The following is a 69,414-nucleotide window of genomic DNA, read 5'->3' as shown; positions in this document are numbered from 1 at the left end:
CTTGGGGATTCAGCAGGGAGGCAGCTAATGGATTTGGGTTCAAGCAGTTGTCCCAGATATCATACATGATTGCACTTAACCTGCAGGAGTCAAGCTCTGAGGACACTGATGGCTAAAACTGCGCTGTGTGTCCCCCTCCTATACATCCTCTCTCCCTTTTATTATCTCAAAGTGCACACAGAGAGAAAGAAAAGATGGTACCCAAGCTCTGAGCAACATTTTAAACCATAAAAAGTTCCTCCTGGCTCAGCATCTTGCCAAAATGATGTTTACAGGGTAAAAAAAGGTGGCTGGACACCTGTGGGGAGGAAAGGGGTTTATTTCTCTTCATTGGACCAGATTTTGAAGTGTAAGGATTTACAGCTGTCAGTGTCTGGTTGGAATCTCTGCTGGGGAGAGTGAACCTCTGTTCCTCTGGGCAATTTTTCCCAGTGCACTTTTATTTTCCAGTGAAACAAAACAACCTGTATCCTAATTTTTCCTGATTAATTTGTATTTTCCATGTTATCAGATCTTTGAAGCTTTGAGAATGAAGGGACAGTGGTGAGGGAAAATGAAAGCAGGCTTCGCCTTTTTATTTTTCTAATGATAAAAAAAATCCCAATGGTACGAACCCTTCTTGTTCTTTACTGAAATTTCCTGTGGAATTTATTATGTTTTTTTGTGGGAAATGGGCAATTTCTTGGAGGAAATGGAGAACTTGCAGCAATATGCATGAAATCTAGTGGCTTAGATATTATGGAGACTGTAATGAAGGCAGTAGCTGGGTCTTCATCCAAAGCCTCTCCCTGCTTCTGCCCTCTTTATGGGAAGAAGAATTTTAGCTGTTAAATTGGGATGAGTGTTAGAAACAAACTCAATGATGAAACAACCACCCCCAGCCCTCACGCTTGACAATGGGAAAGATGATTTGATAATGGGTTCGGAGAGACATTGCTTTGCCCAGACAGCTTTTGACAAGACGTGTTCAATGGCCCTTAATCCTCCCTGCCCTGCCGACAGTGGCTCCAAAGCAAACAGCAATAAAACAAAGCCCTGGGCAACATCAGGCTTTGGTCTCTAATCGAGGTCGGTTTGTAACCTTTAACTTCGCAGCCACGAGCAGCTCCTGGGGATCACGCCTGGGGGCTCTGGGTCCTTTGTCTGCATCTCACTGCTGCTGATTTTTAGATGCTCAGCCCAATCCCCTTTTTTTTTTTTTTCTTTTTTCTTTTTTTTTCTTTTTTAATCTGGCAACCCCAAATTGCTCTGTTTCACAAGCTCTGTGGTAGCATTTGGAAACCCAAGTCCCAGGGAGTGACCAAAAAGCCATGTTTTCATGTGTATGTGCAGATTTGTGTATCGTGAGGCAGGGGAGCTAACCACCTTAAATTTTTTACTTTTTTTTAAACACCATTACATTTTCCCTAGCTGTGCATCAGTGCAAGATTAATTGCAACAAACTGCCTGGCTGCAAAGCTCTTCCTTACTAAGCTGTTACTGCTCAAATCTGCAAGCAGCCAGTGATCAGCATCCTCTAAGGCAACAGGCAGGAGGATCCCACTAGCTTTGTTGCTTGGAGGCTGTAACTGAGCAGCTGAGGCTGCTGCCTGCCCTTTTCCAGCTCTGCTTAGTCCTGGCTTTGGTTACAGCATCAGGCCACGGTGAGAGGCAATATCTGCTACCAGGCAACTGCTCAAACCCCTCCATCTGGATTCACCAGAGGATGTCTGTCTACTCATGGCAGCCCCATGGAGTTGCTGGAGATAAGCTTGTGGGACAAGCTCAGTAGGAGCAGCAAGGGAGGGGTCAGCTCCATTGGGGGATGGCTTCTTTGAGATATGCATCTCAACCCTCTAACCTGTCTTGTGCCTTCTGCTTCTGCAGCTCAATGTCCTGAACAATGTCAGCAACTCAGAGGATGTCAAGCCCTTGCCGGGTCTCCCAGGGATTGGGAACATGAATTATCCATCTACAAGTCCAGGATCCTTAGCCAAACACATCTGTGCCATCTGTGGGGACAGGTCCTCAGGTAGGAGGTGTTCTTTCTTGGAGAAGGCTTTGTGCAGTGAGAACTCCCCTGATGCTCTGAAGTAAGGCTTGTGCAGGAGTGAACAGTGAGGAGGCTCTCTGGGGCCAAACTGGCATTGCAGGATTTGTAGCTGGGTCTGGCTTACCCAAGGCCAGGCTGTCTGTATTGCAGAATAGTTGCCTAAAAGAGAGCAAACCTAAAAGCCATGCTCTTCTCCCTTATCTGTATAATCTCATTTTACATTTTGCCCCTGTTTATCAAAGGTAAATATATCAAATCTCTGTGTTCTCATTTACCTGTGCTTTGTGTTAGCTGACTTTTGGCTGCGTCTGGGCTTTCTCTCCTACCCCAGTGACCTGCAGCCTGGTGTGCATTGCAGACCCCTCCATACCAGTGGGCCCCATTTGCTATCTATGGCTGTTCTGCACTTGCACTGCAGCAAAGATGCTCCACATCATTCCACTGGGATGCAGTCCCTCCTTACAACAGGAAAGCAGTGGTCCTATAGTTTGACTGCTGCTGGTCGTTATTCCTGCTGGGAGCCACTGAAGCCAACTCAGGCCTGTTAAGGTGATACCCAGCAGTCAGTGTTTTTCACTTTTGGGGTTGGTTCAAGCTCCTCCACTGTGGAAGGAAAGGCAAATACCTGCTTGCCCACTGATGGCCTCTCCTTCCTTCCCCAGGGAAGCACTATGGGGTGTACAGCTGTGAGGGCTGCAAAGGCTTCTTCAAGAGGACAATCCGTAAGGACCTGATCTACACTTGCCGGGACAACAAGGACTGTCTCATAGACAAGCGCCAACGCAACCGCTGCCAGTACTGCCGCTATCAGAAGTGCCTCGCCATGGGGATGAAGAGGGAAGGTATGAGGGGGCTGGTGCAAGGAATGGGTGGGCTTGTGGAAATTTTCCTTGCATTCATTAGGGTAAATCTGGCTCTTGGTGGCCCTCCAAGGCCGGTGCATTCCAAAAACCCACATTTGACAGCTTTAGGGTGTTACTGACCTTGTTACATAAAGGAAGTAAGAATCATAGAATTGTTCCAGCTGGAAAAGATTTTTAAGCTCATGTCCAACCATTAACCCAACACTGCAGTGCCCACCACTAAGCCATGTCCCTAAGTGCCACATCTAAACATCGTTTAAGTACCTCCAGAGGTGGTGTCTCAGCCACTTCCCTGAGCAGCCTGTTCCAGTGTTTGACAACCTGTTTCCATGAAGAAATTTTTCCTCATAAGGAAAGAGGGACTAATAAGGGACGAGACTGATGGGAAAGCTATTACACTGTATTTTTCTTCCTACCTAAACACACGTACTGGTGACTATTGAACCTATTAACTGATGTTGACCCAAGTTTTCTTTTAGTTAGTGTCTTTAGTGGGCTGGCTGCCTTGGCCCCTCTAAGCCTTTGCTGTGGACAGCACCTGGCAGTGAGAGGTCCTGCAGCCTACTTGTCTTCACACAGCCTACTGTGTGAAGAGCAGACCTCTATTTTGTTTTTGATTTACTGACTTCATATGTCACCGCCTAATTCTTGTACTAGAAGATAAGGGTGAATGATTTATTTCTATCTCTTATTTTATAGTTCTCTGTCATTTCCACTCAACCTCACCTTTGGAGATGAGCTCTGGAACAGCTCACATCGTGCAGTGTTTTTGTGCTGCAGGAGAGAGCTGTATGGAAAGCAATTCATGGAGCCTCTTCCATATTCCACACACTCACTGCAACCCCCAAAGAAACTGTTTCTGGCGCAAATTACGTAAAAGGTTTAGTTTGGAGCAAGGATCTGACCAGAGGCAATTGGTCTTTGTACTGACTTGAAGGAAGCCTCCAAGAACTGCTGAGGGTGACGTGTCAGCGGTGGGTCCTGTAAGCCCAGCCCTTGGAGTTAATAGCTGAGATCTGGAGAGAATTCCATGAAGGTCTTTGTAAAAGCCACCAAGTGAGTCTCTGCTGCAGGGAAAGGCAATCCCAACTGCATGGCTGTTTATCTGTCCACCTCTGTCCCCTGCAGCTAGCACTCCCTCCTGGGTGGAGCAGGGACTGCTGGGCTGGATTGTCTCCCAAATTATACCAACAGATGCCAGGTTAGGTAGTGAAAACTAGCACAGCACTTAAGCTCATTTTTTCCAAGATAAAATAACTGTGCTGCCTCCAGGGCTGAGCGTTAGCAGGCAGTGTAGCTGTCCATTTTGGAGGCCATGTGTCCCCCTGTGGAACATGCAAGCTGCTCCTTGTGCAGGAGCTTAGACTATGCAGGGCAGAGCCTGGGGAAGTATCTGTAACACTGGACATGAGCTGAACCTCATCTTGTTCCCTGTAGCATCATCAAAGCTGTGCTGCCTCAAGCACTCAGGGCAGTGGGGGACTGTGAAATGCCAAGCTGGAATCAAAAACCTAATCCCAGGCATAGCTCTCCCTTCCAGCTGAGTGCAAAATGGTTCAGAGAACCAGGGTGTCAACGCAACTTCCCTTTGCAGAGAGTGAAAATTTCAACCCCAGGATCTTGATGGATCCCACAGGAGTTTGGCTGCAGCAATCACAGGGGCTTTTTAGGAGCTGCAGAAACTGGGGACAGAATGCAGCTTGAGTTCAGAGGCTGAGTGATGGGACTGGTATTTCCTTGCCATGTTCTTTCTTCCACTAAGATCTGGTGACTTTAGAAGCACTTCCATAGCTTCTTCATATCCATTACTCTAAAGAGGACAAATGCTTCCCCCAGCTGGCTGGCACATACATGTGTCCTGTGTTGCCCTCCCTCACAAGCACCAAACTGGATGTCCCACTGATCCATCTCCTTGGGTGCTGCCAGTACCCCAGCAGCTTGGCAGTGCTGGGAAGCATTCTCCCAGCTGGAACACACACAGGAAAGTGCTGAGCATTGAAAAGCTGTCATGAGTGCTGAGGAACCTCCCATGGTTTGGCCCTTCCCTTAAAGCACCCTAGGATAAGCCAGGATAAGGCAAGGCTGATGCAAGGCACTCTGGGCTCCTACTCACACAGGGGAGTGATGATAGCAGGACCAGTTTTGGGACATTTCTCCCCAGCAATGAGCTAAACCAATATGATTCCTGCTGGTCACTTCTTTTTTTTTTTTTTAAACAGGATTTTCTTATTTCACTCGCGATTTCTCCAATGAAAATGTACATCCAAGACTTCTATTGCACACAAGACTTGGCATAAAACATACACATGTCCTGTAGTGACCTGTCTTACACACGCACAACAGCCCTGGGAGTTAATAGCTGAGATCTGGAGGCAGTTCCATGATTCTGTGCCTTCAGTCAGCAGATATTTTGGAAAATGTATGGAGATAGGAGGAGAGAGAGAAGGTATTGGGGCACTGAGGTGCTTAGGAACTTTCTAGTGGGGAGCATTAGCAGGAGGGGTGGTAGATGGAAAGGTGACACCAGGGCTGGGCCAGGCTGAGTAGGATTTCACTGAGGAATGCAACAGTGTGTGTGGATCTAGCTGGGGGTAAGGGACTGTCTAGCCCTGCTGCTGGATGCTCTGACTGCTGTGGGACTGTTTGGAGCACACTGGGAGCACAGCAAACCTGTGTGTAAGTGCTGGGTCCCTCCTGTCTCCTCCAGCATCCAGTGACAGCTGAGTCCAGGCTGCCACCTGGAGGTATCAACTTCTCTCTCTTCTGGAGCTTCACACCTTGGAAATCACAACCTTTGTAATTTGACCTTTATCAAATCTGGAGGCAGCCTCAAAGTTTTTGGTGCAGGAACAGCCATTTTAATGGTTGTACATCTGAAATATCCATTTATTTTCTGTTCTCCCCCTCCTGTGGGGTTTTCTCATCCCTTCTCCCAGAGGAAAGGGGACCCACTGTGAGCAGGTAAGTGTTGCTGTGGATGTAAAGCCATGTTTCTGTCCCACAGCTGTGCAGGAGGAGAGGCAGAGGAGCAGGGAGCGGAGTGAGAATGAAGCCGAGTCCACGAGCAATGGCAGTGAGGACATGCCTGTGGAGAGGATCCTGGAAGCTGAGCTGGCAGTGGAACCCAAGACAGAGGCATACAGTGACATGACCACAGAGAGCTCGGTAAGGGGCACTAACATCACTTGCAGCTTGAGTTGAGAGACTTTGAGGTGTGATTTGAACAGACAAACCCCATGTGAACAGCCAGCATTTTGCAAGGGGTTTTTGCTTCACATTACCTAAAAATCACCAACAATTTTTCTTTTGAAGCTACTCTGAATGACAACTAGAAAACAGCCTATACATTATTTTCCAAGCATTTTTTTCCCAGTTCCCTTTAATTTCAATGAGTAGATAGGGCAATGGCTGGATGTTGGAGGGTCTGAGCCCTGTGCTGGCTTCCACAGTTGCATGCCCCTGGGCACTGTTTGCCCAAGAGTGGAATGGAGCTGGACACAGCAGGTTTACTGCTGTGGTTTTACTGGTTTCAATAAAGCTGCTGCTCATGCCTGTTCAGAGGCTGCTTGATGCCTTTTAGATATGCCCTGGGGAGCAAGACTGCAGCCTGCCATGCAGGACTTGCTTTGCAAAGAGCAGCAAGCAAACAGAAGAGTCTGGCAACCAGCTGATTTGGCTGGCTGTAGAGGGGATAGTAGTAACAAATATCTCCTCCTCCCAACAGCACACAGCTGAGATTATTGGCAGTTTGATCCTTCTACTTGTGGCTTTGAGTATCGTTAACTCAATCTGATACACTCTGCAGTGCAGATAGCGGTTAGCAGAGATTTTTCATTGACAAATTCTCCTCTTTTCCTCTGTTCTTTTCCTTTTGATGTTGCTCTTAATTAGACAAATGACCCTGTCACAAACATATGCCACGCAGCTGACAAGCAGCTCTTCACACTTGTCGAGTGGGCCAAGCGAATCCCCCACTTCTCTGACCTGACGCTGGAAGACCAAGTCATTCTCCTCCGGGCAGGTAGTGTCTCCACCTGCCTATGGTGGGTACCCCTGTCCCTTCTCTGGCCTCTGTGCCATCCAGCCAGGCTGGGTGGCAAATGTGAAATCCTGAGCTGATCCATTGCTGCCGTCAGAGGGCAAGCAACCCATCCTCAGTCACAGTGAGCAGTTGGTAGAGGTTGTGGATGGGGCAGTGGAAGCTGTTGCTTGTTCCCCTCTCCTGCAAACATGGAGCACTGGGGGAGAGCAAAAAAATGTGTCTGGTTGATGCAGCTCTTGTAACTGCAGAACTTACTATGAGTGAGGCACATTAGTGTGTAATGTGCCAAATGATGTAAAGGGGTTGCTGATGCTAGGAATAGGTTTTTAGGAGGAAAACCCAAGATCTTTTCTGGTTTGTTTGGGTTTTTTTATCTCCCTTTGAGTCTATTTCTGAATCTTCTTGCTGCTGGTACGGATCATAGAATCCTAGAAAATCCTGAATAGGAAGAGATCCACAAGGATCACTGAAGTCCTATTCCTTGCCCTACACAGGACCACATCCCACCATGTGCCCGAGAGCTTTGTCCAAATGCTTCCAAGGGGTTTGCCACCCCTTGCAGTGTTGGCAAGGGTGCAATTGGTACCTGGGGTTCCATCTCTCTGTGAGGCAAATCTGAAGGCAGCAGGGAGAAACCAGCTCTCCTGCTCCACGTGGAGCATGATTTTTTTGGCTGAACTGCCTCATGTGTCCTGCACACCTCCTCTTGCAGGCTGGAATGAGCTGCTCATTGCCTCTTTCTCCCATCGCTCCGTGTCGGTGCAGGACGGCATCCTCCTGGCCACGGGCTTGCACGTGCACCGCAGCAGTGCCCACAGCGCTGGGGTGGGCTCCATCTTCGACAGGTATGTGGCCTGTTTGTCATCCCCTAGCAGTGGTGGCCAGGCTGGCTCTGTCCTCCCCTCTGAAAGGGAAACATCCATGAAGAGAACTAGAGCAAACTGGGGTGATTGGGGGCAGAAGTAGCTTAGAATGAGGAGGGGATGTTTCATGGACTGAAAAAAAGAATGGGGTGAAGGCACGTTGGAAAGGGATTTGCAGCTGCAGAAGCAGATCTCTGGTTAGGTGTGCAGGGGGAGGAATGCTCCTCTCTCAAGAGTTTGCTGTAGCTGTACCTAGATCTAATATTGATCACCAAGAGCTTTTGCTGGCAAAGCCTTAAACCTCAACTTGGTCACGTAACAACTGCACGTGTACTGTCCCTGCCATGCCTGCTCTCTGTCTGGCAGGACTCTAACTTACCACTCTTACACAACTAGTGTATGTAGGGACAGTGTCCATGTTTTGCAGAGTAAAAAGTGGAGAAAACCCATGTGGTTTTCCTCAAGTGAGTGCAAATTGTTCTCCATAGTCCAAACAGAGCACAGAGGCCACATGCTGAGCAAAGTGAGAACAGGAGTGAATTTGACACTCAGGTCCCTGGATGCTGCTGCTGCACATGTAGAACAGCAGAGCGGGACATGGCTGTCCCTCAGAGCTGCCTCTTCCTGCAGAGAGGAATTGGGGAGTATTCCCAGTGCCTGTCCCAGATGCTGTTCAGCCCCCAGCCTTGCTGTCTGTACCCATCTCTTGATTGTGTGCCCACCCATGTCCCCCACATGCAGGGTTTTGACAGAGCTGGTGTCCAAAATGAAGGACATGCAGATGGATAAGTCGGAACTGGGGTGTCTGCGAGCCATTGTCCTGTTTAACCCAGGTAAGTCTGAGGCCCAGGCCAGTGCCAGGTGATGTGCACTCCCTCTGGGCCATGGCAGGTCACAAGCAGGAGGGCTGTGACAGTGAGCATCAGAACTGCACATGGATTTCATAGAATCCTAGAATGGTGTGGGTTGGAAGGGACCTTAAAGATCATCTCATTCCAGCCCCCTCCACAGGCAGGGACACCTTCCACTAGACCAGGATTTATCCCAGTCCCTGGGTACATGATTAAAGAGAGCCCAAGTCCTCTCCCACCCATCCACCCAGTCACTCTGCTGGCAGTGGAAAGGTCCTCTCTGCAGGGATTTCTTCCCCACCTGTATTTTCTCCCTTTCTCCCAGATGCCAAGGGTTTGTCCAGCCCCTCAGAAGTGGAGTCACTGAGGGAGAAGGTCTATGCCACGCTGGAAGCCTACACGAAGCAGAAGTACCCCGAGCAGCCAGGGCGGTGAGTGCCCCCGGGCAAGGCAGGCAGCGCAGGGCAGCACCATACCCACCCTGGAAAGAGGAGGCTGAGGCACGGTGTCTGTGCTAGCTCTGCCTGAGCCTCAGTGCCCTAATCCCGAGCCTTCAGGGTGCTGGCGAGCTGGAATTTTCTTGCTTTCCAATCCAATCCTACCCTCTGCTGGCCGAGCTCTCGAAGCGCCGGCAGCTGGGTCTGTCCCCGCCGCCGCCAGTCAGCGATGCGGCCGCAGCATCCTCTGCGATTTTTGGCTCTCGCTGTCACCACAGAGCGCTGTGAGCCGTGGGGAGAGGGAACGGGCTGCCAGCTGCACCCCCTTCCAGCCGCGCCTCCAAATGGGAGGCAATGACTGGCACTGCTGAGGGGCTGCGCTCCCTCTCGGAGTCTGGGGGTATTTGAAGGCAGGTTTAAATGGCACCGTGGAGATGTAAGTCTTGCAAGATGTTAAGATGTTCAAGTCTTGGAGGGAGAATCTGGATGTATCTTCTTTTTCTTTTTTTTTTTCTCCTTTTTTTTTTTTTAATCAAGTTCTAAAAATGCTATTCTGTTTTGGAAAGATGCATATTCCCTCCACATGTGTGGAAACAAATGCTTACCTTGAAAGCATAGGGGAGTCTAAGACTGAGAACGCCCCAAAGCATTTTTGGGGAGAATTTGGGCTGGCTCAGGCCTGGAAATAGGTGGGAGAGGGTGGCCAGTGCCTCCATCGTGCCTCTGACTCTGTTCACTTACAGGTTTGCCAAACTCCTTCTGCGTCTGCCGGCGCTGCGGTCCATCGGACTGAAGTGCCTGGAGCACCTCTTCTTCTTCAAGCTGATTGGGGACACCCCCATCGACACCTTTCTCATGGAGATGCTGGAGACACCCCTCCAAGTCACTTGAGGGTCTGGCCCCTCTCTGGCCAGCCCCTGTCCCCCCCTGTCCCTGCACAACCTCCTGCCCTCCTTCTCTGAGCCTGTGAGAGCTCCAGAGATGTCCTTCACCCTCCTGTCCTCCTCAGTGGGATTGTTGTGGTTTTGTACAGCTGTAAATCACCCCCTCTAACCCTCCCTGGCCTGTCCAGGGGTGGGTCACAGGTCCTCTGCCCAGCTAACCATTCCCTTGTCCCCCTGTACAGATAATTGCTTTAAATTATTTTTTCATTCTCAATAAAAGTCAACAAAACAAATAAAACAATGTGAGCTGGCAGAGCAGTGCCCTCTTTTGCTGCAGTCAGAGGTCCAGTTGGGATGGGGCTGAAGGACCAAATCAGGGCAGGAATGTTACTGGGGATATAACTCCTTGTGCTGATGGGCACAGTCCTCTGGCCAAGAGAGGACAGGTGTTGATTCTTCTTGCTCCTGCTAAGGAAAGACCTGGAGAAACTTGCTGCTTTTAATGAAAATGTTTCATTCCACCATCTTAAAAAGAAACTCTTTGAATTATTTGAATTTTTAAAGTAATTTTAAAAGTAGTTTTTTAATGTGTTTTTTTGTTGTTGTTTGTTTGTTTTCTGAGCTCGTCCAGCCACTGACAAAAGAACTGAAGTGTTTCATTTTGGTCCTGGTGGAGTATTTTGGGTTGACCCAAACCTTTTGCTCATGGATAACTTACCTTTTCCTGAAGCTTTGTGGATCCCCATTCTCAGACTTTTTTTTTTTTTCCCCCATATTTTTGCACTGGAAACAGGTTCCTTGACCCCAAATTTATAATTTCACACTTTCATAATTGAAACCTGTGGGGAAAGAAAGCACAACACACTCTAACAAACGATCCTCAAAGGTCTCCCTGGTCTTTCCCCTGCTCCGATGGCACCACTGGAGCTTCCCGTTGCAGCCGAGCTAACCAGAGTCAAACGAGTTAAAGACATTAATTTGTTCAATATGCGGAGCTTATCCTGGTGGGAAAATGTCCTCCCAGGAACCCAGCGAAACTGTCTGTATTATTATTCATAAAACAGGTGTAGTGTTAAGTGATCTGCCCCTCCTGACCCTCTCAGCAGACAGAGCGGTGAGATGCAGCCGCGCTTCGTCTGTCCGCCTGACAGATTGCAGCGCTGCCGCCCGGCGACTCGGGCAACTTCCAGGGAGAGCAGGAGGGACAACAGGAAAGGAAGAAGGATAAAAATGAAACATTTTGTTAAAACTCCCCCCGTGGGGATATGATTCATTCTCCGGTATTTCACTGCGAGGAGGAAAAAGGGGATTGAAAGAGCAGGAGGGGAAAAAGAAAAAAAAAAAAAAAAGGAGGAAACCCCCAAAATTATGAAAACTCTTTAATTTTTTCTTTTCTTGGTGACACTGAAAAAAATCCAGAGAGAATTTAGAAAGAAGTGAAAAGCATTGACCAAAGGGCTATTTTTAACTGAAATTCTATTTTTCCATTAACAGGGAAGTATTTAAAAGACAGCTAATACACAACTTGCTCCTTGTAAAACTACTGCTAGAGTTTGAGATGCTGCACAGAGGCTGTGCTGGGATGGTACCACACCACACTGCTGGTGAGACAAAGCAAGTGGTCACCTCCAGCCTGGGCTGCTCAGCCTTCCCCCTTTAAGAGCTGTGAGCTTCTAAAAGCTGGTCTCCAGCTGGCTGGGTTGTGTTTCTTTTCCGATTATAAAGCCCTGAGGTTTTCCTGACCTCCCTGCTCTCTGGTTTGATGGTTTAAATCAAGGAAGTTGATTGACATCAGCAGGCTTTAGTGATAGAAGGGCTGCAGGAGCTGATGCCACTGTCTCGAGACAAACCCTGTGGCATTCATGTTTTTTTTTTAAATACGTGGAGGAAAACCTGAGGGTCTTGATGCCTGCAGCAGATCTCTTGCTAAGGTGGTGTCTGAGTGCTATTTTGGAGCCCTGCAGCCCTCAGTGGTAATTCAGAGCATGCTTTGGCCCTGGAGAGGACAGGATGCTTCCACCCCAGTAGTGCTGTCTCTTTCAGGAGCTCACAGGCTGTTCTCAGCACTCAGTTACTGTGGCTGTGATCACAAATGTTGACATGGAGCTGCAAGGGTGGAGTTTAGTTTGGCCAAAACATCCATAAGTGTTTTGGGCCAAGCTCAACCCTCTCTGATGGAGGTTTAACACAGTGTGATGCCTCCTGGTGGCTTAATTTGAGTCTGTGATGAGGGATTTAGAGTTCCTGATATTCCATGTTGGCAGAACAGCTCAGTGCATGAGAAACAGAGGAAAAATAAACTGGACAGAGTAGTGAGATCAGCACATATCCCAGATGGCACTGCACATGTCACTGCAGTGAGTGCAAGGAGAGCTTGCTAAGCCTCGTGAGCCATTCCCCTCACATATCTTGATGCTGATTTCAGTCCACTGCCTACAATATCAACAGTCACTTTTTTGACATTTGGAAGTGACGGGATATGATAACCAAGACTGAGGAAGGAAGTCTCTAAGTGACCATTTGTGGCTCCTAGACACCCTCACTCTTAGCAGTCTGGCTCGAGACTCTGGAAAATGGGCTCTGGGCCACAAGGTTTCCATGTTGCAGTTTGAGCATGACTTTGTGCTGTTTCTAAAGATGACTAGTGTGGGTTTTTTTAAAAAATTGTAGGCTTGATCATCTGCTTAACACACCCCACCACATGCTCCCCCACCCTGTGTCTGGCAGGGCAGAGACCATGAGACAGAGTGTGGCTTCTCTGAATAAGAGACCACTGGAAGTGTCAGTAGCAGACGAGTGTCCTGTGCAGAGGAAACGAGTCATTGAACAGCTGAGCTCCATCTGCAGTCATTGGGAAACTGAGGTTTGATGTCATGTCCTGGATTTGGTCCTAACCATCGATTCCTCATTCATGTGTGGGCCTCTGTACGGTGGTGTCAAAGTGCTGTCCAAGAGCTGTGCTTCCCCAAGCCTTGCAAAGCACAGGGGTGAGTCCCTGTGGACACCCTGAGCAACAAACCCCTTAGCAGTTAGTAGAAACTCATTGTTGTAGTTTTTCTTCAGGATGAATTGCTGCAGAAGAACAGCAGCTTGGCATGGCTGGAGCTTCCTCAATCTGCAGCCCTGCAAAAACCTAATTTTCATAAAATAGTAGAAATTACCATAATGGAATAAGCCGAGAAAAACTTCCTTCCTTGCATGTATGTTCAGTCCCAGCTTGTGTGGAGTTACAGCTGCACAAATTATTACAAAATAGCACTGAATAACTCAAAAAATCAAGAAAGAGCAAAGTTTAGGTCCCTTCTAATGTGATTGTTTTTCCTTGCAGACCTAAGCCATGAGGTTGCCTTCAAAATCCAGGCATCAGCCACTGTTCAGCTGTAATGACCAAAGTGTAACAGGGTCCAGTTACCTGCCCTTCCTACTGAAACCTGGCTCCTCCTATCTCCCCCGAGTTTTGTTCTTGTCAGATTCTTGTTGCTGGGTCTTGCCACAACTTTGTCTGAGTAGCCAGTCATTGGTTACCCCATGAAACCTCTCATAGTGTCAGATTCCTTGCTCTGGGATTAATAAATAAACCAGGCTCTGGGAGTGACTGGTGCAAGGCTGTCTTCTCTTTCCTACCATTTTCTACATCTCATGGGCTTCCTGAGTTAGCAGCAGGTCCCCCCTACCACGGACAAGCTTTGTTTTGGTACACAGGCCAAATATGTCAAAGCACTTATTAATTCTGAGCTGCTCACTCTGCAGTGCTCTGTGGAGGGGGCTTCAAAAAATAGTAGGTTTAGCCACTTATGATGAGGCCCTCGGGAAATGAAAAACCCTTCAACTCCATTGCTTGTGCTAAGATGGATTTGTTTCTCACCCAGAAATCAAGTTGGTGTGTTTTCCTGCCCTCTTCTGGGTTCTGTAGTGGCTGCTTCAGTTTCTGCTTAAGTCCAACAACAGCACTTCTGGACTGGGAATAAAAAAAAATAAATCCCAAGCTATAAAAGTTTGAGCTGGTTTGTGTTCACTTCAGCTCTGTGCTCCCTACTGAATTTAGTGATTCAAGGGCAAGTCCTATAGACCTGACATGACTTTCAGACACTGATGTTGTGACTCTGAACCAAGTGGCACCACCACTGGACTTTCCTCCATGACCTCTTTTCTGAACCGGACCCTGGCCTGCCTTCACCATCACACCTGAGCTCCCCTGAGATGCTCTCTTTGCTGCCTGGTTTCTCTGCTCATCCCTTCTCCGTCCCTCCTGTGTCTCTGCTGTTCCATCAAAGACTCAGCTGGGAGGCTGGGGAGACTGTGCTGACCTGGTGCCTCCTGGAGCACTAGAGGGCACGAGGAGTTAGAGGAAGAGGAGGAATTACACTGATGAGAATGGGGCTCCCCAGAGCTGCTGATGGCAGTGTGTGTATCCTCTTTCAGGGGATGATGGCTTTTATTCCATGACAAGGTACATTGTGGTGGAAAGCATGACACAGGGAAGCCCTGATAAATCCCCAGGTGTTTATCAGCATTAGTGGACAAGGACCAACCTATAACTAAGCAAGGCCAGTGGCTGCTATTCCATACCTCTCTCCTTATGCACTCTGTGCAATTAACTCTACCTGAGACATGCTTAGTTTGGGGGATTTCAGTGGGGAAAGGAGAGGATTTTATCACCTATTTGACAGCATTGTGGATGTGGGCTGGTTTCTGGCTTGTCTCTCTGCCAGGCTGGCCAGCCCAGCTGGGTGTGCAGCAGCTGATGCCTATAAAGGGCTGTGAGGGTGGCAGGAGAGGGAGGTGTGGTCCTTTCAGGGATGAGTGGTGTAGAGGGATATCTCTGGTGCTGGGCAGGTGTTTGTCTTCTGGGTCAAGCTGGCTTCAGGCATTAAAGGCACCTGCATGATGCTGGCTAGCTGGCCCACTGACTCCTGTTCTAGGGGAGGTGGCTCAGAGCCACCTTCTTCCTTGGTGTCCTGTGTGCCTGCTTCTGGGTTCAGCCCTCCCTGCCCCGGCGTGGTTCTGCATCTGCTTCACTGGGCAGAGTTAAGGTGATGTTGGAGGAGGGGTCTGGCTGCTGCTGTCTGGAGCCATGTCAGGTGCTGTGACTGTGGATACCTGCCCTGGGAGCTGAATGCTGCTGATCTCCTTCCAGCAGTGAACAGTGGGGACCAGCACAAAACATGACAGCTGGGCAGCCCCACCGGGGTGATGGCTGGGGAAGATGTGCAGCCCCTCTACCAGTGCTGTGGCCTTGTTAATTTGGTTGACAGCTTCTGCTTAATGCAGTTTTCCCAGACCACCCAGATTTTGCAACACCTGGCTGCCTGCAGACCCTACAACTAGAAGGAGAAAGCCTAGTCCTGCTTCTCCTCTGGCTTAATTCTCTTCAGCTGCTGATGTGGGCTGCTGCACCTAATTCAGCCCGTGGTGACCTAATCATAGAAACCCTGGTCCTCAGAGGCTGCAGTGAGCTGCTTGAAATACCCTCCCATCTTTTGTAAGGCCAATTGCCTGGGGTGAAGGTGTGCTTTGGGAGCGAGGGGACTTGGATCATACTTCTTGTGTGTTTTACTGGTTCACCTGGTGACCATCCTTTGCACTAAGCCAGGAGGGCTCCAGTACCTGTGACATGTGTGGAAACTGGTGGATGTGTAAATCGTGAGCAGCAACACTCTGCTGCAGCCTCCTCAGTGTTGCACAGTTGGCTCAGTCGTCAAACCTGATCCTTCACAGACCGAGCTGGGAACTGTGCATGAGAGCTCCAAGGTAAGGCAGTCTCCAGACCCCTCCTCACACAGAGGAGAAGGAGGAAGAGGAACAACACCACGGGGTGGCAACATCTAGGAAGGAACCACTTCCCTCCCAGCTGCTCCTGCATCTCTGATCAGAGGAAATTAGGTGGGTGGTATGAGTCTATAAGCAAGGTGCCCTGCACAGGGACACAGTTTTTAGCAGTGCTGATGGATGGTATTCCCACCCCACAGGGCTAACCTCGTCTGCCTGTGTAATGAAAATCTACTGCCCTGCACAGCTGGTTTGCACAGGCAGGATGAGCAGCATGCAGTGCTTGGAGCTCCTGCTTGTGCTGCAGTCCTTGCTGGGCTGGTGTCTTGGCAAGGTGGGTCCAATGGATCTGGCTACCCAGAAACTTGGCTGGAGCTGCTCGGAGACCTTCCAGAGAGCCAAAGATGGAGGCATCAGAGCCCAGTGCCTCCCAGGTGCAGCTCAGCCTTCCTGGGTGTGAGGGATCAGAGCTGTTACACGATGAGCTGTGATGGTACCAATGCTTTGCTGCCCGAGTGTAATTACACTGGGATACAATAGGTCTGTCCCAGGACTGTTTCCAACTCCCACGGGATTTTGGCAGGGTGGTGAGGTACCTGTGTTAACTTGTGGCCTCTCTCCTTCTAACAAATTCCCAAATGACATGACCTTGGGTCCCAGCATCACCCACGCCATCTGTGTGAGGGGAACACTTGGTGACGAGGATGCCCCATGGAGGGGCTGGGAGTGCTCCTGCCCCTGGTACCAAGGTCACCGGGAAACACAGGAGGTGAGGCCCCTAAAAACCTCCCATCCTCCACTATCCTACAGCGGGTCCCTCACAGCTCTGCAGCCGTGTCCCCGCTCGCCAGCCGGAGACGGGAGACCCAGCCGTCCTCCGTGCCGGGGAAGCCGCAGCCCCCTGCCCAGGCTGCTCTGGCAGCGGCAGGTACGCGGCCCCAGCCCCGCAGCGGGCGGCCCCGGCCTGCGGGGCCGTGAAACTCCCCGAGAAACAGCGAATTCCCCCAGGCAGGAGAGAAGGGGAGAGCTGGGCAGGATGGGAAAGCGCCGGGACTACGGGAAAGCTGCAAGTTCCAGCTTCCCCGTCCGGGCGGGATCTTTCCTCCGCGGGTTTCCCCTCCCCGAAACCGATGCGGTTTGGCGGAGCCGGAGCCCCGCTTCCCCGGGGCCGCCTCCCCCCGCGGTACCGGCGCCCGGAGCGGACCGAGCCCTGCTTGGCGCCAGCGATCACCGGCGACGAACCCGGCGGGGCAGCTCTCCGGCTTTGGGTTTTTTTGTTATTTTTTTCCTCCTCCCAGCACTCCTTTTTCTTAAACACTCCGGAGCAGCGGGAGCGGGGCGCCCGGGGCGATGCGCGGCGCGGGGGAGCGCATCCTCACCGGAGACAGCTCCGGGCAGAGCACCGGCTTTCCCCAAAAACTCCCGGCCTGGGCTTCTCTTGGAAAGGGGAGTTAAGTCCAGCTGGTTTCATTACCGGGAGAGACGCTGTGGTGGGGCACCACCCTCTACCTTTTATTTTTTTTCTTTTCGTCTTTTTGGCTTTCAAGGAAAACAAGGAAAAAAAGCCAGGGAGCAAAGCGGAGCCGGGGCGGCTGGGCCGTACACCCCGAAGCCGGCAAGCGCCGCCTGCCCCTCGAGGCGTGGCGGGGCCAGTGCCTGCAGCCAGGTAGGAAAGCGGGGAGGAAACTTATTCCGAGTGGGGTGGGGTGGAGGGGGGAGGGGAGGGCAGGGCGGGGCAGGGGGGGGGGGTCGGGCAGGGAGGTATCAGCTCCAGGAAATGTGCCTTGGCAGCAGTCGGACGGGCGCTTCCCCGCAGGTTGGTGAGCTCCACTCCGGAGCCGTCCAGGGCGTCGCGGCTTGCTCCGCAGCCCGGGCAGTCCCGGCGGGGGGGGGGGGACGGGACAGCCCGGGGAGGGAGGGCCCTCCGTAAGACCCCCCAGGAGCGGACGCCTCTCCCGCCGGCTCCCCGTAGGAAGGCACCGCCCGGGCCGCCCCAGGTAAGCGGCCGAGTCCCGCCGACGGCAGCCCCGTATCCTCCCGTCCCGCGGCCGCGGGGGACACGGCTCCGGTCGCCCCCCACGTCGGGGCTGCGGGGCTGGGGGGCCGCTGCGACCCCGCCCGGGACAGCGGCTGCGCAGCCGGAGCGGGGGCCCGGGGGGTTCTCCCGTTCGGAGGGAGGAGGGAGCGGGGCGCTGGGGAGCGGGCGGGCGGCCACGGCCGCGAAGCCCCGACCGGGGGCGGCGGGGCCGGTGGCCGGGCTGAGCGCGGTGTGTCCGGGCTGTGTTGGCAGGCGGGCGGCGCGGCCCCTCGCCCGGCCCGTCTCCCCACCATGCTGGACGGGCTGAAGATGGAGGAGAGTTTGCAGAGCGCCCTGGATCCCGCGGCCCCTTTCTCCTCGCTGCTGGGTAAGTCGGGGCACCACACTTGCGCTCCCGGGGATCCCCCCTAGGGCGGGGCACGGCCAGGCGGGCCCGAACGATGGGCGCCGGGGTCCAGGGGGCCCGGGGACAGCTTTCACCAGCTCGTTCCTGCCCGCAGCCCTGCCCGGCACCGCTGCCTTCTCCCGGGGAGTGCGACCGGCGCCCGCCTTCCCCGCGCCCGGTTCGTTCCGCGATGGCATTAAATTGTGTGCCCTCCTAACCCCCATGTAGCGAAGGCCTTTCCTTCGTATCTAACAATAAATAATTTACTTTTTCTTTTTATCTTCGTTTTAATATCCTTTTGAAACAATCGCCGTCTCTCTGAGCCGCGGCGCCGCTGCCGCCTTTCCGAGAGGAACGAAATTGGGGGCGGCGTGCCCCCCTCGGAGCTGCCCTAAGGCACAGGTCCCCTGTGGATCCTGCAGCGGCTCCTCGCACTCCCCGGTCCCCCCGCGACCCACCAGCCTGGGCGGGGGAAGCGAAAGCCGCGGGACCCCCCCATCCGTCCCTCGCCCAGCCCGTTTCACCAGCTGCCTTTCCTTCCACCCATACCAACCCCCAGGTCTTTCCCCACAGGCAGAGCCGCGACCCCCAAGTCGGTGTGTGAAGGGTGTCAGCGAGTGATTTCGGACCGGTTCTTGCTGCGCCTGAACGACAGCCTGTGGCACGAGCAGTGCGTCCAGTGCGCGTCCTGCAAGGAGCCCCTGCAGACCACCTGCTTCTACCGAGACAAGAAGCTCTACTGCAAGCTGGACTACGAGAAGTAAGTGTCCCTCCGCCCCTGGAGAGCCCCCCCTTGCTCTGCTCCCAGTGCCTGCAAAGCCCCAGTGCTCTGCTGACGGGGTGGGGAGACTGGTATCCCACCGCTGCTCCCCACTTCCCCTGCCCTGTGTGTCCTAAGAGGTGTCAGCCCTTCCTGTGCTGCACAGCGAGTTGTGCTTCTCCCCTGCAGTTTTGGTGCACCCTGGTTCTCCCCTCTTTGGAGGTGTTTTGTTGTGCTTGGGTTGTGCCTTAGGAGTTGAGGAATGTTTTGTCAGGAGCCTGTGAGACCCATGGAAACCCCAGGTCTACCCAGGGATGGAGCCAAGTGTTTTCCTATCTCCTCTGGCTTTATTTTCCTGCTGAGTGTCTAGAGGAGGAACATTATATCCTCCCTGACCTAGTCCTGGACAAGGGTATTTTCCTAATATCCTTACAGGCAGGGAAATGCTATTGTTTCCCCCTGGGTTGGATGGGGAAACTGAGGCACTCGGTGAGAACTAAGGAAGGCCCTACTGAATTCAGAATGTTGACTGTCACACAGGGCCTTTGCCTGTGCCCAGGTCTATGATGGAGAGGAAATTTGGATGGAAGTGGTTAAGGCTTCCAGCCCCGACTCTCCGCCTTTGGCAAGCGTGGGGCTGGGGGGAAAGACAGTGAGAAAATTTATTTTTCTTTTTTTTTAAGAAAAACCATTCCAGTGGGAATGGGGAGAAGGTTGCGGAGTCTTTCCTCTCCTGCAGCTGCTTTCGTTTTTTCCTGCTCATCCCGTTCTTGCTGTCCTTTCTGGACCTCACTCCCCGGCTGGGTTTCGAAGCCGTTAAATTTTTGTTGCCTCCGGGCTGGTTGTTTCTTGAGGAGGTTGTAGGTGGGGGCTGGATCCCTCACTATGGTGATAGCAGGGCTGCTGGAGCCCGGAGGATTTAATTCCCATGTCACCGTTACACGAGAAAACAGTCGTCGGCAGTGCTCTCGTCCCTGGCCTTCAGCAAGTTGGCGAGTGTGCCGGGGGCTAGCCTGGCTCCAGGCCTTTTTAAATTTGTTTTTTTGGGGTTTTTTTGGGTTTTTTTTCCCCCTCCTTTAAGTCCTGTATGGTGGGTCTGAGTTTAATCACTATGGATACGAGGCAAATTGAAAGCAGAATTTGTGCGCGTGACCTTGTTTTCAAATGTTTACGAAAGAGCGGAAGAATTAGCTGCCGCCAGAGTGGGAAGGACAGAGCTGTGTTACGGGGTGGGTTTTTTTGTAAGCAAAAATTTGTTGGAATTGGGCGTGCTGCTTGTTTGTCCGTAGAAATTTGGCTACTGGTTTCCATACATTTCCAAAACAATCGAATTCACATTTTCTGCTTTATTGGTGTTTCTGTTTGGAGCATCGAGGGGGAATTGGGGTGAATATTACCCAGAAATGCCTTTCCAGCTTGGAGCATGTATGGATTTTAATCCTGACCGCAGCTTCCGAGCTCTGGAAGCGGCTCCAACCTGAAACACTCCTCTGATGTCTCTTGGCCATGAAAGAAATCAGTGCCGCAGTTGGTGTCTTGCTGTGCCCATCTCACTGTTGGGATGGACAAGGATGATTGCATGAAAAAAAATGTCACAAATTATTCCTGGGCTCCAGTGATAGCACCATTTATCCTGGTTATTTCCCAGTTGTGTTTGGGTTGGTGACTTTTTCTCGAGCTGGGGAGCAGGCTCTCTGATGGGCGGTTTCCCTGAGGTGTGATGGTTCTAGCCCTGAACTGCTGCTGGCCTGTCCAGCTTCTGCACCTGCCTGCCCCTTGCTATCATGTTATTGTCCTCTTGAATTTAATTTTATTTCATTATTTTGGCGTGGGGCTGCGGGTCTGTGTACCTTTTTCTTCCATCCCCCTGTCAGTGTTCTCTGCTGTGCCGGCGCTCCAACTCCTTACCTGGTGATGGCAAGGATGCGGAGCAGAGTCCCAAAGAACTGTTTGGGCTTTGCCGAGCTTTACATACTAGTCTGTATTTAACAAAAAACATTGTTTCTTTGCCCAAACTGCCTGTCCTGTCTTAGGCCTGAGCATTTTCCCGGGTGCAGGAGCTCTGTGCCTGCTCCGCCTGCGGTGCCGATGCCGATAATGGGGGTTTCAGTGTGAAACACGCAGAGCAAGAGCTGCTGCTCTCAGACTGAGCTCATTATCTCGAGCCGATAGCTGGTTAATTACCACAAGTGACTGACACTCCTTGTGCAGTGCAGTGGTGTAAAAGCGGCCGATGGTCCCTGCGGCAGTGGCGTAGCCGGGATCCCGAGGCCTCTCTGTCGACACAGCAGAGCTCGCCGGGTGGGAGAACTGGGGTGTCTGTGTGTAAAATGCTGGGGGTGTTGGGGCAGCGGTCAGGATCCAGCCTGCCAGTGTTGTGGTGTTGGTGTTTTGGGGGTGTTTTTTTTTTTTTTTTTTTTTTTTTTTTTTTTTAATTTGAGAGAAGGGATTTCTCTTCCAGATGGTGACTGTTGGGGTGTTTTTGCCCGAGATGAGTAGGCGCCGTATTTTCCAATGTGTTTCTTTACTCTCTGTTTGAGCTCAGTTTGTAACAAGGTTGCAGTGGATTAATGACAGAGTGTAAGACGGCAGAGTTATGCCTTCAGTTATAAATACACCCATGGAAAGTGTTACAGATGGGTTTAAGCAAGCATCTGACTTGCTGGACTCTAGAAATTGAGGAATAATTTGTTAAAACACATGTTTTACATTTCTTTGTCTGACACAAAGAGGAAGACCTTGGGAGAGGACTTGGAGAGCAATGGACTAAAGACTGAGGATGCCAGGCTAGCATTGCTTTGGGGTGCTGTAGCGCAGGACCCATGAGCAGTTCGGATAGCGATGCCGGCCAGGAATGTGGGGAATTGGGGGTCACTCTTGGAGCAGTTTCCCCAGTGCTGGTTGGGAGGACTCCTGGAGAGGGACGGCTCAAGCCTGTGCCCCTGGGACAGTGTCTATTTGGGGCAGAGGACGTTCGTTACAGAACATCCCGAATCCCGCGGCAGCCCCCGGCGCTTGTCCAAACCTGATAACTCTCAACTATGACAAGGTTCAGGCTTCGCCCTGGCCGGCTCCCTGACTGCAAAGTGGCCCTGGGGACATGCCCTGGCCGTGGGGCCCCTGTGGTGGTGGTCAGGGGAATGGGCTTTTGTGGTGGCAGATTTGGGGGGCAGTATGAAACCTGGCCATAAATGGGGAGGAGTGCTGGAAGCAACGGGAAGAGCTGGACTGCTCCAGAAGCTTAAAATCTGCATGGGGACAGGAATGGCTGAGCCCTGCCTGCCTAGAGGTGTTTCACAGTGGGTTTGCATGGGCCAAACAGAGCCAGAGCCATAGGGATGACCTGGAGCCACAGGGGCAACCCCACTGCAGGTGATGCTGGTGGTGTGTGGGAACCCTGCCGGCCGGTTCTGGGGGCTGGGAGCGCTGACAGCGGTGCGGTCGTGACGGGGGGCGCAGCTGGGGAGCGTGGCGACGGCGGGACGGCTTGGCACGTCCCCAGCCACGGCGCAGAGCCCCGGCCCCAGCCCCGGCTGGCAGGAGCAGATGGCCAGCACATCTCGGAGCAGGCCTGGCATGTGGGCGCCGGCAGTGGAGGGGCGGCTGCAGCCCCTGAGCCGCCACCGCCATGCCGGGCTCCCCGGCCGAGGGAGGCAGTTGTGTGATGCTCGCCCTGTCTTCGCACGGCTTGATGGCTCTGTGCTGTTGCCAGATTCTGCGCCGTCATCACAGAGCTCCCCTGGCTTGGCTCCGAAATCCCCTGCTCCCAGAGTCGTGGGGTTGCGTGGGTGCATCCACTTCCTCCTTTGTGAAATAAAATGAGAAGTCGCATCCGGTTGCAAGGAAAAAAAAAATAAATCCTTCTACCCTCTGAATGTGAACACAAAAGAACATGCATGCAGAGAAACCCATCGGTGTTGGGTTTTAAAATCACATCCGGGGTCTTCATATGGAGGAATGAGCCTGAATCCCTGGCAGTGTGGTCCTGCCAGGCCGCGGATGGATCCTCTGGCTTGGGGCAGTGCAGTCTCCTCTCACCCGCGGGAGGCTCCTCTGGCAGCTGCTGCTGTAGAGGAGAGAGGGGGAAGAGGTTTGGAGCATGGTGGCTGTTTATCTTGCTTAACGTGGGTAATGAATGTAATTGCGCAATTAGCTGCAAACCTTGGCGCTGCTTCCCCAGCCCGGAAGGGCTGTGAGGGGATAATCCCAAATGGATTGAGCGAAGAAGGTGATGCTGAACACTTTAGCACAGCCTAGTCCCACCAGCTGGAGAGTTGCTGCTGTCTGATGGGTTTGTCCTGGTGATTTGCAGTCCTCTGCCTTTGCTCGCCTGGGGAAGTGGGACTTCTTGTGCTTTTTGTGACTGATGGGAGAGAATTGTCCCTCCAGGGAGCCACTGGTCAGCCCAGCTAGAGTGCAACAGTAGGTCCTTTTCCCTTCTTGTGGGGCAGCCTGTGGAGAAGATGATGCTAACTTGGGTTTCTCCAGCTGGCCAGGCACTGAGAACAGTCAGGCTGGTCTTGATGGGGTAACAGAGCACATGCCAGCTCTGTAGCACAACATTCCTCTTGCTGATCTTTCTTTTCCTGTCCCTCAGTCTTTTCTTCTAGTGCTTTCCTTGCTTCTTGCCTGCTCTCCATCTCCACCTAGCACCTCATCTCCTGTAGCAAGCACCTCTCTGTCCTCACCCACATCTCCTGGAGGAAAGTGTACCAACTCTTTGTGGGCTGGGATGAGTGTGGCTGTGGGGAAGCTGAATCTGGCCTCGCCCCCACCATGTTGGGTACGGCTGGGCTGGGACAGGTGCCGGTCCTTTGTTTTTTAAGTTGCCCTGTTGTGCCAGTGGGGGGTGGAAAAGCAGGGAAGCAGCGGGATGCAGCGATGAGAACGGCATTACGGAGGCCGCTGTGGGATCCATGCTGGAAATGCCACGCAAGCAAAATACACCTTGCCTCTGTCTCCACCAACCCCTGTCCTCCTGCTCATGGGGCTCCCCCTTTCCAAAGGAAGCGGAGAAGTGATTTGGTGTCTTGTCCCTTCTCTTTGCCCTTAATTAGATTTGTATTTTACAATTAATGTTTCATAGAAAAGCCTGGAAGGGAGTGATGTTTGGCAGACTGGTAGTGAGGCAGTTGAATATACACTCATCCTCTGTCCCTCCGTGGTGGGGATCAAGGGGTGGCTTTGGGATCACCCTTTCTCCTGCTCGTTGGCAGTGTGACCCTGGACACTGCAGGTCGGTGTCATCAGAGCCACAACCTGAGCATCTTTTGGACTCTTCATGGTTTCTGTCATCTTATTTTGGACCTACTATGGGGTTTTTTCCCCCTTTTTCCTTTTTTCTTTCTTTCCCCACCCCACAGGGAAAGAAAAAGCGCTGACAGGGCACTTAGAGCTGGGGGAACTTCAGATTTTTGCAGTCCTGAGGAAGGCACCATAAAGAAATCGGCTGGGGAAGAAAGAAGGTTTTGTTTCATCTTGATGAGAATTTTGTCTCCACCAGCTGGAGAGACAGCTGGGGTCCTCTCCTGCCCCAGCTCGCCAGCCCTCGCCTCGCCGATTCTTCACCTGCTCGCAGCCACCAGGCGCAGGCAGGGATTTGCCGAGCCGGGGATTTCAGAGAGCCTACAGTTTGGTTTCTTGCTCGGTGCTTCCTCGGGGAGCTTTCCAGCAGGCTCTGAATCTGGTGGTGTGGTCACCCCCAGCTGATTTCAGAGGGGATGGTGGTCTTGGGTGTGAGCTGTGCTGAAGGCTACTCAGCATGCGGGCAGGATTTGCCAGTGGCTGCGTGTGCTGACGGGGAGCCTGATCTCCACTGGCTGCCCCCATCCCCACTGGCAGCAGTGGGGTGGCCTCAACATACCCAAACCTATGGTTTCTGATTCTGATCCTGCACGCTCACCCCAGCTGTGGCTGGGGGGACCCCAAAGCACCCTCTACGTTGGAGCAGGAAAAATGGGACTTCACGGGACGAGAGTTGGTCTCTGCTACTCACAAAGGTGCAAGTCCTACTTCTGGCTGAGGAGGGGGAAAACCCAATGGTTTGGATCAGATTTGGGTCTGGATTAACAGTACCCCACTTCTAGTGAATCCTATGATGTGCAGCCAGGGGGATTCTCTGCACCCCTCAGTGCTGGAGGATGTCTGCAGAAAAAGAGGCTTCTGCTGAGATGGAGGGAGGTGGGAATGAGAGGAGTGTCCTGGGTATTTTTCTTCTCAAGATGCTCTTTGTCCCTTTGTGCTCTGTTTTGTCTCTGGCTCGTGCCCTCTACAGATGCAAATGGGAAGCAGGGAGAGGGAGCCTGGGCTGGAGAACTGTGCCTCTGCCTGCAATTTAATCAAGCACCTCCTCTATAACAGGCATAAAGAATGTATTTAAAGCAGGGAGAAAATATTTGGATTTTGCTAGGGTGAAATACTGGTGTTGACCAAAATTTTTTTTTTTTTCTCATAAATGTGTTGTTATGAGAAATTTGAATTTCTGTATATTTATTTGAGATTTCAGAAGGGGAGAGGTGAGGGGTTCTAGCGGCACTCCCTGACATAGCAAATCCTGAGCAGACATGTGACAGCCTATGGCCACCATGACGCTGGCCTGGGACTTCAGTTTTGTTCCTCAACACTTTTAACCTGGAAGTAATACTGCCTAGACAAAAAGAAGGCAGCTGGTCTCTGGTTATCTTCTCCTTGCTCCTCAGGGACAAACGATGCACCCGGGTTGTCTCGCGTGTCTCTGCGAAACCGGCAGGCATCTCATTGCAGCTCTGTTTGAGGTTTGGTGTTTGTTTTTGTGGGTGTTTTTTTTAAGATCATGAAACCTTGGTTGCCCAGGAGAGGGGTTCTGTAATCCCTGGCTTCCCACCCCAAATATTTACGGACAGCCAGAGGTCGAAGCTTTTGCAAAAGGCATGGAGCAGACTGAGTGGTGCTGTGCTGGGGCTGTGTGAGCAGCAGGGACGCAGTGTTGGGCTGGTGGCACCCTGCTCCATTTATTTGGGGTGTTTTCTATCAGGTGGCTCTGTCTTCTTGCTTATCTGTCTTGTTGGGGTCTTATTAACAAAAGACCAATTTCTTCAGCTTGTCAGGGATCCTGCAGGGTCACGTTTTGTAGACTGGCTACCTGAAAATAGGAGTTTCTCCCACAAAGCTTGGAGTTTTCAAGAGGATGACATGTGTTTCTTAATACAGGGGTGAAATCATGTCTTGTTCAATGCAAACAATTTATTTTCTCCTGTTGCACTGTGTACTTGCATGCCCCTACCTGTTTTCAGTAGAGCATTTCCCCTGCCCATGAATATGATCCTGTTTTGGGTTCAGGTCTCCTGTGCTGGTGCCTGCTCTGGGTACCATGGACCATAGTTGCATGTGGGAGAAAATGCTGAGACTTGGCTCCTTTACCCGTGAAATGGAGCTGAAAATATGAATCTAGCTTAAAAAGGCTTTTTTCATCATCATCATAAGTGCTTTGAGTATCTTGCTGGGCGAGTTTGAATGCTGGATATGAATTCTCACTCTCTCTCCAGATATGCCTAATTTTTATGTCATGCTTGCCTTTGCATTTTCCACCTTGGGCTACCTTTGACCAAAGGTGATTGAGAGCTTGTGTTGCAGAGATGCCAGCTTCTCCCAGGCATGAATTGGCGTGGTTAAGGTACGGATTGATAGCAGAAGGCACAAATCAGTAGGAGAACCTCTCTCTTCCATATCGCAGCACATCCCAGGAGGCAGGGATGCTTATCCTTGTCCGAGGGTTACTGTGGCTCTATGGCTGCAGATTTAAGTTCGCCCTGCATGAAGGCATCCTGTCTTCCTTGGGGCAAATGTCTGGAAGGGCAGAGGATGCTGGACAAGGCTTCCTCGGTCGGTACTCGTGCTTTGGAAGCCCGTCAGGGCTCGGCATTGATCCTTCCCAGCTGTCTCCCTGTCACCGTTGTCCATACATTGTCTCTTGCCGCTCCCTACCCCTCTTCTTCCCTCGTGGGCTTCATTTCCTAATGCTGTCCTTGACAGCGGAACAAATCCCTTTTCACACGACCATCGCTGCTCAGCCCATTGTCCTCCACCCCCGCCGGCACCGTGCAAAATCTCTCTCCCTGGTACGTCTGTTCCTCTGGAATGACAACCAACCATCTCAGTGGGGTGGAGAGCCCCCGAAATCCCTCTGGGCAAGGTTCTCTGCCCTGCAAGGGAGCAAAGTGGGGGTCTTAAAAACACAGCAAGAGGCAAGAGCCATTCCCCGAGAATCACTGTTTGGATGTGATTGATCTCTTTGGGAGGTGCATCCTCTCCTCTGATTTTGTGCTTCAGAGCTCCTTGGGTGAACCTGGAGACTGTGTGTACTGAGGATGACTTCTTCCCTGCCTGAGGCCAGTGAGGCCATGTTTTAAGTTGATTTTTCACTGTATAGCATCGCCCAAGGTGGGAATTTTCTCTTTGCTGTTGAAAGCTCAGGGAAGCTTTTGACACGAAAAACTTGGAAAGGAGAGAGAAATAGGTTAAGGGACCTGAAGGCAGTTCTCAGCCACAGCAGCCTTTTTTATTTGGAAGAGTCAGTGTTGTCATTTCTTTCCTCCAACCTCTGCCATTGTAAAATCATAGGGATGCTTTTGTTGTAAAAATTTCTGCTTGACATTTGCTGGCCCTGCTAAGTCTTTCTTCCTGGAAAACTACTTCTTAGCTAGGCAAAAAGTTGCTAACCTCTGCAGTGATTTATCTAAACAGGAGGAGAGAAATGGCCCGTGCTTGCAGTTGCCTCCACGGGAGTGATTTTGATGAATAATTTCATGGGTGCTGATAGTGGAGGTGGTATTTGTCAAGGCACAAACCCAAACCCTTGCCCAATGACTTCTGTTTTGGAACTGCCCTGCAACATATTTCCAGGGCATCTTTTCCATTTCTGGTCTTGGAGAAGACCATCCAGTCAACAAGAGAGGAAGGAGTGGCAGCTGTGCTGTGTGTATGTCGGGTGTGCAGGACCCCAGCCCTGCACTGAGTGTTGAGAAGGGAATGACTGTCTCCTCTCTGCTTACAGACCGCTTTCTGTAGGCTCCTGAAAGGGCTGAAGGGGAGAAAGAGACTCCTCTGGAGCACAGGATTCAGCCAAGCAAAGGTCTGAATTTCCCAGTGGAGATGCTGAACTCCAGGTCCTGGCTGCAGGGAGAGCAAGATGTTTCTCACCTGAACAGCGTCCATGAACGCAGCCATCCTCTTGGCTTGGGTGCCTGTGGAGTCTGGAGTGGTGGGGCAGCCCAGGCTCATGTGTCTTGAGTCTCACCTGTGCCAAGTGTGTGACCAGCTGGGTTGGTGATGGACAACCGAAATACTGAATTATATATATCTCACCATCTCTGCTGCCCGGCAGCTCACAAGAGTGATATCGAGCAGATCCTTTTAAACAGTGATGTGGATGTGGGAGCTTGATTAGGAAAGCCATTAAGTGTTTGAATCTCCTTGATGCCTGCTCAGGTGAATGCTGCCCCTTCCTTCTGCATCCATATTTACGGAAGGCTGAGAGAGCAGTCTCAGTGGACTGACTTAAAAGTTTAATGAAGCTTGAAGTCTTATAGGTTGGGCTCTTGAGTCCGAGCTTGTTTCAGCTCTGGCCCCAGGAAGGAGGGTTAACCAGAAAGGAGGAGAGGCTTCCTGCATGTATTACCTCAAGGACATTAAAACCCACGTTGATGGGAGGTGCTGTTACGGAGATGGATTAGGAGAAAGTAATGAAAGAAGACATCAGAGACAAGTGAAGGGCCCTGCATGGGGAATGTAGTTCCAGGAGAGATATTTATGCTTGGCAGGAGGAAGGCTGCCCATGACAGGGACGAACTTTTCTGTCCCCTCCTATACCAGATGCCTGTGTGCCAGACGGCCTCTGCTCTGCAGCTCCAAGCCCAGGCAGTGCTGGTGGATGGGTGCTGGTGTGCAGCAGGATTCCAGGGGCTCACCCCCTCTGCCTGGTGTAATTTGCTTCTCTCAGTGCCTGTCAGGAATGCTCCAGGCTGGGGAGGGTTGCTGGGGTGGGACACAATCAGCTCCGTGGTGTTGTTTCTCCATGGCCAACCAGGTTCAGAGGCACTGATACCACCCATCCTTATCCAGGCAGGAGGATGTGAAGTGATGAATCTGGCTGCTAAACCAGAGGCCCAAATCCACCCAGCTCTGCTGGGATGGCCCATCCCCATTCTCCAGAGGAAGTGCTGTTTCTCTGCCAATAATGTCTTTATGCTATTTCCAACCACATAACAAAAAAATCCTAGGAACTCCCTGGATCCTTGGCTTTTAAAGTAAGTATACCCCCACCTTGAACTGATTTATTTTTGCCTGTTTTGGCACTTCTGCCTCCAAGTGTCAGCCTTGGTCCTTCCCTCCCTGATGCCTGCAGAGCACCATTCCCAGGCAGAGCAGCCTTGGGGTGGTGCTTTGCAGGTCTCCCTAGTCAGCCAAGGACATGTCTCAGGCACATTGTGGGTGAAGGGTGCTAATGAAATGACACCCAGATCTATGCCTTTCCCTTTAGTGTCTTTGTGCTGGAAAAGTGCAGCAAAAGTCGACCATGGATGCATCTTGCCGGCGCTGCATTTTTTTTTCCATAAGGATTAGTGGTTCAAGAGCGGGGATTTTCAAACTGACAAGCCCTTGGCAGAGAAATAATTACAGGCTTTTTATCCTTTGTGTTTCCTAAGTAGTTCTAAATAACTTTTTCCCTTGAGGCATTTTTTTAAGTCCAAAAAATGGGGGGAAAAAAAAAGTGAATTTCCTTAGTGTCCTTAAAAATATGCAAGATGCTTGTGGAGACTATTTAAGTTTCAGCTATAAGGTTTTTTGTGTGCGTTTTTCTCTTTAACCACGTCCAATGAACCAAAGTTTCTTGGCCGATGATGCTTCAGAAATGGCTCTTAGAAATGGGAGATGGAGGGGGATAGATGTGATCACTTCTTGGCCATCTCAAGAATGCAAGTTTTGCCTCTCCAGGATATTCCCTGAGGTTTTTACTCCACTCCTTGCTGTAAGAGAAGATTTCTGGGGCTAGTGGAGCTGGTTTTCCTTGTCACTATCTATTATTTGCTTGTGCCTAGTTGCTCTGTGTCCTGCTGGGAAGCCACGGCCATCCCTTTTCTTGGCATCCCACAGCATTCCCGGGGGCTGCGGAGCCCACGGGGGCTCACCCAGCCCTGTCCTCTGCTGGCTCCTCTCCTTGCCTGTATCTCCATCCTGTCTGCTTTGTACAGTCTTTTTAATCTAAAGAAAAAGACAGCGTGATGTGAAAAAAGTCTCCTGGGGGCAGCTGAGGGGCAGCTCCAAGGCACACGTGAGCTTGTGCCTTTTATCCCTTCTAAAATTCACCTCCTGTGAGTTTCTGGGAAGCCCTTAGCACGGTACCCTAATTTTCTGAGCATGCTGGACAAATCTGTGCCACAACATGTTTTATCCTGCTGCAGTCCCTGCCCGGACCTCTTTGCTCCCTGTTCTTTTGCCCTGCTGGGAAGAGCCCTCTGGAGGATGCCGTCCCAAATCCCAGCTATTCTGTGCCTGACCAGGGAGGAGGTACCCATCCATCCCTACTACTAACCACTGTTTGTGATGTAAGGGGGGACCTGGGAGAGGACCCCCTGGCGTTTACACTCACTGCAATATGAAAGGGCAGCTCCAGGGCTGTGTTATTGCGTCTGCTGTCAGGGCAGCGCCAGGGTGCTCCCACGGGATTGCCGGTGCAATATTCCTGCCGTCGGCAGGGAGGGGAGCCAGGCTGCTGTTAATAACGGTGTTTCTCTGCCTTGGCTTTATTAAGTGAGGAAAGCCTCCTTTCCTCACACCCCAGGCATATCTGGGTCTAGGCTTCTGTATAAGAGGGGATGGAGGTGGGAGAGGAGTGGGGGAAGTGTTTGAAGTAATTAGAGCTGCTTGGTGGAGAGAGGGGACTCGCCAAGAGGGGTGGCAGTGATATCTTGATGAGGTGTGTCCTGCCCCCGACCTTCTGCAAAATCCCCCTGTGGGTTTTGCCCAACCCACCCTTCTCCTTCTGGCCCTTCATCTCCCTGGGGGCTGTGGCATTTAGCGAGCAGGGTGTTGAATGCCCTGCTTTCCCCATTCCCACCTCTGTTGAAAACCCTCTAAGGGTAGCTAAAGTCTGGTTGAGTTAGTGAGGAGGCCACAATGTAGCTTCAGGGCTCACAAAGTCCCTTGTGCCTTGCAGATGTGGTGGGTGACTCTGCAGAGGGACATGGTGCCAGGAGGGGACCTGCCTATCCCGTTTCTCCTCTGCCACAACCATCATTTCTCAGGGGAAAGGGGTTTTTTTCTCAGCTTCCCCTGTCCAGACGCTGCGAATCCCACTAAAACTTCTGACTGGAGCAGGGATTACGTGCTCGGGTTTCAGCCCTTGTCTGCGAGCGGTGTAAACTTTCTGCCAGAGCTCAAGTGACATTTTGTGGGAGATAGGAGAGTATTAAGTGTTGGTCCTTGCAGATAAAAATAGCTGCTGACCCGACGACGTTTTCTGTCGTCTTGTCACTGGTCTGACCTGGCTCCATCGCCTCCATGTCTTTTCTTCTCATGAGGTGCTGGGGGGCACCTGCAGCCTGACCCAACATGGTCCTGCTCTGAGCATCCTCACCTGCCTGTCATGACAGCACTCACACTGGATGGTGGTGTGGGCTCGAGGGCAAACTGGAATAGGAGCAGCAGGTCCTGGGTTTGTATTCACGGGGGCTGGAAGGAAACACCATTCATCTCACTCACTGTGAGCCCACCCTCACCAAACCCAGGACCCCTCTACTCCAGAATCAGAGTCCAAATTGCTCATTACTGCAAACCTCACTGCTGAAGTGGGAGCTCTCCTGATTACAGGAGTCCTCAGTGCACACACGTGGCTGCCTGTCTGTTTTTCCCGTTGCTGTGTTTCAGAGCTGATGTTTTTATCCTGAGGTTATAGCTGGGCTTGGCTCAGGGCCCTTCAGCAGCATCGGCAGAGCTGACTCTTGCCGCTCCAGAAATGCAGGGATGGGGCCAGTCGAAAGGAAAGGGAAGGAGAGGAGGAGGAGGAGGGAGCAGCAGGGTCTGGCTCGCTGCTGAGCTGTGACCAGATCTGATGCTGGGAGAGGCTCTCCCACCCTGCCTGCCCTGTGCTGTTCCACAGCTCTGCTTCAGAGTAGCATCCGCCTGCTCCACCTCCGGAAACAGCCAGCGTGGCTCTGGAAGAGCTCGTGTACAGCTGGTAAGATGGCAACAGGAACAGTTTCTCCTAGTGTTGAGATTTTATTTCTCATGGCTGGGCCAGAAAGTCCCCAGCCATAGGCCTCTACGGACTGGGCATCCTTTAAGGATGCCTTCATTCCATTTGCTTGTTTTTCTGAATGATGATGCTCCCATCATTGTCACCAAGGATTTCTTCATGGAGAGAGCGGCACAGTCAGGCTGCCTTCAATGCAAGTTTTTAATTGCAGCCCTTAAGTATCTTCTCAGACAAGTGAAGGCTTTTGGGAACAGCATCTTTTCCAGATTCCCTTTGCTCTCTGGGCCCACCTGCCTCTGAGGGATTCGTCATCTTGTGTGGTGTCATCCATCAGCTGAACTGTCTCTCCCACCAGAAGGAACAAGGTCCTGGAGCCAAACCAATGTGATAGCACTTGGCCACTTACAGTAGTGGGCGATTACTGAGCCCCTGCCAGGAATTCTTGCAGTGGGATCGGGAACGCTCTCGGGTGTTAAATTTGTCCTGTGGCGCGTAACCTCTAAGTAGAGCCCGTCGTGTTTTGTAACAGATCATATGATGCCAGTGATGGCAGCCGCCTGCCCTGCGTTTCAAGGTCAGTGCTGAGCTTGGGGCCGGAGGGGCAGCTCCTGGCTGCAGCCTCTCCTGGCTGCTGGACCTCTCACTGGGCTCTCCTCCCTCCTAGGATAAAGCCTCCGGCGCCTCAGGAGCTCAGGCTTGGAGATGGAGGCTGTTTTGCTCCCATCTGGTGAGGCTGCAGACCCCATCTCAGGACCTCCCCTTGCAGGGTGTGCTCCTGGGATGCAAACCCTGCCCGTGTCTTGTGTGCCACTGACACACTGTCTCCACATCTGGAAACCACTGCCTTTAGCCAGAACCTGTGCAGGTGCAGCCCTATCCCCTGAGAGTTTTACAACATCATGCCAAGGACAGGGCCTTCCAGCATACATGTAGACAATATTTTTTCACTCGCCATGCTTTAAAACGTGTTGCAGCAAGGAATTTATCTTGTATCCCTTAAACCAAGGGAACTGCTGAGTAGGGAAGGGTCTGCTGGCAGAGGTGAGTTGCTCAGGGTCCTTGTCTGAATGGATAACCAGCGATGATGCTGCCTGCTCTGTCCCTTGGCTTTCCCACAGGAAAGCATGGCCATCCCCAAGGGAAGAGGCTCCCATGGTCTCTATCAATAAATAAATGTTTTAGGCCCATCACTTTATCAAGCAATTAGAAGGGACTGTTTGGACAGATCGTTAAATAAGAATTAAATGTTTAAAATATTAATGGGCAATTGGCCCTCACCAGTTCTCTTGTTACATGAACGTTTCATTTATAATTTGGACCCAAGTTGGGATGTGCTGAGAGATGCTCAGGCTGCAGCCTGCACACGGGGGTTAACGTGGTGCTATCTCCTGCCAGAAAATAATAAAAGCCAGGGACTGTCTAGGGATTGTGCATGAAGGATTAGGAAGAGGATATGCCTGGGCCTGTCTGCAGCTGGTTGAAGTCTAGTGCAGAGGGGCGAGCCTGGAAATCATTGCTTTCTGATGGCTGAGAGGGGGCCAGCGTGGAAAGGGAGCTTGTCTCCTAAAACCTGGGGAGCTCTGCAGACGGCTGATGTTTTTAGTGGGAGGCAGTGAGTGGATCCTCTTTCCCTGAGAGTCATCTGTGCTGGTCAGGAAGGAGAAAGCACCATGGGGTGGATGCTTCTGCCTCCACTTTCCAGGTGCTGCAGTTGTTCAGCATGAGTGGAGGATGCTGTGCTCTAGGGATTGGGTTTTTTGGTGAGTGGGGAATGCTTAGCTCCAGGGACTGGGTTTTCAGTCTGAGCAGAGAATGCTGGGCTATGGAGAACAGGGGTTTTTTAGTGTGAATGGAGGTTGTTGGACTCCGGGGACTGGGTTTTCAGTGTGAGCAGAGGATGCTGAACGCCAGGGACCAGGGTTTTCCACCTTTCTACAGGATGCCTCATCAGATCCACAGATTCTGCTGGGAGCCTGGCTTCATCCTCATTATCTGTGGCTTTTAGGTTTTTAAAGCTGTAAGTCCAAGAGTCAGGGGATTCAGTGAAGTCCTCCCATGTCTTCACTGCCAAACAGCCTTTCTGGCCCTCTGGCTCTAAGGAAAGCTGGAAGATGCTCAGGTCTTCTGTTTGTTTGACTTTTTGATGCTGGCAATGCTGTTTCCTGAAATGGTCACCTGTAGCTGGCTCAGGAAGTTGGAGTCACAGCTTTTGAGGTTAATGGGTGCATGAAGATTTCCTAGCATCAGGTGTTCAGCATTACAATTTACCTTGCAACCACCACACTTGTGGAAGGGGCCTGTGGAGACGGAGGCATTGGAATTCCCCAAGGCAAGCCAGGGCTTTATGGCCCTCACCCAAGACAAGCACATTGCTTTTGTGGCAACTATTAATTGCTTCCTGAATTTAAAAAGCATAAGCAAACTCACTTGCTGGGGAACGAGTTACCTGGCACGTAAATGCTTTGCCATTAATGCGTGGCTGACCCTGACGATGATGTGAGGACCAGAAGAGCTTTCAAAGAATTTACCAGAAACCATTTTAGGGGAGGTTGTGTGTTGTAAATCCCGAAGTAATGGGATGGAGGGAATTAGGTTAGGTCATAGTTTGCAGAAACCGGGCACGATTCCCCCTCGAGGATCTTGAGATCATCAGAACAGGGTGGTGGGGGGAGGCCCCCGCGCGTCCTCGCCTCAGCAACTGAGGGAGTTTACAACCTGGAAAATGAGATTATCGGAGGGTTTGTTTTACACGTGACACGAGGGAGCAAACAGGGTCCTCTTACATCCAAAGGTGCATTGTAAAGCCGCAGGGGTTCCTGGAAGAGCAGCCCGGGAGGGCCCTGTTTTGTGCTGGGTCGAGGATGCCTGTTGCATCCAGCACCTATTGCAGCAGCACTGCAGCACCTTGCAGCCTTTTGTGTGGGTCCTGTGCCTCTGTGAGCTCACCCCAGCTCAGGGAGACATTTCAGGAGGACGTTTAGCTGCTAGAGCAAGGGAGATGGTATCTACCTTGCTTTCACAGTCTGCCCTGGTGTATAATCTGTCTCTCTGCTCCTGCTGTGAGCTGTTCTAAAGCTGTTTGCAGGTTTCTGGGGGGCCCCAGCCCCTCCTTGCCAACTCCCCAGCCCACGGATGGGGCTGCTGAACTATTTCACAGGGAGATGCTGGCACGTGGGGCTGTTTGCTGCCTCCCCCCTCCAGCAACATCTTTCATTTGCTTGCTACCTCCACTGGTTTGCTCTTCCTCAGCTCCCCCACACCAGAGGGGTGGGGCTGGGCCAGCTTCGGGGATGCCGATGGCTTTTTTTTTTTTCTCAGCAAACAGTCTTAAACCACTCTCATTTGAAAGGGCAGGTGTGGGAAAGAAGCTGTTTCGCCTGCAGCAAAAAAGTACTTCCCAAATCCAATATCTATGCAATGAGGGGCACCGTGGTGGGAATTACACATCCTTCCATGGGGCAGTGCTTGCAGGGAAAGCAGTCAGAGGCCAGGCTGCCTTGAGTCATAATAACAGTCTTGCTGGCTGCCTGGGGCAAGGCACTGGGGCTTGAAAGATCAAATCTAGTGGCTGATATTCATCTGCCTGTTAATGTTGGCGTAGCAGATCACATCCTGCTTGTCCGTCTGTTGTGGAATTGTCTGGCACAAGCATAGGTCAGTGATGTGTTCAGGATGCCAATGCTTGACACTGGGGAAGGTGTAAGTCTAAATTAGCACCGGGGTGTGTGTTTTTGTGTCTCCAGATTTCGCTCTCTCCAGCAGAAGGACAGAGTTCAAAGAGGCTCTGGCTTTCCTGGAATAGGAAATGGCAGGATCCACCCCAAAGCCTTTTCTCCTCTTACCCAGAAGGGTCCCACCCCAGCTGGGAAGCCCTGTATCTAGCTGGGTGTGGAAATGTGGGTGGAAAGGTCTATGTGAGGACTGTGCTTCGCTCCTACCCCTCTGGTGCTGGTCTTTCCTCTTGAACACGTGTGAGGTTGTCTGGATCCGAGCTTGGGGTTTGTGTTTATTCTCCATTAGAAAGGGGGGAAAAGAAATTCAGGAGGCCTCAGTGAGATGGGCCTGGAGCAGGGTGGCTCTCCCTCCACTGAGCAGGCACTGGTGTCCAATTTTCTGTCTCACTTTGTTAAATGGACCTGCAAACCTGTTGCAAAGCCAAGATTGCAGAGGCGAGCACCCAGGGCCAGATTGCAGGGTCTTGCTTAACCCAGCTCTGCTGGGCTTCTCCCCACAGTTTTCATGTGAGGTCTCAGCTTCACCTCTTCACCAGTGAGAAGCTCCCCAGAAGCTCCCCAGAGTGGCACGGCTGGCCCTGGGGGATGGGGTTTCCTTCTGGAGATGAGTTTTAATCAGCCTTATAGATGCCTTCTGTGAGATGTAGTTAGATGTGGGAATATCTTGTGGTGGCCACAAGGCTGTTTTGGAATGAGTCCCCTGGTTTCTCCCTCTCAGGAGGTGGCTTGGAGGAACCTTTCCATGCTGGTGACATGCAGGTCACTCTTTGCACTCCCCACCTCAGAAGGTGTTCAGCAGGTGACATCCTTAGGCTTCAATTGTAACACACTGTGGAAATAAGCAGGGAGAATCCCTTGGCAGTTGGTTCCCTAGCCAAGGGCTCTGTGCTCCTTTGATTTGGACTGTGCTCAGATGGTTCTCCCCCTGGTACATGCCTTCCCCACAGGCTTTCACAGCAGACTTGGGCTGGCTTTGGCTTTCTGCCTGTGCATACACAGCCTCATGGCCGAGGTGATGTTACCACTGTGTTTCAGCTTTGTGTGAGTCCTTTCCCACCTCTGCATCCCACAGAGGATTTTCAGGGACAGAGGAGCCACCTGAGGAAGGGAGATGCTGCAGAAATGAAGGTGTGGTGGCCTGGTGTGCCACGTCCCCTACTATGTCCAACCACCCACTGGGTTACATCCATGTCTGGCTTCGGGGGCCACCACTCCCAGAGGCAGAGAATGGCTGGTGTAGATTGTTTTCTGGGAAACAGGGACAGAGAAATACAACACCCATGTTTGCAAGCCCCTTGGGTTTGCAAGCTTGGGATGCAGCTTGCAGAGGGGCTGGGGTGAGCTTTGGAGGCGTGGGGTCCCCTTTACACCGATGCTGCTGGGAGAGGCTGTTTTTATCTGATGTTTTGCACCCCTTGGCTCGGTAGTGGAAGGTGAAGGGTTCCCCTGCCTGCCCTGGCTGTCAGCAGGGCTGTGCAGGCAGGACACGGAAAGGGAAGGAGGAGAGGATAACGCCCCAGCCACGGGCCCTGGCCATTTCTGGACGAGTAGGTCATCTGGGTGTGGGAGGGGAGCTGGTGTCCAAGCCAGCCCGGAGAGGCTGAGATTGGGTGTATGTGTGATTTGGGGGAAAGTGAGAAGGGATTTCTTAGGCGAGAGGAATGCAACTTTCCTCCTTCACATATGTCTCCTGTTCTTCCAGTTTGCAACAAAAGTCATCAAATTGCCCAAGACCTGGCAGCAAGGACAGCCCAAGAACAGCCCACAAATCACAGGAAAGCATCTCCCCTCCTCCCTGCCTGCCTCCAAATCCTTGAGCATCAGGAACCACTTCAATCCCCCTTTGGACAATAAAACTCCTGCCCCTTCCCATTGTGGGTCAGCTGCACAGCCCAGAGCTTGTTCTTGCTGTAGGACTGGTTCTGGCGGGTTAGAATTCTGGGTTTCCCTTGAATTGGTTCTATTTTTAAACCCTTCAAATGGTCCAGGCAAGGGCTTGAGCTCTGAGACATCAGAGGTGACTGCAGCCATTTGGAGGAGACACTGTGACATGGCTGGTGTGACTTTCCTTGTCCTCAGGTGGTGGGGACAAGTGGCAGTGACTCAGGTCCTGTTTGGTCTGCCTGGATTATCAGGCACTGGGAGAAAAGACAGGGAATCCCAGGGATGGCCAGCTGGGGAGCACCAGGGTTTGGGGGTGTAGGACTCTAGCTGAGAGGCGAAGGAGCAGCTGTGTGTCAGGGTGAAGGGTGTTTTAATGAGCCCAGCCCTTTCCCTGCAATCCTGTCAGCTGCTGTTTTTTATTTGGCAGAAGGAGCTGTTGGTGCAGCAGAGCTGCAGAGATCAGGCGAGCCTGTCTGAGCTCTCCCCTTCACCCTGTGCATCTCAGGGATGGGCAAAGTCCTTCCTGCCATTGGAATGGAGAGGTTAGGATCACCACTGAAGGGGTGCTTTGTGCCATTTTGTCTGTCTCATTTGGGGAGAGTGGCTGCAGCCCCACCATCCTCCCCTCCATGAACACTTGTGTCCTGCCTGGTTTTGCAGCCACCTGGCTTGCACCAAGAGGCACAGGTCCACGAGGATCTCTGTAAGAAAGGCATTTGGCTTACTCCATTTTGGTCATTTAGTTCTAGTATTTTCACACAAGAAAACAATTCTATCCATTTTACTATTAAGTGTAGGCTAGCAGTGATACCACGACTGGGACCACCGAAGTGTTCCACCCTCAGGGTCCACCTCTCATCCCATGGCCCATAAAACAATGATGGGGCAGTGTTCACCAAGTGGTCTGGGGGCTCATGTGATAGAGGAGACACAGGGGGCTTCAGCATGGCCAGAGGGGCAGTTCTCTGACAGTTTTTACCTTCCCAGATGGGGTAGATCCCCCTGGGAGCCAGGCACAGAGCCGCAGCTCAGAGGGGAAATGTTCGTGCAGTGGGGCTTCCCAAGCTCAGGCAAGGGGGAAACAGCTTCAGGTGAAATCAAGTTGCATGTAGTTGTTCTGCTTGGGATACTTTTTTCCCTGCACGGTGCTAGTCCACCCCAGCAGGACGCCCTGTTGACCACCAGCATGTGGTGCTGGTCCTACTTCCACTCTCGTGGTGAAGCCTCACAGACTGCCCTGCTCCCTGAGCTGCTTATGGGCAAGTCCTGGGACCTGGCTTGCAGGGGAGCTGGTGGGCTGCCTCCTTCCTGGGCTCCCACACCGAGCTGCTTTCCGCTTCCCTGCTCCCGCCTTCCTCCTCCCGCCACAGCATCTGCTCCGGATGTTTTTCCCCTGAACAGCAGAAGCTGCATTTTTCCAAGCTGAATTTCCTTTGTTATTTTTTTTTTTTCAGTCTCTCGAGGGTCCTCTTCAAATTGTTTTGCTCCATTCCATCCTCTCCAGTTTATTATCTCCTACTAATGTTATTAACATGCTAATTAGTCCCTAATTGCAATTGCCAATGAAGATGTCAGACAGGGCTGATACTAAACCTGCTCCTTCACAATACTAACCCTGATCCTTCACATTGTTCTTTTCTTCTGAATTCTGCAGATTAGTCTGTACCTCTCTCATCATCATCTTGATTGTGTTCCACAGATGGATGCTCACGTGTGTGGGGGTGGGATTGCTCCCTTAGGAAAAACTTGCTGAGATGCAGCATAGGGTGCTTTATAAACCCCTAGGGCCAGGGTGTAGCTTTGAGAGACATCTTCTAGCTGGTCCCAAGGTTTTGTCTCAAAGATGAAGTCATGCCTGGCTTTCCATGGCAGCCCCCTTGGGAGGCAAAAAGAAGAGGGCTTTGGAAAGTTAAAGAGCGGCATTTGCCATCCCGCCTATACACTCAACCCTCTGGCTGCTTGGGCACTGTGCAAAGGTCTTCCATGACTATAAATAGGCAGAGAGGTAGGCAAAGAGATGGTGAGATGGGATGAGGACAGGCGGTGAGCCAGCCTGGGCCGGCATCTGGAGCTCTCATCGCCTTCGTGCGCAGAAGAGGTGCGGTTTGTTCCAGCCACGCTGCTCTCATCAGGCAAGGTTTGCCCCCGCAGAGCCTATTTTTGAACACAACTCCCCCCCCTCCCCCCTCCCCAGTTACCTCTTGGAGGTGCTGCAGAGAGCCAGGGCTGCCTTATGGCGAGATGTCCCAGCGTTGCTGCGGGACATGGAGCCACGTGCTCTGAATAGCTGCGTGCAGACGTGGCCTATGGAGATGAAATGTGGCTCTTGACCGATTGCGAATAAATCAGGGTCAGGAGCTTGAATGCTGGCCAAGAAACCCAAAGGGATAAAATATAGCCTCTCCACAGACTGTTAGCAAACAGCACGTGGGCTGAGATCTGCTAGATAAATTTATGCACTGTGAATTGTTCACCCAGCTGTGGTGGAGGGATGGATGGACCCACGGAGAACTAATAACCATATGTGGTGGACATGCCTTCGGTGCTGACCTTTAGAGGGTCCATCAAGACTGGAAGGTGGCACAGTGACATCTTCTTAGGGATGTCACTGGGAGGGAATGGGTGCGTGTGTTGCTTGGTGCGAGGGAGGGGGATTCAGGCTGCCTCTGCTCTGCGTGTCCCAGAGACAGGCTGGCAAAACAAATAACTGCTCCTGACCTTAGTTTTCCCATCATGTCATTTGACATGGATTGAGGATAAATACCAGGCTCTTTGCCTTTGCTTGGTTGTTTCCAAGATCGTGGGACTTGCTGTCCTGAGAGCTCCTGTTCCTGCTGCAGCCCAGGGAGATTTAAAATGGGAGGAGGTAATAGGGAAAAAGTTAAAAAGGTGGGCTTCTCGCCCAATTCTGGGCTGTGGGCACAAGGCCTCCAGCATTTTAGGTGAAACACTGGGAGCTGGCAGCACTGCCCTGGCCATGGGGGCTACCTCCTCTCACTCGCCCCAAATTCCTTGTAGCCACAAAGGGGAACGTCAGAGTCGTGTTGGGATGAAATATCCTGGTGATGGAACCAGCTCTAGGCAGACCGACTTAATGAGCCTTTGGGCTCTGTTCAACTGCTTTAAAACTGGAGAGATGGGCCCAAGCCCAAAACGTGGAGCCAAACAGCCTTGTACTTGTCCAAGCTGCAGAGTAGTGTGAGTGGTTCGTGGCTGGTCCCTCCTTTCTCTAACCAGGCATCTGCTTCCCACCCTCCACCCCGGGACGCTGGATGTGTGCATGCTCTCATCAGAGGGGACTGGCTCATATACTTACGTCAGCATCTTATATATCCACATCTCTGTCCTGGCTGTAACTCAGCTTGAAGGGGAGACCTGACCATCCTGTGAGTACCAGGCCCTGTGCCCTTGGTGTGGCTATGGGGGAATGTTCTTGTCTCATTTACCCCAGTGCTGAATTCTACCAACTGTGATTCAGAGAAATGTGGGGGAAAAAACATCCCATGTTTTGGGGGAAAAAGCATTTCTCCCAGGGCCTATCCTGCACTCCTGGGCTGGGCTGGGAAATCTGCCTTTCCTAGGCTGCAGGGGCTATCAAGGAGGCTGAAGACTGTCTGTGTTTTCTGGGATTTGCAGCATTGTTTTGAGGGTGAGAGTTGGAAAAAGAGGCTTTTTTGAGACTGGGCAGCCCGGGAGTCCTCACCAGGATGGACCACTGGCTGGCCATACCCAGCATCTCTCCTGCACTGTTGCAGCAGGGTAGTCCACGTCCTGGCCCTGGCAGGCTGCAAACTGACTGGCTAATCCGTGTCCTGCCTCGATGGCTAATCCATCAACCCCCCCTTGCCACCCCCTGCCCCGTGCCTTTGCCTTGGGCTGTGACTTTTGACACAGGCAGGACACATTTAACAGTGTGCTCTGAATGCTTTGCCAGTGGCCATCAGTGGGTTGTGAGCTGTGGGGCTGTGTCACAGCTCCTGCTGGAGTGACACCAGGGCTGGCATCGCCATCCCAGACCCTTGTCCCAGAGACAGCCAGCAGAAGATGAGAGCCACCAAAGGTTGGTGCATGTGAGGATGAAGGATCACCACCGTGCCTCACACCATCCTGCGATTTAGTCATCTCATTCCTTTTTAAGTTGTTTAGACTGTGTCAGAGCAAAACACAGCAAGTTTTTAACACCGGCTGTTTATCCACCAAGGTGTCTTTCCCTTCTCCCCCTGGCAGTTGGGGATTTTGATGAAACCTTTGAAGGAAGCCATAGATAAAACCCAGATTAATAAAATCAGTGTGATGAGGTGTGACATGGTGCTTGATTGAATGTGCCTGTTGCTTTTTGTGAGACAGCTCAGAAAAGACCAGTGCTGCATAGGGAAGCCCTAAAGATATACTTGGGGAAAAACTTTATGTTTTTATTTAAAGGATGTGATTTGGCAAGAAGGTGTCAGCATGGTCTTTTGCTCTGCAGCCAAGCACCCCAGAATGCACTCCTTTATCGTTATGATCTAGTCCATCCCTTAAAAAAAGGCATCTGCCAGCTTTTCCATAGATCAAATGATGTTGGGGCAGGCAGGAGAACTGTGCTCATGCTGCTGCCCAGAGCCACTTGCTTATCTCAGACCAGACAAAAGGGGGAAGAAAAAGAAGGGACTTCCCAACACCTGAGTAGTGGGAGGGAGGTGTCTTTCTTATCCCATCTCTACCCAAATCATGGAATCATGAGTTGGAAGGGACCCACAAGGATCATCAAAGTCTGACTCCTGGCCCTGCACAGGATGGCCCCAACAATCACACCATGTGCCTGTGAGAGTGTTGTCTAAATGCTTGCTGAACTCTTGGCAGACTTGTGATACTTCCCTGGGGAGCCTGTTCCATCCTGACCACCCTCTGAGTGAAAAATCCTTTCCTAATATCCAACCTAAACCTCCCCTGCCAGAGCTTCATGCCATTAATGAATGAGCTGGTGTGTTTAGTGTTGCAGTGAAAGACATGAGGCTTCTGCTGGGAATGGGGGGCTTTGTGGTTTAGCAGATCTAACCTCCTACCTGGATATATTTGTGGTTGCTCTTGGTGCTGTTAGTGGTCTCCCTTGGTTTCAATCATTAGGTTCCAGAGTGAACAGTAGGCACAGGGTAGTTTACACTTGTCTCAGGTGTGAGGGGACACCCCAGTTTCAATTCAAAGGTGTTGCCTTCTAGCTAGAAGGATTAGCAGTGTCATTCTTGCCGTTGTCTTCCAGAGGGTCCCGCTGGGGGTTTGCAGAGCCCTATCCTGATATTGCTGCTCTGTGGACTCCCATTCCACTGGCACATCCAGTAGCTGGGAGAGCCTTCTCCCAGCTGAAGGCATTGAGATATCTTCCACGAGGGGTTCGCAGCTAATTGGTACAATCAATATTTGTTTTGCAAATGCAATTGGAGGGAAAGAGGGATTGAGAGCGCCAGAAATTCAATTGACCTGTAAAAACAGATATGGTGTAAAGGGAATCCTTTCTCTGCCAAGCAAATATTTAGAAAGCAGAAGCAATAAAATGAATAAGCAACAAAGTAATATCCTGCCTCTACGGCCACCGGAGGCTGCTGGGAAGGGCTGCTGCCCCTGACGCTGTGATAACCCTGAGCAGACAAGTGGCAGGAACCTGTCTCCTAGAGAAAGCGTGTTTGCTTTTGCCCTCTAATCCATCAAAAGCTCATCCTGGTGCCTTGGCGGCACTGGGACCTGTCTCAGGTAGCCTGGCAAGCTGGCACCATCCCCACACCCCTGCAACCATGACTGTGGGATAAACCCAGTGGTGGCACAGGGGACAGGGCTGTCCCTGCACCCTTGTCTCCCCTTGTAGAAGTCTCTGCTCTTTGCTCCAATGTCCCTGCTCAGGCTTCTCTGGTGCCCTGGTGATGGAACATGCTGGGGAATGCTCTGGGTGCTGTGTGGTGTGAGAGGTGTGTGGGGCAGAGCATCAATAGTTCCTGCCTGGAAGGACATTCCAGCATGTCAGTGCTCAGCCTCAGCATGCCTTGGTGTGAAAATCAAAATAGTTAAGAAAAAAAAAAAATATATTTTTTCAGATCAAAAAACTCCAGAAAAATGTTTTGGGTAGGAAGTGGTGAGATGGCATCCAGCCCAGGCTTTGGCCAAGCGGGAGCAAAGCACACGAGTCCCTCTTTTCCACATGGCTCAGCATCCCTGGGCACAGCCCTTCAGTACCCAAGTGACTTGAACTAGAGAGGTTCCCTTGGGCTCATGGCTGAATTTAAAAAAACTGTGGAAAGCTAAGATTTTTCAGAAAAAAATCTTAAATGTGTGTATATATATGTGTGAGTGTGTATATATATATGTATTTGTATAAAATAGAGCAAGCAGAATGAAGGGAAATGATTTTATGGGAAAACTCTTAACCAGCTCCAGTGCTGAGCACCTTTAGGCTACTTTGGAGCCTTCTGAGCATCTTCTCCCCATGGAGGATATTGACCCCTCAGATTATGTCAGGATCTGAGACTGCTGCTCATCTACTGCAACAGAGCCTTTTTTGGGGGGCATTCATGGCTACTGAAGTCACATTAAAGTACAATCGCTACACAGAAATCAAAGCGAGGTTTGAATTTGCACTGGTGTATTACTGAATTTCTCAAAAGCATGTTGGCTAAAAATGTGAACTTCCCTCCCAAACGTCCTCACACTGAAGAGGAAAAAGCTCTAGAGAAGCAAGCAAATTTCGAACACTTAATAATCAAAATTTCCTGAGGCTCTATTCCTGTTTTTTATAAGACTGAGCCCATCGGGGCTTATTGAACCCCACGGATGCTCAGTACCTCTGGGAAGCTGATGCTCAGGCCCACAAAAGGCAGAGCAGCTCTGGTTCTCCACACACGAGATGTCATTTGGGAGCAGGTCGCTTGCAGGGATCATGGTTGATGACCTGCTGCCCATGGCCAGGCTGGCTCTGCTGCCGTGTCCCCAGACCACTGATGGCATGAGAAACCCCCCTGTGTGCCGTCGTCTGTTACCTCATCCCTGTCTCAGGTGCCACGAGGCTGGAAAATACACCCCAGGCATTTGTTTCTCCCAAAACCCCATCCCGAGAGCACATGCTAGAAGAGTGCAGCAACGTGAGCTCAGTGGAGCAGGGGGGAAAAAAGATGGCTTAAACTTAATGTCTTTTTAGATGAATATTTCCATTCATTCCAGAGCATATTCCTCTGGCATTTCCAGTGCGCTTGTTTAGCTGAGTAGTTAACAAACTTCATGGAAACACATGTTATAGTGCTCTCTAGTGCACAGAGCTATGTATGAAGGATGCCTCTTCTGAGATATCTCGATGTGCAGTGCAGCTTTTGCTCCGGAGCAGCCAGTTAACCACAACAGCTGCTTCCCATTGTGGAAATGCTATTGAAAAAAAAAAACCAAACTCAACCCCATCCCAACAACCTGACAACACACGCAGATGATATTTATGCAAAACCCCGCTTGAGGGTGAGCTGGAGCACAGGGAAATAAAAGATAAGGCAAGAAATAACCCAGCCGGGAGAACGCTATCTCCCTGCCGGCAGCGCCCGGTGTGCTCCCGCGGATCTCTGTTTGCCGAGCTGGTCTGAAGCAGCTGGTTTCTGTGTCCAACTTAGTTTACTCTGTTTAGCTTTTATACAGCCGAGCGATTTTTATAGCCGCTGGAGCGCCGGGAAGCTCGACAGGATATTGGCCACCTCCTAATGAGAATTCGCCGCGTTGGCACATCGGCACGAACACCCCGTGAATTTTAAACGCCTGGGAAACGACGGCTCCTGCAGCCCCATCCCCGAGAGCTCGGAGAGTCCTTGGGGGAGAACATGGGTTTTCTGTTTAATAAAGGAAAACACAAGCCTTGATTGTAGCCTAGGAGACTTGAGAGCAGCCGGGAGCCCCAGTGCTGGTGGCACTGCTGGACGCAATGCGCGTCCACCCGCGCTGCCCTTGATGGTGATGCTCCAGGAAATCCCCCCAAAGGGCAGAGGAACCCATGCTGCTCCAAGCAGTAGGGATATGGGGGGTCCTAAGGGTGAGATTGGACTTGTGGGACCAGCTGGTGTTGAACTCAGTCCCCTGGATTTACCTGCTCCCTTTTTGAACCTGTACAAGGTGGAGGTGAATTTATGGCATCATGGGGGAGTCGGGGCTGGAGGGGACTGGAAGTCCCCAGTCCTTCCTCTGCATGTAATAGAGATGACTTGGATACTGGATCAGGTTCCTCAGGGCTGGGACCAGTCAAGTGCTGGCTGTGCCCGAGGAAGGAGATTTTTCTGTTTGATCTGAATACCTTTCCCTTCCTCTTTCCTTTTTTTTTTTGTAACCCTCCATTTGAAAATAAGAACGGAAAATAGAAAGGTTTAATTCTGTTTTGTGTCCCTACTAATTTTCCATTACAGGAGGTTTAAAAAAATATCAGAAACAAATATAATGAATTGCAAGAGAAGGTACCTTAAGCTGGACCAGGATGAAAATAGCTGCTCCCCCCATGGTGGTGGGAAACATCAAAAAAACAGTTTGTGTGTAAAATCCCCAAGGGGGTAGGAAAATCAGCCCTCAGGAGGTTTTAGCCTGGATATATATTTCTTAGAAAACCAAAAAAATTAGTTTTCAAGATCATCACATTTTTGTCTGCAAAATGAATGACATGAACAGCGTTTCCTTCTCTCCTGGTTTTTCCTGCCCCTCTTACAAAGCTGGCCAAATCGGGGTGGTGGCGGCAGCAATGGCACATCCTCTTGCTCCTGGTGATTTTGCTTTTCCATCATTTGCCTCTCCATTAATCTCAGTGCAAACAAAGGCTCTGAAGAGACAAGCTGAAAAGCTCCTGGGGGTACGTTTAAATCAGTCCTTTCTAATAATGTCTGTCGACCTCTCTGTGGAAGCACTGCTCCCCAAGGAAAGGACACGGAGCTGCGGCAGCGTGCTGAAATATGGTGGGGTGTAATTAATTCTGACCTCTGGCTCCTGCTCACTCACTCTCAATATTAAATTTGACTAGTGATATTGTGGTTTTTCAATTATCCTTGTTTTCTTGGGGGCACGGGGGGGGGCTGAGGGGGGTCGCTGCTCAAAATTCAGCTTAGTGGGAGATGCATCGCTTGGATGCAGAACTGCTGTGCTGGGGGCTGAATGGGATCAATCCTTGGGTTGCCTTCACTGGGAGGGCATTTGGGCTTGGGTGTGGTGAGGTGTGTGCCTCTCCCCCTCCTACCCGTGCGCCTCTTGCCTCCAAAACCAGGTGCTCGATTGTTGTTGGGATGGGGCCAGCTCCCTGCCTGATGTGACACACTGTTGTTGGGGGGGGGGGGGGGGGGGAAAGAAACAGGCATCAGGGAAACGGGGGAAAATCAGCACTTTGGTCTTGTTCTTCTGGTCTTGCCCAGGAGATCACTTTCTGGCCACTCCTGCAACCAGCAGAGGATTTTTATCGGGCTTCTGGAAGGGACACAGAGCCATGAGCTGCTATAGGACTTTGTTGGTGAAAGTCTTACTAGTATGTCCTTGATCAGAAATAGGGCAACTCAAAGCAGCCTTAGAAGCTGTGTACTTGCTTAACCTTTTACTTCGATGTGGAGAAGGCTTGAGGGTTGCTGGTGTATTTTGGCAGGGGCAGTTTGCTGGGAAGGCTTTGTTTGTCTGTTTACTTAACCCTACCATTCTAGCAGTGCCCCTGTGTGTCACAGCATGGTCTCTGGAGGGTCTGGGAGGTGTTAAGTGACCACTTTTGGACCTCGTTCAGCAGGCAGGGATGAAAGTACCCTTTCCTGGGAAAACTTGCATGGTTCATGTGTAGCAGGAGGAGAGTTAAAACCCCCCTCTCCTCTGATGCCCTCCTTTTCTCTCTGCTGCCACCTCCCCAGTGTGTCCCTCATCACCAGTGTCCTCTGCCATGGCACCAGGCTCCAGAGGGGGCTGCTTAGGTACTTCCATCAGGGCTGGAACTTATTTAGGGATGCTCCTGCAGAATACCCATGCATGGACCTCTCCACTTTCACCCCTTCAAAGCCTCAGGGGTCCCTGTATGGGGCTGTCCCCTTCCTCCACATCTCATCCATCCCTGACATGGCCCCTGCCTTCAAAAGTAAGCTGTGCTTGTTGGCATCCTCTGCCATGATGGGCTCTCCAAGGAGGCGTGCAGGGCTGGGATATGTGGCAGAATAGGATGCTGGATGGGGTAGAACCACAAGAGAGCTGGGTTGGGTGAAGAAAGGTGAAAAGCAGGACTCTCAGGCTTCACCTCCCTGCCTCACTTTCCTGGCCTCTCAGATTAGGCAGCCACCAGCGAGCTGCTCAGGGGTGAATTTGCAAGAGGCCAAGGCTTGGCTTTTTGGACTCCCTGTTCCCAGTTGTCAGCAGTGGCTCCCTGGACCCCAGGGAGAACTTGCACCCTGGGGCCGGGGAGGCGAGCTCACATCAGTCCCTAGGATGAAATAAGCCCGTTTCAGCCCGGTTGCCATGTCCCCTCAAAGTGTCGGAAGACGTATTCAGGCAGCAGGAATGAGAAGGGCTTGAGCCGGGGGGGAGGGAGGAGAAGGGAAATTAAAGGGGGAAAAAAAAAAAAGGAAAACGCCACTTGCTGCAAAGTGAGTGAATTCTCCAATAAACCCGAATCTGCTGAGAATACATTTTACAAACATGCAGCAAAGTTGGCCGCTTTTGTTTGGGCGTTTGTTAAGCATTAACTAAAGAATGCCATGGTCCAGCCTGCTCGGTGTGAAACCTAATTCTCCCCCTTTCTGGAGCCATGGCATGGAGTGCTCAATTTTTTTCTCTCTGTAGGACTGCAGCCTTCTGGTACTCCAGCCAAAAAACACTCATATTTTAGCGAGCTTAGCCCCGGCCCCGTTGCCAGGCAGTAGAGCGAACACTTGTCCGCCTCGGGGTGGGGGGGAGGGAGCCAGGAGACGGGAAAGGGTCAGGAGAAGAGCCCCGGGGAAAACATCCCTCCTCTGTCCCACTGGAGAGTTCTCCGAGGGCTTTGGGTACACAGTGAGGGAAACAGGGCTAGCTGTGGGTGATTTCCTTTCTCGGCTTGGGAGCCCAGATCCCTGGAGGTCTCCAGGATCACTGGTGCTGAGTTGCCTTCTGAATGCCCAGGATGTGCCAGCCTGCTCTCCACAGCACTGAGATGGACTCAGCCTTTTCCAGGTTGCTCCCATGGCCTCAGCACCCCTCCTGCCAGGGCCAAGGGTCCACCCCCTGGCTGCAGCTGGGGGATGCCCTCACTGGCACCACACATGGGGTGCGTCCATCCCCCTTCCTGCTTGGCCACGGTCCATTCTCTGTGCCTCATACTTTTACCCCACAGGGGCCAGAGCAGGGACAGGGTGACGTGAGCCCAGCAGCAGCAGGACAGCGTCCCTTTCTCAGGCCATGGGTGCGGGGTTGACAGTGACTGGCATTTTTCCACTGCCAGCCTGTCGAGAACTCGGTGCTGCTGTCCCCCCTTCCAACAAGTGACAGTGAGTGAGATGACGACCAAGTGCCAAGACAACTCAATCTGGTGTCATCACTCCCCGCGGAGCCCTGAAGTTCAGGGTTCGCTCAGGCTTCTCCTGGGCCACAGTGAGAGCAGGAGATGAGTTGGTCAGGTCTCTGCACAGAAGTATTGAAAAACCCAGCATCCCTGCGGATCTGCTGTGGGCAGTCCCGGCAGGGAGGTGAGCGGGGCAGCTGCTTTGTAGGGACCGGTGCCAACAGTGCCCGTTCCAGCGGGAGCCTGTGGGGTCACACAGGGGCTGCCCCTATGCCTCTAATCACATCCCTGGGCAGGCTGGTGCAGGCAGCGAGGAAAGCATCCCTCCTCCCAGCAGAGCTGCCTCACCTTACCCGCTGCCTTAGCCAACCCTCGACGCAGCGATTGAGGTTTGTCCATCAGTATTTAATATCGGCGTCCCTGACCCGCCGGCCCCTCCCCGGGGAGCCTCCGCAGGGCTGTGTTTGTATGCGGCGCACGCAGACAGACAGCAGCCGGGAAGCGCCCGTCAATCACAACCCCTTTCAGCCTGTCACCTCAAAATAAAGGGAGAAAGAGGGGGTGGTGGCTCCGATGGGAAACTGGGGCTGCCCGCACCGCACCCGCTCCACTGGCACGTTGGGAAGGGACGTGGGTTGCACCACCCCAGGGGTGCCTTCGGCTACACCTCGACATTTCTAGGTTTCAGTGATGCTGTGTGGATGGAAGATCCTAAAGGAGAGGACTGAGGTGCTGCTGTCTTGAGGAAGAGGAATGGTGTGGAGAAGTGGGACTGCGTCTTGGGGAAGGGGGGATATCTGTAACACCATAGAAATGTTGTGCTTTTGGAAATGCCCAAATATTTTGCTTCAAGGTTTTCTTGAAAGCCACCACCAGCATCTTGCTGTTTCAAAACAGCAGATTGTCATTTCAAAAGGGACCTAAACGTTAGGGGGGGAAAAAAAAAAGGCAGATTAATCAATGCAGGAACAGGAACATTTTTAAGACCAGACACAAAAGGCTGCATGTTGTGATAAAAATTGCTCACATAACCATTTTTTCATTCCAATTTGTCCTAAGCTGAGTGGGTTTTTTTTCATTTACAAACACTTGCTGTCATCTCTTCAATGAGGCGTTTACTGAGCTGCCGGCGACAGGCTGGGTCTCCACGAGCATCCCAGTGCTGAGCAGGTCTCCCTGCCTGGTGCCCTGGCCTGTGCCTGCCAGCTTCCCACCTGGCTGAACAAACCCACCGCTGCCAGCCAGGCCTGATTTAGCTTTGGAACCCCAGCCTAGGGAGGGAAAAAAACCCTCTACTGAGAACTAAAGCTGGCAGCACCCCAAGGATGGCAGAAGTGAAGGTGCTCCCCTTGCAATTCAGAGGGTAGCAATTTGCCCTTGGTTTGAAGTTGAAGTCCCTGGGCACAGCCTGTCCTCTTTCACTTCTGCGCAGCCTCCTGTCGGGAAATGTAATCTCAAAGTCCCTTCCACAGATATAGTGAGGCACAAAGAGAGGGGAGAAGAGATGGCATTTGCTCTGTGGCCTGCTTGGAGCAGGAGGGAGCTGGGCACAGAGCAGAAGATCCCAAAGATGAAGGAAAACCTCTGGATCCAGGCTGGTGTGTCTTGCTCAGGCTAAAACGTTAAATTAATTGCTAGATGTGGTACTGGAAGAAAATTTTCCTTCGGCCCCATCTCAGGTTGACTAAGAGTGTTTCAGCTGGGTTATGTATGCAGGGGTTATCCATGCTGGAGTTATCCTGTATGGAGTTGTTACTGAATGGAAGTATCTATGCATGGGGTTATCCATTTGTAGGGTTTTCCATTTGTGGGGTTATCTGTGCAGGGGGTTATCCATGCGTACTGTTGTTTCCAAGTCCCTGTAGAGTAGCTGGTACTGTCCAGTTTCACCTAAGCTCTCAGTTTATTGTGTGTTTATAAGGAGCTCTTTATGGTTTCCTACTGTGGAAGAGGTTTTATTGGGATTTCTCTGCATCTCACATTGCCCAGGGATGGGGAAGTCCTGCAGTGAAAGATGCCTGATCTGACTGGCACCTCTCAGAGAGAGCTGCTGGGGACTCAGCAGTTGGGAAATAAATGGCTTTATGCATTTAATATTAGGCAGCCATTTAGCTAAAACTCACACCTTCCTGCTTTGCAACATGCTTTGGACTTGGAAACATCCATCACTGGGCTGGTGCTGCTGTGCCTGATTGGCAAAGGTTTGTGGCTCTCTAATAAGTGCCTTGGAAACAAATTTTGGGCACATTCATTTATGAAGATTAGATAGCAGTAATGTAGTAGCTTATCAATATTTTATTACTGGGAACAGTTAGTAATCCCAACAGGTAGGGCTTAAACATCATTTAAATAAGATGAGAATGTGTTACCAGACGAATACAAATTGCCTCCACTTTGACATAAAAGAGACATAATTAAAGATGAAGTGACTACAGAAATATTAACACAAGCCAGTGTTTCTTGGAGCTGGAATAAGAAAAAAATGACCCTTTGGAAGGGATGCTTTCAAGGGAATATACATCCCTCTCCTCCCAGGGCAGTCATAGGGATGTTGGAAATACATACATCTAAGAGACAGGCAGTTGTATGTGAACCTTGGAAATTAAAGCTGAATGTAGAAAAATAAAAGCTACTAATGGCAATATCTGGAATTATAAACTCCCTAACTTCCACCTTTTCTTTGATGATTTCCACTTTCTGTGGTGACAGTAGTGTTTTATAAAAGCTTTATAATACCCCTTTCCCACTTCTTTGGGCATGCTACAATTTGTTGAGTGTGCCCAGGATTTGGTTGGCACGGGGACAATGATGCACCATGTATCCCTGTGCTTGCCAACACTGTTTGGGGGAGACCTGGGAGGGAACAGGCATAGCCAATGTGTTGGCATGAAGTGTCCATGAGAGAACCCGAATGTGGGAAGGAGAAAATGATGATAAAATGGAGTACATTTGCAGGCCTCATTCCTAACCCTTGGCACCCAGCCCTAAAAGCTGTTGGGCGCTGCTGGTGGGTGTCAGTGTGCCCTGGTGCCTTCAGCATCTCTGGTGTTACAGGTGCCTTTGCCTCTGGGACACATGTGCCTTGCTCTGCTTCCATCTCCCTGTTTTGTTCATCACCAAAACTTCTTTAAATGATCCCCATTTTCTGATGGTTTTCCTGCAAGGGTTTTGCTTACATCTGGTTGTCTTCTTGCAGGAATGGGGCTGATCTGGCATGTTTCCTATAAGCTTTTTGTATCGGCCAAAGGAAGAGGAAGGATTGAAAACTCACTGGTGGCTGCAGGACTGCCCATCCCCTCCCTAGCCAGCCCCAGCCCCTCCACATCTCCCCCAGGGGTGACACATGGGATGGGGACCATGGAAGTGGGAGCTATCTGGGGCCAGTGGAAGACTGGATGCAGCGCTCCCTGTGTGGGTCCCTGGGGCATCCCCAGGCTGGGACTCGGGCAGTGCTCGGAGATAACCTCTGCAGGATGTGTGCTGACTTTTGATTTCTCTTTCTGGGCCAAAGTTGTCAAGACAGGGGACTAATAATGTCCAGTTCCCACAGATATTTTGAACAAGACTGGGTAAACAGTGTTTTTTTATTTTATGGGGTCCAAGCCAAGAACTCAGGCATCTAGGGGTGGCAAAGAGGTTCTGGTTTGATACCTTCAAACATCTCTATTGGGTAAAACATCCCATTCACCTAAAATATCCAGCCCAGGGTTAATTCCAGGTACTTCCAGGTCTTCTCTTTCCAACACTGGTGCTGCCACCTCTGTTTTTCTTGCCTCAGTTTCCCCAACTGTAAATCATTGATCATTCTCAGTAAGGACATTTAAAGCTGAAGAAAGAAAAGCTCTGTTTCAGTCGAAAGTGTTACTGCTGTTATTATTATTGGCTTTTAAGTTTAAAACCAGTGTGTTGAAACCTGGGAACAGTTTAATTAGGGATGCCTCAAACGCTGTCACATCAATGTCAAGAAACAAGCTGAGCTTTTTCTTTTCCTTTTGACACATCAAGTCTTCAGTCTGTCACTGGCCTTAACCCCAAACTTGCTGCCATGGAGATTTTTATGATATATTAGACATTCCTGATGTGTTTGCAAGCGGGAAGGGGGCTGTTCCAGTGACCCAGGCCAGAGGGATGGGGTAGTTTGTGGGTGACTGACAGTGCAGATGCTTCCTGTAGGTGCTTGTGGAGAGGCACAAATGAGCTCACTGGCCCCACTGCCACCTCCAGCATCTCCTTAGGTCCAGGCATGGGCTGGAGGCAGGTGGACATGTAGAGCTGGCTTGATAAAACTTATGTGGATGTGTTGTGTTCTGTCTTCTCGTGGTGGTAGCTGGAGGAGCTACCTGTTGGGTTTGGCACCTGTTTGGTTTTTATCTTGAGCATCTGGATATTGGGGTTGTCATCATTTGACTGCATTCACGGTAAGCATCTGGTAACAGGTCAACCAAAACTGCTGAAGTTGACCCAAAGGCAGCATCCCCCACTGGCACAGGGCAAGTGTGCAGCACTTGCAGCACGTTGCCGTGTCACTGAGGGGTGCCAGCACCGTTGTGCCCAGCCCCTCAATGCAATCCAAACACCGAGGGTGTGTCACAGCGATCCTGTGCCGATGCCCATCTCCCTACCATGGGTGCCCCCTCCCTTGTCCCCAGCATCCCCACGTGCAGCTGTGTGTGACAGTGGGATCTCCTCTTGCTCCCCCAGGCTGTTTGCAGTGAAGTGTGCCGGGTGCCTGGAGGCCATCGCGCCCAGCGAGCTGGTGATGCGCGCCCAGAAGAGCGTCTACCACCTGCGCTGCTTCTGCTGCTGCGTCTGCGAGCGGCGCCTGCAGAAGGGCGACGAGTTTGTGCTGAAGGAGGGGCAGCTCCTCTGTAAGGGCGACTACGAGAAGGAGCGGGAGCTGCTGAGCTTGGTGAGCCCGGCTCTGTCGGATTCTGGTAAGGGGCCGCCCGCGCCCGGCGTCTCCCTGGCTGGTCCCACTCCGAGGCCCCTGCGAGCACGGTGGGGTCTGGAGGTGAGGTTTGGGCTCGCTGCCCTGAACTTCTGCCTTTTTGTCTGAGGGGAAAAGCTCTATAAGCACTGTTGGGTCCTCCAGCCAGAGTCTCCCCCACATCAGTGGCAAGGGCTTGAGCGGGGACCTTGGCAGTGGAGAGGGGCTGCATGGATAGAGGGTGCTCTGTGGACCATCCCATCTCATTAGGCCCATTTCTATGAGGGTTTGTGATCCTGACCTGTGCAGGGCACCAGCATCTCACCCTGAGGGGTGTACAACCTCCCCGGTTGTGGGAGGGAGAGTCATGCTGGTTGAAATGACATCACACCTTCTCACCTGGGGAAATGGAAGAACTGCCCCTGGTAAAATACACTCTAACTGAGAGATTTCTTCCCCCCAAAAAATCACAGTTCCAAGCATTCCACTGACTACCTTGGGCTAAACCTGTGTCCCTCCCCTGTGCCTCACTGCCCTTGCCTGTGACCCTGAAAAGGCCGAGTGAAAGAAGTGAGCTGCTTCTGCTGCACTCACCCTTCTTAATAACAAGGGGAAACTGAGGCACGGAGCTAAAATGTGAGCTGGCAGCAGGGAAACTGCAAATCTTGTGTCCCCAGCAGCTTCCCAGGCAGTTGATGGCCAGAAGCAGCCTGCTGAGCCAGCATGGTGACACTGTGGGAACACTGCAGAGCCAAGGGGGACTGCAGGAGAGGTGGCACCAGAGCTGGAGGTGGGCAGGGGGCTGACATCCTGCTCCAGCCAAGGTGACACAGCCGGCTTAGGTTGCCCAGAGCATCAGATCAACATTAAAATATGTATCCACAGTCAGTGCAAATCAAATCCAAATGTTTCCCAGGAAGACAAATTTAGTAAGAAAGCCCAGCACTGGGGACCAGGGGGGTGGAAATGATCTGCTAGCAGAAATGCTCGTGTTAATGCTGTCCCCACAGAGCACTGCTCCTCACCAGGGTGGCAAGCCCCGTGCCTGGTTCTCTCAGCTCCTCTTAAAAACCCTCACTGGGGAAAAATCTGCTTTGCAGAGGGAAGGATTTACCTTTAAAATGCCATGCTCTGGAAAGGGCTGCCAGCAACTGGCAGGGGGCTGTCTTTTCCCTGCTAAAGCAAACCACTGGAATTTAAAAAGTAGAAATCAAATTAGGAGTGCAGTGTTGAGGTGTGAAGCATAGACACGACAAAGCCTGATGCTCTCTGCCAGGCACTGGAATGCTGTAGCTGGGAGAAGGTGTGTGAAGGGACAGGGATGGTTTTGGTAGATCTGGAGCAAAAATTTCCCAAAGCCTGTATTTCTCTTTAATATTGTGCTCCTCTGCAGTGAGAGCCTGGCTGCCTTGCAGCACTGCTTTTGTGGGTTCTGTCCAAGCTCTGCAACGCGCTGGCTCAGGAGAAAAAAAATCCTCCCCCCAAATAACAATGATGATATTTAAAAAATAGAGTGAGGCCATGGGAGGAGGTGGCTGGGGAAAGCTGGTGAGTGATGGTCCAGTGCTGGAGGAGCTGGAGAGGCAGGAGTGCAGGAGGATCCAGCATGCTTATCCCTGGGAAAGTCCTTAACTGATTGAAGAATTATTTTTTTTTCCTCTGGGATGTGCAAACTCTTTCAGTTAAAATAGGAACCAATGAGGAGATGTCATGCACAAGAGTAAGTAAATTGGCCACAATGGCTTGGGTTTGTTCCTAGTGGGGGAAAAGGGCAGTTTGGGAAAGGTTGGGAGCTGTTCCTCCCCAGCGACTCATTGGCCTGTGGTCCAGCCCTGCTGCCAGGGGCTCCGGCCAAACCAAGAGCTTTGACTTAGCAAAATCCTCCAGGGGAAATACTTATTTCAGTAGAAACTCCAGCTGAGGCCTAAGGGATGCGAAGGGCCAGCGTGGGAGTCAAAAGGGCATGGCAACCCCTTGGCTGGTCGGAAACCCAACCCAAAGCCCCTGACATCCCCTGGCAGCCTCTGACTGGGGGGTCCCAGCCCTTCCCATCTCCCCGCAGACCCCATAGCTTAGCCCCCCCCCCCCCCCACCATCCCTGCCTGCTTTTGGTGGGCATCAGGAGTTTGTCCCATGTGGCTCTGGGGACAGTGGCATGGCTGGGGGCAGCCCAGGTACACATCCCATGCTCAGTGTGGTGTGGCTTCTCCCTTTCCTGCTGCATCCTCCCCTGGGGAACCCATTACCATGCCGAGGGGGGATGCAGAGGGGTGTCCCCACTCTGGCCCCAGTCCCAGATGCCCTTCACCAGCAGCAATGTGCTTGTCCAGCCCCTTCCCTGTCCCCCCCTCGCTGCTTTGAAACCCCCCACCCTCCCTCCCCGCGGCTGCCGCGCACCAAGGGCCACTTTATGAGAAAGCACAGATAAAAAGCAAGCCATATGTTGTCTGTAATCTCCCAAACCCTCGCTTCAATTACTGCCTCCCCAGAGCCTCCGCCGCCCAGCCTGAGTAAACAAGCCCCTCTGAAAGAGGACCCTGCTTTCCAATTAAAAGCGTCCTAACGTTTCTCCTCTCCCTAAATCCTCCTGAGCGAGGAATGTCCTGGCCCCGGCGGCGGGATGTGGGCTCGGCGGGTCGGACCGAGGGCGTGCCGCACAATATCCATCGCCCCGGCCCCTTCCCAGGTGACGTCAGGGGCAGCCCCAGACACTCATTAATTTCTCCCCCCTCCTCAGTGGGGAAAGGCTTGAAAGGGAGAGTTAATTAAAAGTAATACCCCGCCAAATCCGGCTTCACTTTTCCTTCTTTCCCTTTGACACTCGGAGGGATTTGGGGAGCAGGTGTTGGCGGGGGGAGGGCTCAGAGGGGCTGCTCTGAGCATGTTTTCCCCCTTGGAGTGGGTTTTGAGCATCATGGACTTGATAGAGTCCATGAGCCTGTGGCTTTGCCATGCTGGGTTCTGCCCCTCCCAGACTGGAGGGGAGTGGGGTGCTCACCTCGTGCTAGGGTGCCAATGGGTTCAGGCACCAGTTGACATTCCTCCTCACATTATGTGTAAAAATCTCTACCTTGCCATCAGAATTAAACCCCTTCAGGTTTCAGGAAGGCAGGCAGCCCAGTGGAGCAGAGATCAGCCACTGCTCAGCCCCATTAACCGTCAGAGACTCCACACCCTGGGCCTCCCCAGCACTGGAGCTCTCAGACCTGCTGCAGTTCTACGTCCCTGGTGTTGGGACATGCAAGAAAACAGAAGTTTGTCTTTCCTGCTGCTGTGGGCATGCCATGGGTGTGTCATGAGTGAGCAGGGAGCTTGAGCAGCAGCAGGGCCTTGGTTTGCAGGGGCCAGCACCCAGGTCCCATCTGTCTGGGGACTGCCAGCATGAAGAGCACTCCCTGTCCCATCCTTCCCAACCCTCACCACAGGGAATGTCTCTGTATTGACTGGTGAGCCCAGGAGAGAGCCCAGTGGTGTAGAAGGAAGAGAGAACTGGTACCTGAGAGCATCCTTGCTGCTCCACTGGGGTCATTGCAACCCCTCATCCTGGAAATGTTCTCTCATCTTTCCGCATTCCCAACTGGGCTGCCATTGGATTTACAGTTTTCTGATGTATGATCCATGATTAGCTCTTGCCATAGGGTTTGACCTGGCCTGTTTTCACCATGAATTACTCTGAGCCAGGCTCACATTCCCTGGTGCATTCCCAGAGCCATGGCAGCCCCGGGATGGACTTGGGCCAAGCAACAGCCTTGCAACCTGTATCTGTATCAAACCAGCACCTCAGCTCCATTATCGATTCCCAAAAGAATAGTGCAGGAACTTTCTGGAAAAGGCTCTATAGCTAGTGAGAGGAAAGGACTTGTGCTATCAAACTTGTGTTACAGCCCTCCCACACCAGCTGAACAAGCGAGGTCATCAGCACAGTGGCAATGCAGTAAACGAGGAGGGCTGGGAAGAGGCAGGGCAGCACTGTCCACTTTCCAGGAGCAGATCTTTCCTGAAGGCTCCTTGTGCCTGAGTGGTGGAGAGCAGCAGGGAGATACCTCAGTGCCTGGGAATGCAGTGGAGCAGCACATCACAGCAAGTACCTGAGGGGTGAAGCCTGAAGGATCTTGGACTTCTGTCTAGGGAGATTTAAAAATCCACAAAAAGGGGGAAATGTAGGGCAGAAGGTGTCCTTTAGAAGTGTGATTAAAGGTCTGTGCTCTAAATGTAGTTGTCCTCCAGGGTAGAGCAAAGCAGGGGGAGTCTGTGAGGGTATCTTGTCTAACATGTTGCCCCCTCTGAGCATGCCTGCTCACCCAGCACCCTGACCTTCCCCAGCCTGGGCTGCCCAGGCTGTGGGACCCAATGTCTGTCACCAGCTGGGCTGGGGGACAGCCCCAGGGGCACAGTGGTCCACAGATGTCTGCTGTCCCCTCACGTGGATGTGACCTCTGTGTCTCTCTCCAGATATGTCCCCAGCTGTGGCCTGGCTGGAAATTCCTGAGGAGCGGTCAGGGGTTTGGGTCTGATGGATGGAAAATCAGCTGTCCCAGGGTTTCACATGGCAGCTGCTCAGACTGTTGGGGAAAAGAAGAACCCACAAGCCCATCTGCTGGCTGAGCAACCACAAACTACAAGTGACAGCAGCTCTCCCCTCTCTGAGCTGCCATAGGGCAGCCAGCCTCAAACCTCAGCTTCTTGTACACGTTCACAAGAAGATCCCCACCAACACCAGCTTGTTTTAATCTCCCAGATTATTTTGGACACGCTGGAAATGGTATGTGTGGCCCATTGTCTGTTAAGGACCTGCTTTTTTCCCCCCCCTTTAGGGAAAAGTGATGATGAGGACAGCATCTGCAAACTGGGCCAAGCCTCGGGGAAGGGCGCTGAGGATGGGAAGGATCACAAACGGCCCAAGCGGCCCCGGACAATCCTGACCACGCAGCAGCGGAGGGCGTTCAAGGCGTCCTTTGAGGTCTCCTCCAAGCCCTGCAGGAAGGTATGGGGAGAAGGGCCCGTGCCCAGCTGCCTCCAGCCCTCATGGATGTCCTGGATGCTGGGCAAGGACTTGTCCTGAGTGCTCTGCCACCTCCTAAAGTCCCCCTGAAAAGCTGAGTGGGCTGAGGCGCCGCTGTCATTCTTCTCTCCCAGGTACGGGAGACGCTGGCAGCAGAGACAGGGCTGAGCGTCCGGGTGGTGCAGGTCTGGTTCCAGAACCAGCGAGCAAAGGTGGGTACAAGGGGTAAGCCCCCAGCAGTGGCTGTTGATGGGGCTCCCTCCCTCCTGGCTTTGGCCAGGGGATGGCTTCATTCCCTTTTTTCCCCCTTCTTCCCGGCCAGATGAAGAAGCTCGCCAGGAGGCAGCAGCAGCAGCAGCAGGATCAGCAAAACACACAGCGCCTGAGCTCAGGTACCCCCCAAGCTCTCCCCATGCTTGGGGTCTCCCTGTTTCCCAGCCATCTCCAGACTTCCCAGTGTTATTGGGTCACCCAAAAAGCAGCAGCCTGACTGTGCTAATGACTTGATCCTATCTTCCAGGGCAGACAAACGGCGGCAGCAGCACAGGGCTGGAGGGGATGCTGAACCCTTACACCACTCTGCCCCCGCCCCAGCAGCTGCTGGGCATGGAGCAAAGCGTCTACGGCTCCGACCCTTTCCGGCAAGGGCTCACCCCACCTCAAATGCCTGGAGACCACATGCATCCCTACGGTAGGGCTCCAGGATTTGCCTTTTGCCTTCTCTGCCTCAGAGAGGTGCTGAGCTGTGATGGGGGCATGTGTGGGGGGATGCAGCGATTTCTGGTGGTCCCCTCACCCCTAAAAATACCTTACTCTACAAAAGCTGGGGGTACCAGGCACTGCCAAGGTGCCGGAGGAGAAAGCAGGCTCTGAAGCCCTTCTGCCCTTCTGCCCTGCTTCCCAAGGTGCCGAGCCCCTCTTCCACGACTTGGATAGCGATGATACCTCACTGAGCAACCTGGGTGACTGCTTCCTCGCCACGGCGGACGCGGGGCCACTCCAGGCACGAGTGGGAAACCCCATCGACCACCTCTACTCCATGCAGAACTCCTACTTCACTTCCTGAGTGCAGCGTGGTCCCTGGCACGGGGCAGTTGCCGCCGCTGTGCTGCCCCAAAAGGGGCTACAGAGCCCTCGGGGTTGGGAGGGAGGGAGAAGCAACACTGCTGGGATGCTGTCAAATATGTTGTAGCTTGGGATTCCCAAGGAGCGAGTTAAGTTATGGGTTGCATAGTTTCATGTTTCTCTTAGGAGCCTAGGATTAGGGACAAGAGTGGTTTTTGCAGCTGGCTGGTGGATTTTCAAATTTCAAACAGGGAAACAAATTTCTCGTTTTGGCAGGGGGAGGGGGAGTGTCCCACAGGAGCATCCCAGTGCCATATCCCCTCCATACCACCTTCGGAAAGAGCAAGCTGCTGATCTTCATGGAGAGAGCCTGCAGGATCAGCTGGGCTTTGAAATTTGAAAAGCTGACAATGCTTTGGGGAAACATGAGGGAAAATGTTGCTGCAGGTTTTGGTTTTTTTTCCCTGTGTTTCCTCAACTGGTTTGAGCGCTCGCTGCTTAAACATAGGGACTTTTAAGATAGATGTTCCCATGTGAATATAGAAAGCTAGAAACCCCTAACATCGTCCCTGAGGAAGGGGCTGTTTGTGTGTATGTGTGTGTGTGTGGGCACGCACATGCGTGTGTGCAGAGCCGTGTGGCTGTGAGTGTTTTACTGCACGGCCACGCCTGCCAGATTGTATCAACAAAGTTTATTTCTAAGTCTATCAGAAATTTACTGTACAGCAAAAGTAACTTTATTTTCAGCGTGAACCATATTTAAGGAAAGACTCAATGCACTTAAGTTATAAGAGGAAATAATTTACTTTTTATAAACGTTATGTTTAGGTTGCAAAAGCCCAGTGGCAGGGAAGGAACATCGGTTTGTTTCAGGAGATAGGTTTGGGTTTCGGGGTTGGTTATTTTTGGTGTTCTCAGGTTGCCCCACTGCTTTTGAGGTGCAGTTGAAACACAAAGCAGAGCTGGCTCCAGAAACCTGCTCTTTCACCAGCAGATTGATGGGGACAACGTGGTGGCCAGGTCCTGTCTCCACTGCTGGACGTGCCTGGGAGGTCAGTGTGGGGTGGACAACGCTGCTGGAGCTGATGGACATCACAGCCCATCGGGGCTCAGCCATGCTTCTCTACATCACCTCCTCCTACCCACAGCGGGGCCCAGCCTGCCTCCACCAGCGACCTCATCCTGTGCTCCCAGATATGGGTGCTAGACCAGTGTGAGCTGCTGTCCTGGCGCTGGAAAACACTGCAGCCCATATCACCACCCCCTGAGCAAAGGAGAAAAGAGAGAGAGCCCTGCCTTTCCCACCCCGTGCTCAGGTTCATCCCTGCTGGAGCTGTGGGAACCTGGGGAAAGATCTCCTTAGGGGTCGAGCCTTCATCTGGCCCTCACCTCATCCCCACTCTCGTTTTCATGCGTTGTGTCCTTTTGTGCTGCTGTTCACCAATGATGTAAGTGACGACCCGTAAAGACATGCAAGTGACTGTGAGGCTCAAAACACTGGCTCATCGCCCCTGTACGATCTGACACTGAATGTAGCAGGGTCTGGAGATGGCTGACCCAGCGGGAGATGCTGACACACTGTCAGAAATCACGTACCAAGTTGAAATTAAAAAGATAAAAAAATCTCTGGTAAAAAAAAAAAAAAAGCCTGGTCTTTTCCTGTGTGCTGTGTCCCCTTCACTTGATGGGTGGAGAACTACTACGAACCCCAACCCTTCATGGCAGTACCATGAGCAACTCCATGCTCTGTGGTAGGACTGCCTAAAAGGTGTGGGTGGGTGTTTCCCAATGCGAGTTGCTCTCATCACAGCTCCTGACGTGGATAGGTTACGTAAATATGTGCTGATGCCACCAAATGGGGATGGGAATTCGTAGCTCATTTTCTGAGGTGTTCAAAACAAAGTGTTTTCCTTACTGCCCTTCATCAGTCACTGCTCTGCTGCTCTTGTGCTATGTTTCCTAAGTCCAACATGCAGAAAAAAAAAACATTCTAAGATGGTGTGACTGTATGAAGACATCTTGTGATTTTTATTTTACAAGTTGTAAAATAAAGAGCAGCCTAGGAGCAGCCTGGATTTCCTGGGTTGATTTGGGGTTTTGCTTTATTTCAGGACAGCGGCAGGGAAAAGAGTTGGACTTGTGGTGGACGGGCTGGGGGAATCATGACTTGAGGCTTCTCTATCACTGGACTTGATGGTATTGGAGAAATACTTGGCTGGTGCTATTGGAGCAGAGGGGACCTGGGCTGGGGTGAGGCTCATAGTCACTGGGGACTGAAAGTGTAGATGTGCTTACACACATCAAGTGTGTAAGAAAGGGGGCAGATCTGGGAGAGGTGTAGTATAGGGATCCAGCTGTAGGCAGTGGCTGGGTAAACACCACCCGGGCCTGCAATGTAAAAGTAGATGTTAAAATTGCCTTAAAAATTCTCCTCGCTTGAATACTTCCCAAAACATGATGTTTAAATCAGTGTGGTTTTTTTTTTTTAAATCTTTTAAAGATAAAAGGTGTGTCTTCCCCACCCACAGCTATCTCCTGTTTGAAAAATGCTTAAGTACATCAGTCTGGCTTTCCATCAGCCTAACTACCAATTTACACTTACCAAATTGCTTCCCCCAAATTAAAACCCCCACAAAACCCATGTCTTACAGACTGTTTGCCTGCTTTTAAAATCTTGTGAAAATCTAATGACACGCTATAATAGCAGTTTCTCAAGGTAAGTGTGTGTATATGTATAAAATTATTATATATAGTATATAATTCTGGGAAAGGATCGGTATTGTGGATGAGGGCAGATCTTTGACTAGTAAAATCAGTAGAACTCATGTTTTTAAACCTGTTCTCTTTTTGGAAGTTGGCTCGTGTGCTTGACACAGCCCAAACATGAGCCCAGTTTACAATTGTGCCATGCAGCAGCAGATGTGGGTCGTCCTGTCATCTGGATTTCATATTCTCTTGTGCCTTATTTCACAGTGTGGATGGATCCTGCCAAAGCAAAACTGGCCGGGCCTTATCTTCTGCAGGTGGTGGAGTCACTGCATGGCGGATGACTTTTGTCAGGCTGGCTGGGTTGTCAAGTGTCCCTTGGTTTGCCCCCATCGGCTGTCCTTTCATGGTGCTGCTTTGCCATACTGTGCTCCATATCTGAGCCCACTCTCAGCCCGAGGAGCGACTCCCTAGGACAAATGATACCTTCTTGTCAAAGCCAGGAGGAAAAGAACAAGGTCTGACATGAGAACAGGTTCTACCTTGCTCTCCAAGGCAAGGGCAATGCCAGGAACGGGTTGGGAGCTGACCTTTGTGTCTCTGGTGACTCAAAACAAAGCTCCTTCTGTTCAGGCATTGCTCGGTGGCCAAGGAAAGATCAAGTCAGAGATTAGTTGTCAGTTGAGGACACTGATTAGATGATACTGATAGGCAGCCAGCTCTGAGTGATATTATGTTAATTAACTTGCTCTTTGTGAATGGTCTGTACAGGAGCTTGTGGCAGATGCAGTCTGGAGTGAAAATCAAAAATGGTATTGGGCAATGCTGGCTGAGCTTGCATCTGGGTATTTGAATCTTGATGGTATTTTCAGGTATTTGTTGGAGACTTGTAGTGCACAGACATAGGAGCCGGAGCAAGCGACCTTCCTAGAAGGATGTGACCTTGCTGTCTAGGAAAACCCCCTCCAGATGAAGGGTTGGATCCTTGCCTTGCTCCGAATGGCCTGGCTCAGCATGTAGCTGAAATCAGTGGAGCTGTGCTGGCTCTTGCCAGCTGCAGTGTGGGCATGAGGAATCCCCAAACCTAGCAAAGGTCCTGGGGCAGTGAGGAGACCCATGTGTGACCCCCAGGTCATGGCCGTCTCCCCCATCTCTGCTGCATGGGGTGTTTGGGGGCTGCTTTCTGATGGGATGTGGGCTGGACCTCCTATGTGAGGAGAACCTGCAGGAGAGTTTCTCGTGTCCCCACAACAGTGGGTCATCTTTCTGCATATAGAAGGTGGAGAGGGCATCCCAAGGAAGCCACAGGCAGGCTCTTTCCTTGGAACTGGACACGGGAGGTGACAAATCCTGGGTAGTTTATTTGGTGGGAAAATGCCAAAGCTTCGGTTGCTCCTATCACTTTTCCAGGGTGAAATAATTTGCCAGATGTTTGACACCTACACTGATGCTTTTCTGGGCACTAAAAATCACCCATCATTAGAAAACTCTTGTCTTGTGACACATGATAGGGCTCAAACCACTGAGGACGAGTATCTTGGCTTTATGGTAGGTCTGTGAGCAAGATCCCAGGTAACACCAGCTGTCCAAATCTGTGACTTGAGTTTGCTAAGTCTTTTCTTCCACTGCTGGTCATCTGCATGGAAAGTTCATTTAAAAAAAACCCAACACAAAACAAACAAGAAAAACCCCAAAACAAACCAAAACCTCTTCATAAAGTGGCAAAGACCTGCAATGGAAAGGCAAGAAAAGGGTTAGAAGCTCTTCAGGTGTAAAAAGGTGCGTAATAGCCTCCTATCTTGTTGGAGATCAGACTGAATTCTTGTCTCCATTCCTTGAAGTAGCAACGTGTTGGTCATGAAAAGGTTATCTTGTCAGCTGTAGACCTCCTAGACACTGATGTGGAGGCTGACATGTGCTTGCCTGATTGACATGCATAAGTTCACAGGCTGAGGACGAGCGTATCCAACTGCAAACCATGTCAAAACACTCCAAGTGATCAAATACCGACAGCACTTTCGGTGAAGAACAGCAGATTCCCACCGCCTCGGGCCCTCTGAGCTGCTGCTTCAGAGGGGAGATCAGATTTCTCCTGTGATGACCCCGAGAACAGGGGGCTCATTCAGAGGGATGCTTGGTGGGTTGAATCACGGTCTTGGGGCAGAGTAAATCCCATGGCAGGAGGCAGGTCAGCGCTGTGGCACAGAGATGGGGAGCTGGTAGTGAACCCCAGCGGGCACTGCCCAAGGGTACTATCAGTTTGATGGCTTCAGGTGGGGTGAAGAGCTGATAATCTGCTCCTGACCAATCTTATTTAGGACTCATAGAGAACCCAGGCAGGATTAGTGCTCTGGAGAGCTGAGCTTTAACATCTCAGATCCTTGCTCTCAAACTGGCTGGCCCCCCAGCAGCTCTGGCTCTCCTCTCTGTTTCTTGCGGTACAGATGCAATAATATCTGCTTTGGAGAGGAGGGGCCATGGAGGGAGGTATCTATGAAGCCTTAGGCTTTTCTACCCATTCCCAAGAGCATCTGCGAGGAAACAAGTCTGTGCTCAACACAAAATCAAAATAATATGCAAGCACAGAGAGCCCTGAGGCTGTGCATGAGAGAGCGAGGAGGAGATGGGAAACAGTGAGCAACCACCCATTTGCTCAACGAGGCAGGGGCTGTGTGGAAAATACAGCATGAGATCATGGAACTAGAGATGCAGCGTAACACCTGTGCCTTGGGTGGCTGGTTATGTTGTCCTGACAACCTCACACTGGTGTCCCAGGGTTGGAGGGTTTGGCTCTGCAGCTGAGTGTGTGTAGGTATTTGGGAAGTAACTAGAGAGCCTCTGAGGAGTTCAGGAAGAGGAGACTGGTGAAACTCTTCCAAAGGATTAGCTGGAACTTGCCAGAAGCTATAACTGACTGTTGGCTGCTCTGTCTCCTCCTGGAGTAGGCGGAGGGGTGAGGAAGGAGTGGTGACATCCCAGCAGAAGACCTGGGGGCTGGGGCACATGAAGCCTCATCCCATGAGGCAAGGACTGCTTTTTCAGGGAGCTCTTCAGCAAAGGCTGGGGTGTCAGAGCTGGAGACATGATGGGAAGCTGAGGCAAGACACAGTGGTTACAGGACAGTAGCAAATGTGGCAGAGCAGCTTATCTTAAAAAGGGTAATTTAGCTGGGACCAGGGTGGTTGGGGAAGATGAGGCAGCCACTTCCTGGTAGAACAAACGGAGCAACCCCACTGTGGGTGACCAGGAGGCCTGAACAGAGGCACCGTAAGCCATCTGAAAACCTGTTTTGATCCTCAAATTTCAGCTATGAGAAATGGGGCCAATTCTCAGCACCAGCTGGCTGATCATGGCCAGGCATCTGCAAATGGTAACAGGGAAGGGGAACAGCATGGCTGGTGTTTGTCCAGTGGCTTTCCCATGTCAGGATGGGTTACCTGGGAGTGTGAGATGGGGAAGGGACACTGAATCTGGAGAAAAATACCAGTGAGTCTTTGGCAAGGAGTTAGACCCATAAAGAAGCCCAAAGGCAGGTGCCATCCTCAAAGGCTTTGCAATGAGTGGGGCAGCAGTGGTGGGACCTGTGCCATGCCCCAGAAATGGTTGTACAGACTGAGCTGCTCTGCCTCTTTCCCGGGCTTTACAGTTCCCATAAATTAGAGGCTAATCACCTCCTTCAGAAAGCTCTTAAGTGCAAGCAAGCTTATTCAAGATGATGAAATTGCCTCCTAATTGATTATTCCTGCAGTCTAACAGCTGTTTCCCTGACTCGTTTACTTTTTCCTTTCCTTGAAATAAAAATCAGCTGTTGATATGACCAGCTCACCTCCAGCCAGGAGCTCGTGAGGAGCTAACAAATGTTTGTGGCAGTACTGGCTTTTGTGAAGGGATTGACAGAAGCTCCTGGTGGAGAGTGTGTTAGCCAGGGCTGGAGCTTCCCCGTGAAATATGAATAAGCAGAGGAGATGCTGTGTTTTCAGTCCTCCCCGTGATGGCCTCAAAGCTGTGGTGTGCTGGGGGAGGAGGAAGAGTCTTGTTTCATCCCACAGCCCTGGGCCACCCGAGCTTAGGTGCTGCCTGACCGCGTGCACCCAGCCAGCCCCTCCTGATAGCATCGTGGGAGTACAGTAGGAGCTTTGTGGCTGGGGGGGATCTGGTTACTTGGGAGCAACTCTGCTCCTGGGGAAGACGATGACAACGTGCTGAGGGGAAGCGGGGCTTGGAAAAAAAAATGACAATGCCAGTTTGTGAATTCCTCCAGGATTGTTTCAAGGTGCTTCCTAAGGAAGAAGTCAGTGAGCGTGCAAGGGCTTTTTAGTGGCTTACCTGGTCTGCATCTACCTGCTCCTGCTGGCATCTGTAATGCTGTGTTGAGTTTGTGCTTTACCACAGGTGTGGTCCCCAGGACATGTACTCCCTCTTTAGCTGCTCTTATGGGTCCCGCTCTGCATTCCCAGCAGGACAGGTGGTGGCTCTTCTTTTCCTTGGCAAATGTTTTTCCCTTGCTTTTCTGCTCAGACAAGACTTATGCAATTGCCTGGCCTGTCACCTCCTTGCCAAAATAATTTTGGGGAATAATTTCAGCCAATTTTGATGGGTCTTAAAAAGTAGATTTATGTGGATCTTGCATAAAGAAATGCTGAAGAGATTTATAAATCTGTCCTCTTGTTCTCTCCCTCTCCATGGGGAGAGTTGGTGGGAGCACATCCCTTGCTGAACTTCAGGAATTCCATTGGCAAGCCCTGTTATCGTGTCACACCTGCAGCTGAGGTGTGAGGAGGGGTTATGGCTGCCCACCAAAGGGATGCACAAAGCCATGGGAGGCCAGGCTTCCAAGTAGCTGGGCTGCTACTGAGTCCTTCTGGTTTCTCTGCCTGAGGAACCCCATGAGTTTTGCTCAGCTGACCTGAGACACATGATTATATGTGGGGTGCTGGATTGTGGAGATGTGTTACTGCTACTGGCTCATTCTTCTCTATTGGCTCTGAACATGCTGTTATTTATTGGATTTATTGGCCTCTGATCGAGGTGTCTAGTGTCTTGGCAGGGTGATAAAATCCTTTACTCTTTTTCTAGCTAAAGGTCTGGCTCTCCACCCCTCTTTCAGCAGCAAGTTCTAGTGAACATGAGGCTGAAAAAACCTCTGGAGGCTCTCACTGGGAGTTGAACAGTGTGCAAGACTCTTCCTTTGTGCAAGTCTTGAGTCACCCTAGTGATAACAGTTCCTGGTGGGGCACGGGATGCTTCAGTGAGGGAGCAGGTCTTTTAGCTAACAGGCAAAAATCTTAGGAGGTCCATGGGAAATAGAGCAGTGAAGTACAGAGATGGTGATGAAACTTTGCCATCTGCTCCAGAGCAAACCTACTGTGGGGAATATTCAGAGTGGTGCCAACACACACAAACTTGCTCTGGCAATGTGTTTGCAGTCCCGCTGGTGCAGGAACCCACTGGAGGTGGCATCTCAGCTGCTGGTCCCTAATAAAATCTACAATGCACCTGGAAGCCTCACTCATGTTGGAGAGCAATGGGAAGTGATCTTCAGTGCCAGGCAGGTTGCAATTGTGTTATTCTGAGCTGTGCTTTTGGTGTGGTGCATACTGGCTGGTAGCTGGTGTGCCACTCATGCGGCGGGCTGGCTGTCCTAGGAGAGGCCCTCCGAGCTGCTTTTTCCAGGAGGGTGCACCTGGTTGTCCTGTCTGTTAACATGCATGGATTGGAGGACACAAAACACTGCTCTCAACTCACCACCTGTATGACTCAGCCCAGACTGAGGGCTCTGTCATAACCAGCCGATAAAACCATCCCCGAAACCGCAGCGATGCGCCGGCTCGGGCAAACTTCCCTCGTGGGGCGAGCGGATCCAGTTTCAGCTCTAATGGGTTTCCCAGGATTTGCAGATGTGAATTATTTGCATTCTTGACTCGAAGGTGAGTGCAGGTGCATCAGATGGTCGCAGTGAGCACCCCTCCAGAGTGCTGTCCCCCGCCTCCCAAGCGCACAGAGCCGCTATTGTGCACCGCTGCTTGTGCGCCAGCTGCCCATGGGACAGCCCGTCAGGTGCTCAGCGTGTGCTCAGTGTTCTGTGGGTGCTTTCTAAAGGTGTCTCTCCTTTTTCTCCTCGAGAGAAGCCATTTAGGGAGTCAGACCCTGAGCTGGCCCTCCAGCTTTTGGTCAGAGGTCCACAGAAAACAGCCTTTGCTTTAAATCACCCTCCTTGCGTTTGCTCTGCTTAAACTCCCAGACTACTTAACACGCTTCAGCTTCTTATAAAGTTTCTGTCAAGACGGATTAGCAGCAGGCTGAAAGATTGCTATTACAGCCCCAGTGAACTTTTAATACCTGCCAGTAAGTTCTGTGAGTCCCTTAAATCCTCCTGTGGATGCTCGGGTTGGGGAGCAAAGGCTTCTGCTTACACTGCTGGTATTCAGGGTACCTCTGACCCTCTCCCAGCTGTCAGCATTA

At 51.6% G+C, this 69,414-nt stretch overlaps 2 protein-coding genes across 5 annotated transcripts in view; both read left to right on the top strand.

Moving 5' to 3' along the window:
- RXRG (retinoid X receptor gamma) overlaps positions 1-10,283 on the top strand; it is a 48,046-nt gene extending 37,763 nt beyond the window's left edge. For all 4 annotated transcript variants that reach the window (XM_027658614.1, XM_027658615.1, XM_027658617.1 and 1 more), the window contains 8 exons: positions 1,867-2,011; positions 2,695-2,874; positions 5,900-6,060; positions 6,787-6,916; positions 7,650-7,782; positions 8,542-8,633; positions 8,977-9,082; positions 9,832-10,283. In XM_027658614.1, coding sequence (XP_027514415.1) covers positions 1,867-2,011; positions 2,695-2,874; positions 5,900-6,060; positions 6,787-6,916; positions 7,650-7,782; positions 8,542-8,633; positions 8,977-9,082; positions 9,832-9,979 — 1,095 coding nt within the window. In that variant the 3' untranslated portion in view covers positions 9,980-10,283. The remainder of the gene's footprint in view (positions 1-1,866; positions 2,012-2,694; positions 2,875-5,899; positions 6,061-6,786; positions 6,917-7,649; positions 7,783-8,541; positions 8,634-8,976; positions 9,083-9,831) is intronic.
- A 7,787-nt stretch (positions 10,284-18,070) lies between these two features.
- On the top strand, positions 18,071-60,279 carry LMX1A (LIM homeobox transcription factor 1 alpha). Its single transcript, XM_027658521.1, has 8 exons — positions 18,071-18,146; positions 18,738-18,924; positions 53,954-54,186; positions 58,994-59,163; positions 59,316-59,393; positions 59,504-59,573; positions 59,702-59,872; positions 60,087-60,279. The coding sequence occupies exons 1-8, from the start codon at positions 18,071-18,073 to the stop codon at positions 60,245-60,247; spliced, it is 1,146 nt and encodes a 381-aa protein (XP_027514322.1). The 3' UTR covers positions 60,248-60,279.
- The last annotated feature ends 9,135 nt before the right edge of the window (positions 60,280-69,414 follow it).

Source organism: Corapipo altera, unplaced genomic scaffold, assembly GCF_003945725.1.
Source record: "Corapipo altera isolate COAL_440 unplaced genomic scaffold, ASM394572v1 79, whole genome shotgun sequence".
NCBI lineage: Eukaryota > Metazoa > Chordata > Aves > Passeriformes > Pipridae > Corapipo > Corapipo altera.
This window is presented reverse-complemented; position numbering and strand designations above follow the sequence as displayed.

Coding starts and splice junctions, on each gene's coding strand:
- LMX1A (XM_027658521.1), top strand. CDS start 18,071: ATGCTGGACGGGCTGAAGATGGAGGAGAGTTTGCAGAGCGCCCTGGAT. Junction 54,187..58,993: donor CCCGGCTCTGTCGGATTCTG/GTAAGGGGCCGC, acceptor CCCCCCCTTTAG/GGAAAAGTGATGATGAGGAC. Junction 59,164..59,315: donor CCTCCAAGCCCTGCAGGAAG/GTATGGGGAGAA, acceptor CTTCTCTCCCAG/GTACGGGAGACGCTGGCAGC.